The sequence below is a fragment of the Neofelis nebulosa genome, chromosome 11 (genome assembly GCF_028018385.1).
Source record: "Neofelis nebulosa isolate mNeoNeb1 chromosome 11, mNeoNeb1.pri, whole genome shotgun sequence".
NCBI classification, from domain to species: Eukaryota; Metazoa; Chordata; class Mammalia; order Carnivora; family Felidae; genus Neofelis; species Neofelis nebulosa.
Genome location: NC_080792.1, coordinates 67,466,780 through 67,538,868, shown reverse-complemented (window position 1 = coordinate 67,538,868; position 72,089 = coordinate 67,466,780). Strand labels below are relative to the sequence as shown.

At 41.6% G+C, this 72,089-nt stretch overlaps 3 protein-coding genes across 3 annotated transcripts in view; 1 reads left to right on the top strand and 2 right to left on the bottom strand.

The window, feature by feature from the left end:
* Positions 1-23,118: 23,118 nt before the first annotated feature.
* LOC131489616 (patched domain-containing protein 3-like) lies at positions 23,119-52,876 on the top strand. Its single transcript, XM_058691624.1, is given in 6 exon segments — positions 23,119-26,076; positions 26,965-27,086; positions 40,400-40,513; positions 40,515-40,543; positions 43,134-43,893; positions 52,813-52,876. Coding segments are annotated over 6 exon segments (2,142 nt in total). The 5' UTR covers positions 23,119-25,023.
* Positions 52,877-64,028: 11,152 nt separating this feature from the next.
* LOC131489615 (uncharacterized) lies at positions 64,029-66,602 on the bottom strand. The gene is made up of 3 exons (XM_058691623.1): positions 66,501-66,602; positions 65,318-65,773; positions 64,029-64,730 (listed from the first exon to the last, which is right to left on the bottom strand). Exons 1-3 carry the CDS (start codon positions 66,600-66,602, stop codon positions 64,146-64,148), a joined length of 1,143 nt encoding a protein of 380 aa, XP_058547606.1. The 3' UTR covers positions 64,029-64,145.
* The window catches only part of LOC131489614 (uncharacterized), an 8,188-nt gene continuing 932 nt past the window's right edge, over positions 64,834-72,089 (bottom strand). The window contains 4 exon segments of the mRNA XM_058691622.1: positions 64,834-65,047; positions 66,501-67,718; positions 67,721-68,028; positions 68,031-68,734. Coding sequence (XP_058547605.1) covers positions 66,657-67,718; positions 67,721-68,028; positions 68,031-68,734 — 2,074 coding nt within the window. The 3' untranslated portion in view covers positions 64,834-65,047; positions 66,501-66,656.

Sequence of the window (72,089 nt, the reverse complement as noted above, 5' to 3'; positions counted from 1 at the left end):
GAACAGATGAGACAATAAAGAAGATGTGTCACACACACACACACACACACACACACACACACACACGCTGGCATATTACTCAGCCATAAAGAAAGAATGAAACCCTGATATTTGCAACGAAGAGGATGGAGTATTACACTAAGTGAAATAAGTCAGTTGTAAAAAGACAAATACCACATGATTTCACATATATGTGGAATTTAAGAAACAAAACAAATGAACAAAGAGAAAAAAAGACAGAGACAAACCAAAAAATAGTCTCTTTTCTTTAATCCTTTTTTTTTATTAAGTAAACTTTACACCCAAGATCAAGAGTCATGTGCTCTACTGACTGAGCCAGCCAGGTGCCCCGCAAAAAAACAAACTCTTAAACTGTAGAGAACAAACTGATCATTACCAGAAGGCAGGTGGGTAGGTAGATGGGTGAAATCAGTGAAGGGGATTAAGATTAACACTTAATCATGATGAGCACTGAGTAATGTGTAGAATTGTTGAATCACTATATTTAATACCTGAAATAAATACCACACTGGATGTTAACTATACTGAATTTAAAATAAAATAAAATAGGAAGACCAGTGCCATCGTGTAGCTCTGAAAGGAAGAAAGGGTGTCCTCAACTCCTGATTAAATAGGGCATATCCCAACTAGAGGAGCAGGGAATTTTTTGGTCCTTGGATAATCTGTCTTCCATCTAGGCTGTATCCCGGGGAAATGAATTTTTAAACAATTTGTGTCTTCTCAGTATCTAAGATAATCTCAGGAGACAAGCTAATTTATCTCACCAAAGGAAAACCCAGTTCAGAGGGTTCTTTCAACCATATTCTATAGGGTTTGTTCATTTGTTTTTTAATAGCAATACACAGACTACACTCCACTTATAAATTTCAAACTACAAAGAATTAAAATGTAGAATTTGCCAATTCTACATTATCCATTCATTCTTCAAGGGCAACTATTATCTTCAGTTTGGGGTGAATCCTGGACATTTTCTATGTATATTACACAGACACACACACACACACACACACACACACACACACACAATTACTTCCTTCATTCTATGATGCCATCAAATGTAAAACCCAGGACTAAACTGGAACCATTCCCTGAGGCTACAGTCCTTTCCTACTGACCCTTTGCCCCAAAGGTAGGCACAGGAAATCCTTCAATTCTCTACAGTAAGAGTGATTTTAGGTCCTTTATCTCTGCAGCAAGGGTTTCTCCAGGGTCTTCTATACTTTTCTCAAGCCCAGCCAGTCGTCTTATGACTGTTGTTCTAAGTTCTTGTTCCAATATATTGCTTATATCTGTTTGAGCAAGTCCCCGACTGTGATTTCTTCTTGACCTTTCTTTTGGGGAGAATTCAACAAAAACAGGTCAACACCAGGACATATCATAGTGAAAGTTGCAAAATACAAAGAAAAAGAGAGAATTCTGAGAGCAGCTAGGAGCAAAAGGTCCTTAATCTACAGTAAGACTGAGAGACCCAGGAGGCAACTGTTTACAGAGCAGTACTGATGTTCCAAGGGAAATTGGCAGGAATTACTCAACAGTCAGGAAATGAAACTAAACTAGATATTGCACATTATTGCTCTGGGATTAGACAGCCCAGCTTCATATCCTAGCTTTTCTACTCGCTAATGGTACGACACTAGGCAAATTACCTAAGTGTCTCAATTTACCATTGGTAAAAGGGGGATAATAACAGTACCTACCTTTAGTGTTATTCACAGGATTATATTAAATACATGTGAAGAGCTGTGAGCTACACTGGGCAAAAGTGCTGAGCACGTATTAAATTTTAGCATCTCTTCCTAAAACCCACAGCTTATAGCATAAGGGAGGAATCAGCACCTTTTTCAGTAAAAGGCTACATAGTAAATATTTTTGGCTTTGGGATGCATATGGTCTCTGTAACAACTACCCAGCCCTGCCATGAGGGAAAGGAGTCATAGGCACTATGCAAATGAATGGACATGACACCTTCCAATAGAATGTGATCTGTGGACACTGAAATTGAAATTTCATGTAATCTTCACATGTCAGGAAATATTATTTCTAAAAATGTATTTCTCAGCCATTTTTAGGTAAAAAACTGTTCTTAGCTCCTGAGCTATACAAAACTAGGTGGTGGGCTGGGTTTGGACTATGGGCTGCAGTTTACTAACATTCTGCTTCCCCTCCCCACCCCCCCACTACCACAGGATCTCCTTATTGGCTGCTTCACTCACACCTTGACTCTGCCAGGCCAATGACCATGCATATCAAGGCTCCCCTGAGTCTTCTCTTTTCATGTCCTCAGTTTCCTGTTTGCCCATTTTTCTTCCATAGGAAAAACACAAAATTCAGTAATACGCATGGTCCCTCTGTCTCAGTCTCCAAGCTCTGAGTTTGGGCCCTAGCCCCACCACTGCAAATTAGAGGGGCCAGGGAAATAACCACATAAGTTGTAGAAGAAACCCTGCCTTCTGTTAGGGAAATATCTACACCTATAGCTATAGTATACCTATATGATAATTATTGCACTATACTTAATTGTTTGAGTCTACCAATTTGGTTTTCTTTTGTTAATGAATATTTGTATTATATTGTTTCCAGTTTCAGATTTTCGTTATTACAAAAAATGCTGCATTTCTCATATAATCCTCAAAATCTGGGAGATGGGAACTTTTCTCTTTTTTTTAACAGATGAAGAATGGAGAGAGGCACAGGGAAATGAAGTAACTTGCTAAGCTTATTTATGCTTGTAGGATGTGGAAAAGGCAGAATTCTAATCCAGAGCCTATGTTGTTTACTACCTTCTGTTGTCTTTCTGCCAAAAAAAGGGAAATATATATTAACCTTTATTTAATAGATTAAGTAAGATGTTGGAGGGGTGCTACAGAGAGTGCATACCAGGGGCTTTGGTAATGTTTGTCACATACTATTTCCTCAGCTTAAGTCATGGATTCATAGGTGTTTATTTTTGTGCTTCTTAATTTACATTGGTGTTGCATATGCTTTTTCATATGTATCATCCATTGCACAACGAAAACTATAAAAAAAAATCCTGGTACCAGGGCACTTGGGTGGCTCAGGCAGTTGAGCACCCAACTCTTGATTTTGGCTGAAGTTATGATCCCAGGGTTGTAGGATTAGCCCTGCAGGGAGCTCAATGTTGAGCATGGAGCCGGCTTGGGATTTTTTCTTCTTCTCCCTCTACCCATTCCTGGCCTGTGTGCAAGTGGGCACATGTGTGCTTTTTCTCTCTCTAAAATAAATAAATAAATAAATAAATAAATAAATAAATAAATAAAAAATAAAAAATACTGGTACCAGTATAAATATGTGTGTGTAAAATCTAAAGACAAGTTCTTTAGATTGGTTCAAGGTTTTTAGTCTATTCCAACATGGCTGGGGAAAGGAGAGATTGGAATGGTGATTTAGGAACCCATGAAGAGCAAATCTCATTTGGTCACATAGTGGCCTCCATGAGAATTGTTTATCTGGCACCCTTTTCCAAGAACTGCCCTTTTCCCAAAATTCATGGTTATAGTGAGAGGCACTGTGACCCCAATTTTGAGACATAGTTGGTTGGGCCAAGAGTGGTTACTTGAGCCAAGACGTCAGTGAACACTCATTTCCTGACCTCAGCCAATTAGTCTATAAGTAGGCACATGACTCAGGCTAAGCGAATTAGTGTCCTTTCCCAGAATCTTAGAACTGGAATTGGGAATCTATGGAGATTTAAACTTAGACCTGCTAGTAGATTTTTCAACAAAAATTCATTTGCATTAGAAGAAGGAAGCCAAGGCAGACAGAAAAACAGGTAAACCACAGGAGTTTTGATGGCATTCAAGGCTTGGTCCCAGATGTTCCCAAGGCGAAGCTACATCCCAGACCTTACAAGCTAAGTTGTTTTGTAAGAGTCCACAGTATATATTTAACAAATTCTTTGTTAAGTACTTTAAAAAAGAAGTTTCTTTCACTTATACCTAACAAAGATGTAATTCCTTTGTCAATGAATCGACAGGTAGTGCTGTAAAAGATACAAAACAGCAATTGAGGTAATGAGGACTGTTTCTTTGATGGCCACTGAAAATGTAATAGGTTATAGACCCAGGACAAGTATTCCTACTCAACAGTCAAAGGAAAGTACAGTTAGCAAACCAAGAAGTATAATCTATTTAGTTATGACGTAAAAACAAAGGTCAAGTCACCAGAGTTGCAGAACTTCCTTTGCTGAAAAAAAGAAAAGAAAGAAAAAAATTGAGAAGAAAAGTAGGAATAATGGATCCCAATTAGTAGGAATAAACCATTTAAACTCTCCTTTGTATAACTTCTCATTTTATGTAAAATAAAAGAGGTAGACCAAGTAACGCCCTAGCTCTTCACTAGCTCTAAAATTTTTTAGCTCTGTTAAAAACATCAGTGGTAATTGATAAACATTTGAAAGTCCTGCAAATATTATTTCCATATGGAACATAACTGTCAAAAATGGAGGTCTTAGCTGACTTAGTTCCAATGGCAAAAGCAGACCAAGTGCTTCAAAATATTCTTTACAGTTTAGCTAACCAATTTGTGTTAATGACAAATTCTTACTAGCTCTCAGATGTGATTTGTGAAGTATAAGTTGTAGTTTATGCTTTTTAGGTACTAAAAATACATAGAAATACTGCATAAAGATCCAAGAAAGAAAGCAAAATCAAATCCCTATCATTTCATTTCTGTATGGCTTTTAATTTAAAAGTGCTACACAGCTCAAGATCTAATTCATATTTGCTTTCATTTTAAAGTTTGTCTATTTTTCATTTCACACCAGTGGTTCACTTTATCGTGAATATTTTCTTCATTAGCACAATATGTGTATATATATAATTAGAATAAAGATCACCAAACATTCAAATTCAGACTACAAACTGCAGAAAGGGAAGGCAGAATGCTTCATACCCTCAGTCTGAAGACCTGAAAAGCACCGCAGATTACCCATGTTCTAGGAGCTTGCCAGCATGGCTGCATGTGGTGACCCATCTGTCCTTACTGTACCCCATCTTTCCCAGGGATTGTGCTGGAGGCAGACGGCTCAGTCAGGACACCACAGGAAAGTCTAAGAAACTCTTTCTAGATGAGTCCTTTTCACTGAACTGGCACAAAAGTAGAGATCAGAAAGGCATAACCAAAACAATTGCTTTCTATATATTATAAATACTGGCATAGTTATCTTGTGGTGCACTGTGCATTTATTGAGTTTGTACAAGGTGCTAGCACTATTTTACACTCCTTAGAAGCAAGGACTCTGGTTAGTCCCCACGTAACTTGCCCAGAGTTACACACGCAAGATGTCGCCCAGCTGGGAGGTGAACACAGGGCCTGACTACAGAGCCCATGCCACTAACTGGTGCACGACGCTACCCCCAGGTAACTGAATGTAAGGGCTAGATGTATTGCTACCAATGACACACACATAACTTCCTGTCTTCTTGTCCTAGGTTATATTACCAGGGATTGAACTAAGCAGCCTCATTTTTTTTTAGTCTTACGTTACTGCTTGCAGACTCTGGTTTGTCACAATTAGTATTACATGTGCAAATTCCACACAGTAAATTTTTTTTTAATAGGGGTTTGGGGCACCGGGGTGGCTTAGTTGGTGGAGTGTCTGACTTTGGTTCAGGCATGATCTCACTGTTCGTGCTTTCAAGCCCCACGTCGGGCTCTGTGCTGACAGCTCAGAGCCTGGAGCCTGCTTTGGATTCTGTTCTCTCTCTCTCTGTTCCTTGCCCATTCATGCTGTCTCTCTCTCAAAAATAAATAAACATTAAAAAAATTTAAAAATAGGGGTTTAATCACGATGCTGTCCCATTTGCAGTACTGGCAAAGTGACCATCAAAGAATCTTTTCTGCTCTGAAACTACTAAGTCAAAAATGAAACCCAGGGAGTCATGAGCTCCTAAAAACAGGCAAAACTATGAACATATGTGCACATGCACGTTTTCCCTGTGAAGAGGTCACATGGCTTTCATCAGATATTCACATCCCAAAACATGAAGAACCACTGCGCTGAAATCTCTTAAAATGTAAAACTGTGACTTCCCACATAACGTTATTACAAAGGAAGAAGGTTAGTCCACAAAAGAAAACTTGGCCTGCTTTATATAACTCCCAGGGTAAAGTAATAAATTGGTATTGCAATTTATTCAAAAGCAAAGTTAGAGAAAAATTGAAAAATTTTGCAGCAAGGTTTACAACGAACAACTACTTTAAAATACAACTGTGTTAAAAGAAGCAACGCTGGGGCGCCTGGGTAGCTCAGTCGGTTAAGCGTCTGACTTCAGGCCAGATCGTGATCTCACGGTTCATGAGTTTGAGCCCCATGTCAGGCTCCTCACTGACAGCTCGGAGCCTGGACCTGCTTCTAATCCTGTGTCGCCCTCTCTCTCTGCCCCTCCCCTGCTTGTGTGTGTGTGCGCGCGTGTGCGCGCTCTCTCTCTCTCTCTCAAAATTCAATAATAAAACATTTAAGAAATTTAAAAAAAAGAAGCAACGCTAAGTTGATACAGTGTTAACTGTTTCATTAATAATATGTGGGCTAGAGTCTCTGAGAAATCTTTCCTTCCCTCATTCCCGAAGGGAAAAGAAATCTTAGAGATTATTCTTCTTTAGCATCTACATTTGAGTTCAAATGCATTGTTACAACAGGAATTAAAAATGTCAACTGTACATTGATAATATGATGCAATCACTTGAAGTCTTTGATAAAAAGCACTTAATGTGCATTTATTGCTGACAAATATCCTATTTTGGAAATTCAACTACAAATGTCCTGACTCCTCGATACCATGTTGCAGAATGGAGCAGGGAATGTGAGAAAGAAGTGAACTGATGTAAGATGTGATCAATTAGAGAAAACTAAAGTTCACATGTCACATATTTCTCCTTGGTATAAAAACACGTTACAGCAAAGAAAGATAATAATCTTACCCAAACCTGATATCTCTTCTCTTTTATGCAGCAAATGAGTACACGTCACCTATAGTGTAATAAGGAAATTGGTTTTGAACCATACAAAATGTGCTTTTATTAAATGTTGTGTTACAGAGAGTTAAGAATTCAATCTGTCCTAACAGTTAACAAATATAAGGATTTCACCCTTCAAGATGCAAGAAACAAAATAGAATTCACATTCTTGTTATACATTATCACTATGCAGTTGAAGTGTCTGAATCTGTCAATATACTCTAGTAAGTTGAAAGATGTCCATTGTGGTAGCCAGTAATTGTTGGGCTTGCTTTTGTAAGTGTGCTTTAATCTTAATAATGGATGGAAGCCAAAAAGAAAGAAACTTTACGTCAGCCCATACAAGGAAAGTTTTTTTTTCCAAGCTGGACTACAATATTGGTCCCGAATATACATTTAATGTTTGTTAAACATCAGCATAAAAGAGAATTATACATAGAAACTTATGATGTATCCCTGAGACATCATTGATGAGCTTGTTTTGGACACTAATTCCACATGTCCAGAAACATTCTTAGGGTACCAAAATGACATTGGTGAACAATCCAAGACCTCTTTTTCTTTACTGTGCTGTTACACAACAACACGAAGCTCACAATTTAAAGCTTCAGGGACAAAGCCAAATGCCTAGCAAATCAAACAAGCCACTATTACAGTGATCACGTACAGTAGAAATATCAGTCTTAATCCAAAACCAAAAGCAAAGACAAAGAGGGGGGGGAAAGAAGAAATCTAATCCACAAACAAAAGTGGTTGATAGGAAAAACATGCAGAGCATCATTAGGAACCCAGAGCCAATTAAATCTTGGGCCAAGAGTCAACTGAGGCTCATGATGAAGCAGCCAAAGAATTACCTTTTTCTTATTGTAGAAACTCGTTTGAATTAGGGCTCTCCTGACCAAGAAAACACAATCACGCATCTTTTAAGAATTTAAGCTCAGTGGGTACACGCAGTCTTTAAATATAGCTCCTATTATCAATGGAAATCACAGCAGAAATATACCTGCCGTTTTCATACTCCCAAACTAGATTTCCTCATTGATTAATGCTTTGAAATTTTACACTCCATTTTCTGTGATGGTGATTTTGCATTCCAAATCACCTCTCCAGAAACTCTTTCTCTTAATGAGGCATCCTAATAAAAGTGTGTGAACACATATACATGAACACACATCTTATTCTTCCTTGGCTTTTCCCTTAGCCTCTGATCTTACAATTTTTTAACCATTTCCTTAGAGCTTTCTTTTATTACATTGTCCATAACAAGACACCTGATATTCTTTCCTTTGTAACTTTCACAAATTTAATGGTGCTATGTGCGAACTTGGTTGACAAAAGGGAATAGGGTATTGTTAAAAAAAATAATTTCTAGATTACTAATCATTTGTTTTTAATTCTCAAATAATTACTAATATTTTTTTAAAAAGGTATGGTTTTTCCCAAAGTAATTGGCAAATTAACTTAAATCCTCCCAAATATTTAATGGCAATACAGTGAAGAGATAAAATCAAGATTGCAAAGTAGGGGAGGGGCAAAGGGAAAGGGAGAGAATCTCCCATTCAGAGTGGAGCCGAACACGGGGCTTGATCCCACAACTGTAAGTTCATGACCCGACCTGAAATCAAGAGTCAAAAGCTTAACCTACTGAGTCACCCAGCACCCCTACAAACACTCTTCCATCTTCCCTCTTACCCCAAATCCCTAGAAATGACAGGGGAAAAAAACAAAATCTATAACAGTGCTGGAGAGGAAGAGAGAACAAAAATTTCTGAGGCATTTCTAAGAGACAGAAAGGAGATGACTGACTGAGGGATAAGCCATGGCAAAAATACACACAGGAAAGAACTGCTGTGCAACTGGATGCTCTGTAAGTTTCTAAACTCAGAGAAGATGGATGCAAGATAGATGCTAGATGCATGGACCCATTTCCTCCTACTGCAAAGACCTTCTTACTCATTGTCAAGGAGCAAGCAGCTGAGGCATCTGCTCCAGGTTGGAGAAGTGAGTGTGGACAGGTAAGCTGGGGAGGGGGGAGAGTGGGCAAATGCAGGGAAGTGCCCCGTGTGAATGGTGTCACTCAAGCAGAACAAAGTGTTCCTCTCTAAGGTTATGGAACGAATGCCTAGCGTTCCTCATCCAGTAACATATCCTGTTCCTTCTCCCCATCATTGGAGACAGAGCTTGACAAATACAGTACCCAAACCAAAAATTGCCAGATATAGGAGGAAAATCAGTATCATAAAAGAGATGTACCAAACTTCATTAATGGAACTAATACTGGAGGGGAAAAATGCTTAATAGAGCAAACAAACTGAGGCTTTAATAAAAATGAAATCAATATCCATGGAAGAACATCATAACTATGAAAAGATAACAGACATTATAAAACTGCAGTTTTAGATCTTAAAAATAAATATATTATTATTAAAATAAAAAGTATGTCAGCTGAATGATAGAAGGGACACAACTACAGAACCTGTTAGTAAGCTGGAAGATCAAACTGATTACCTGGCCCTAAATGCAGTCCAACAGAATGAATGGGTAGAAAATATGAAATAAAAGTTAAGGCTTGGAAGAACATCCCAGAAAGTCTTGCATCCATCGAATTGGAGTTCCAAGGAGAGAAGATGGAGAAAGAGGGCTGCACACAAACAGTAAAAGTAATGACAGGAGACCATCAAAAGAAGTCAGTCTCCAGATTTAAAGGAACTATTAAAAATGAAGCAAGATGAAAAATGACCATAGATATTAAAACGGTTCAAACAAGTCTCCCCAAAGTATGTCACTTTGTCACATGGACAATTTTAAGCTGAAAACAATCAAGACCCAGAAAACTCAGGAAAAGCTTTTAGTGTTCCCTTGACTACCTAAAAGAATTTAGATGGGAATCTGGCCCAGAAAAACAGCTGTTATCAGAGATAATTTTTTTTATCTGAATGCTATATCTGTATGGTAGGGCAAACACCTAATTACCAAAAATCTGCTCTCCTTATTGTGCTGTGAATCACCTCCTCCCCTCTGAAGCCCCAGACTCCTATCCCATTCCTTAGCTCAGAATGGTCTATACACAGCAACTCCTCAGCTTGCCCCTGAGTATCATATTTTCATGGTGCTCCTCATACATATGTAATTAAATTTCTTTTTTCCTGCTTATCTGTCATATGGTAATTTAATTATGAGACCAGCCAAATAATGTTGAAGGGAAGAAGGAAATTTTTTTCCTCCCCAATAATATGTTCTTATGAAATATTACAGGAAAAGAATAATATCTTAAAAGCCTTCAAAGGAGAAAAATAATTGTCAGCAAAGGAGCAGAACCTGATTTGTATTAGATTTCATTATACCAATACTGGATACAAGAAGTCAATAAAGCAAATTTCCAAAGTAGCCAATGAAAACAAGTTTGAATCTGATTTAAATTTGAATCTAAACAACTAAAATACCCACCAATAACAGGATGATCAGATGAGACACATTATAGTCATATTACATGCTATTAGTCAGCAGTTAAATATAATGCCGTCTCTAAGACATTTTATTAGTGAAAAAGCAAGTTACAGAAATATATATGTCAATCATGGCTCAACTGGAGAAAGAGAATCAGTAAGAAATATATAATAAGAGATTTATTGCAAGGACTTGGCTTATGCAATTTTCAGGGCTGGCTAGGCAAGCCGGAAAATCATAGGGCAGGCCCTCAGGAAGGGAACTGTCTGCAACTGTCAGGCACAAACTGAAACTGCTTCCTCTAGACAGAATTTCTTCTTCAGGGAAGATGCAGGTCTTCTGTTCTCACGACTTTTCAAACAACTGAATCAGGTCCACCCAGATTATCTAGGATAATCTTCCTTCCTGAAAATCAACTGGTTATGGACTTTAATCACATCTACAAAACACCCTCAAAGCAACACCTAGGTAAGTGTTGATGGAATAACTTGAAACTATATAGCCTAGCCAAATTAATGCATAGAACTGACTATCACAATCACATATATATGAATGTGTATTTACATTTGTATTATTATATAGATGCACTGTTACACTGTGTGTGTGTGTGTGTGTGTGTGTGTAGATAGAGAGTTCAGGAAGGATGCACACCAAACTGATAACAATGAAACAGTGAAAACTGGCAAGTTGAAAAGGGGAATGGTGTAGGGAAAAGAGGAGATTCACTTTTTCCTCTTTATAGTTCTAGTGAGGGGGGTATTGATAATGAGGGAGACACATGTGTATAGGGGCAGGAGGCATATGAGAAATTGCTGTACCTTCTGTTTAATTTTTCTGTGGACCCAAAATTACTCTAAAAAATAAACTCTATTCTTTCTTTTGAAGATTTTATTTTTAAGCAATCTCTATACCCACGTTGGGCTCAAACTGACAGCCCTGAGACCAAGAGTCACATGCTCCACCGACTGAGCCAGCCAGATGCCCCTCTACTTTTTTTTTTAATGTCACATTACCTACAAAACAACAACAACAACAACAACAAAAACCAGCAATCAGCTTAGTAGCAGAGATCTATCTCATCAGCAAAAATAAATGCCAAAAGGTAGTGGGAAAATATCTCTTATGTACCTAAAGAACTCCTAACCTAGAATTCTATACATAATAAAGTATCATTCAAGAAGAAAGAAAATTCAACATGTATTCAGTTCTGAAAAAATAAGAGTTTACTCCTCACTGACATTTGTGAAGAAATGTCACTACTGAAGAATATACATCAGCCATAAAACTGATTCAAAGAAGGAAGGAAGGAAATTCACATTTGAAAAACACAGTTAAACTAAATGAAGTACTGAGTGTGAAAAAAATAACCACAATAATTTCCATGGATGTATTCAGAAAAATCAGAATTAAAATTCTAGATAATAAGGAAAGCTGATGGCAAGGTGTTTCAACTTGAAATAAAAAATTATTTGGGGCAACTGGTTGACTCAGTCTGTTAAGCATCTGACTCTGGGTTTTGGCTCAGGTCATGATCTTGCAATTTGTGAGATCAACCCCACGTTTGGCTCTGTGTTGACAGAGAGGAGCCTGCTTGGGATTCTCTCTCTCCCTCCCGGTCTGCCCGTCCCTAACTCATGCTCACTCGTGTGCACTCTCTGTCTCTCTCTCTCACTCAAAATAAATACACTTTTAAAAATTATAAATATTTTTGTTGCTTTTGGAAGAGATGAGAATTAATAATTAACCTTAGAACTTGATGGAGAAATGTAAAACTAAGTTACATGTTAAAAATTTAAGAGCACCTTTTAAAGGAAACCATGAGAATTAAGAAAAACAAAAGGAGCAAAGAATAACGTAGAAAAAGCAAGTGGGGATAAAAGCCTGGTAAACAGAAAACGTAAGGGGCACCTGGGTGGCTCAGTCAGTTAAGCCTCCGACTTCGGTTCATGTCATGATCTTGCGGTTTGTGGTTTGGAGCCCCACATCGGGCTCTGAGCTGACAGCGCAGAGCCTGGAGCCTGCTTTGGATTCTGTGTCTCCTTCTCTCTCTGCCCCTCCCCCACTTGTGCTCCGTCTCTCTCTATCAAAAATAACTGTATATAAAAAAATTTTTAAAAAACAGATGACATAAAATAGGATAAGTTCTAAGGAAATTAGTAAACTTTTGAAAATTTATCTTTAGAACACTACCTATCAAAACCTATAGAGTCATTAACCAAGTACTTAAGTGAAAAGTCATAGTTTGAAATGCATTTATTATAAAACAAAAAGCAGTCAACTTAAGAAGTCAGAAAAGAATTTCAAAAGTTGGAAGAAGGAAATGAAGGCAGTGGAGAAATTAAATAAACAATGATCAAAGAATTTTAAAATAGAGTTAAGCTGCAAAATCAAAACCTGCTTCTCTTGAAAGAGTGGCAAATAGAAAAAAGCTTTAAAAGCCTTCCTAAGGAAAAAAGAGAGTAGGCACAAATTAATATTAGGAATGGAAAAGGGCCATAAGTACAGACAAAGAACAGAATTTTTTAATTTAAAAACAACAAATGAAAATGTTATGACATTTTAAAAATTAATAATATAAACATATTTTTAGAAAAATTTTCAAGTTGGCTGAAAAAGAAATTTAAAACCTGATTCACCCGATAGTATCAATAAAATTGAACTGGTTGTTAAACATTTCAATCTCTTAAAGGCACTAGGACCCAGATAAGTCACAGGAGAGATTCATCAATCTTTCATGAAACAGGTTATTTCTGGTTGGTTGTGAAGAGGGAGTAGGAGGACCCTAAGCTTGCCTCCCCCCCTGGATACAACTAGACAATACTCACAGCAGTGCAACTAACCCAGATAATGACCTGAAGACTGGCAGAACAACCTCCACAACTACAGGTAGAGAAGAGGCCACACTGAAGAAGGTTGGAAGAGTGAAGACATGATCTAGGAGCAAAACAGACCAAAGCCATACTTGGTGGAGAGGGAGCTGGTGGTGCAGACAAGGGCGTGAAACAGTCTCTCACACTGGGGATCCAACCGACGAGGGGGACAAATCCCCATAACATTACCTTTGAAAGAGAGAGGGGACGAATTTCGTGAGCTCTAGCAACCAGGAGGGTCTTAAAACCTGGAATTTTCAAAATTAGCAGGCTCCAGCCTTGGGCTCAGGGAGAGAGAGCACAATCAACAGCCCATGCAGATATAACATAGAAGCAGCAGTTTGAAAAACGCAGGGTGCAGACAGGAGGAAGAGTGATTTGCTCATATCAGAGTGTGGCCCAGAAAGACAAGGATCATGGAAAGACCCCTCCAAGACCAAAGGAGCAGGCAGGTGCCATTTCCCTCCCCTGCCCCCAGCATAAACAACGGCCATCTGTGGGGAACAGTGCTATGCTTATACTACATAACTTGTCTGCACCAAGCCCCCAACCCCTCAGTTCTCCAGATCTTCCCTTCCCAGTCATGCAGGGCCCCTACCCTGGAAGATCGGCCCAAACCCTGTCTACCCCATCTCTGGACCCACAGGTCTTGCAGGGCCTCGGTTCCTGCAGCAGCAGGGGCACGTCTCCTTTTGCAAGGAGACAACTGCACACCTTGTTAAAATGCATCCCACTCCAGGGGCGCCTGGGTGGCGCAGTCGGTTAAGCGTCCGACTTCAGCCAGGTCACGATCTCGCGGTCCGTGAGTTCGAGCCCCGCGTCTCCCTCTCTCTCTGCCCCTCCCCCGTTCATGCTATGTCTCTCTCTGTCCCAAAAATAAATAAAAAACGTTGAAAAAAAAATTAAAAAAAAAATGCATCCCACTCCTGTTGGGGACCAAATACTGCCCACAATAGGCAAAGACAGACTTTGCAGACAACTGGACTGAAGAAAAACAGAAGAGCATATAGGCAACACACATAGGAGGCATTCCCTGACGCCCCAGGCCCTAGGGAAGAAGGGACACTGCACTGCAGGGCACTTCAGTACCTCTTCTTCATAAGGCTATTATTGTTAAGAGTAAGAGAAGTCACTGATTTTCCTAACACGGAAGAACAGACACAATGAAGAGGAAAAAGTGAGAAGGCAAAGAAATATCTCCCAAATGAAAGGACAGAACAAAACCACAGTAAGATATCTAAGCAAACTGGATATAAATAATATGTCTGATAGAGAATTTAATGATTGTAAAGATACTCCCTGGACTTGAGAAAAGAGCATAGGACATCAGTAAGACCCCTTCACACAGAGATAAACAGCCAATCAGAAGGCAAGAACACAATAAATGAAAATAAAAATACACTTGGTAGAATAAATAACAGGGTAGGTGAAGCAGAGGAATTAATTAATGACCTAGACGGCAGAAGTAATGGTAAGTAATGAGCGAAGGAGAGGAAAGAAAATTATGCAAATTGAGGACAGTCTTAAGGAACTCAGCGATTCCATTAAGCATAAAACATTTGCGTTATCGTGTTCTCAGAAGAAGAAAAGGAGGCAGAATTTCATTTGAAGAAATAATAGCTGAAAACTTCCCTAATCTGGGTAAGGAAATAGACATCCAGATTCAGAAGGCATAAAGATCCCCCCACAAATTCAACCCAAGGATGTCCACACCTAGACACATAGTAATTAAAATGTCAACAATCTGGGTCACCTGGGTGGTTCAGTCAGTTACGCATCTAACTTCAGCTCAGGTCATAATCTCATGGTTTGTGAGTTCAAGCCCCATATTGGGCTCTGTGTTGACAGCTCAGAACCTGGAGCCTGCTTCAGATTCTGTATCTCCCTCTCTCTGCCCCTCCCTCACCCATGCGCGCTCTCTCTCTCTCTCTCTCTGTGAAAAATAAGTAAACTTAAAAAAAAATTTAAACATAAATAAACAGTAAAAAAATTTTAATGAATACTAAAACAGAATGAAATCTTGGCATATGCAACAATGTGGATACATGGATGAAGCTAGAGTGTATTATGCTAAGCAAATCAAATCAGAGAAAAATATCGTATGATTTCACTCGTATGTGGAAGTTAAGAAACAAAAAAGCTGAACATAGGGGAAGGGGGTGGGGAAAGAGGCAAACCATAAGAGACTCTCAACTATAGAGAAAAAATTGAAGGTTGATGGAGGGAGGTGGGTGGCAGATGGGCTAAATGGGTGATGGGTATTAAGGAGGGCACTTGTGAGGAGTACTGGATATTGTATGTAAGTGATGAATCACTAAATTCTACCCCTGGGGAAAAAAAGAGAATGGGTTTAAACTTAAGTGACCATCAACTTAATATAGACTGCTATATACAGAAGATGTTATATCCAAACCAAGAATCAAAACCCAGTAACAGATACGCAAATAAAGAGAACGGAATCCAAATATATCACTAAAGAAAGCCAACAAACCATGAAAGAGAGCAAGAGAAGAAAAGATCGAAGAAAATCTATGGAAACAGCCACAAAGCACTTAACAAAATGGCAATCAGTACATATCTATCAATAATTACTTTGAATGTAAATGGACTAAATGGTCCAATCAAACGACATAGGGTGACAGAGATCCATCTATATGCTGCCTACAAGAGACTCATTTCAGACCAAAAGGCATCTGCAGATCCAAAGTGAGGGGATGGAGAAACATTTGTCATGCAAATGGAAGTCAAAAGGAACCTGGAGTAGTAATACTTACATCAGACAAAAGTGACTTTAAAACAAAAACTGTACCAAGAGACAAAAACATTGTATAATAAAGGGGACAATCCAACAAGAGGATATAACAATTGTATTTATGCATTCAAATACATAAATCAGCTAATAAAAAACATAAAGGAAATAATCGATAGTAATACAGTAATTGTAAGGAACTTTAACACCCCCCACTTACATGGATGGATGGATAATCCAAACAGAAAATCAACAAGGAAACAGTGGCTTTGAATGACACGCTGGACCAGATGGATTTAACAGACATATTCAGAACATTCCATCTTAAAACAGCAGAATACACATACTTTTCAAGTGCACACAGAACATTCTCCAGAATAGAACACATATTCGGCCACAAAACAAGCCTCAACAAATTCAAAAATATCAGGCATCTTTTCTGACCACAACGCTATAGGGGCGCCTGGGTGGCTCAGTCGGTTGAGCGGCCGACTTCGGCTCAGGTCATGATCTCATGGTCTGTGAGTTCGAGCCCCGCGTCGGGCTCTGTGCTGACAGCTCAGAGCCTGGGGCCTGTTTCAGATTCTGTGTCTCCCTCTCTCTGACCCTCCCCCGTTCATGCTCTGTCTCTCTCTGTCTCAAAAATAAAAAATAAACGTTAAAAAAAATTTTTTTAAAAAAGTATGGACTTTGAGGCCACTGTGCCTGGGTTCCTATCCCAGCTCTACCTCTTACTACCTGTGTGATTTGGGGCAAGTTACTTAGCTTCTATCGGTCACATTTTCCACTTGTCAAAGGGAGAAGATAGTACTTCGCTCGTGGAGTTCTTAGGATTAAATTATTTAATATGTGTGAAATTATTTAAAACACGTGAAATTCAATAAGGGCTATTATTATCAGAAATATTTTCACTATTGAATGGGACTTAAAAAATGTTTTTAATGTTTACTTATGTTTATTTAATGTTTTTTTTTTATGTTTATCATGACCGGAGCTGAAGTCAGATGCTTAACCAGCTGATCCACCCAGGAACCCCACCTGTTAGATTTTTTTTAAGACTCTAGTCACTCTCTCCAGCTAATTAGTTACTAAATTATTTCCCTCCTTTTGAAGTCCTACTCCATAAGCTGTCCATTCTGGTTGTTGTTGCTGTTTTATCCTTTCCATATGTTGAGCATGACCTTCAAGATCTCCTTTTTCCTCTTCTGTTTAATGTGTTCTCCCAAATTCCAACACTTCCATTAAGGAAATCTCTATTTTTCTTTTCTCCAGTATTTTCCAACTTGTCTTCTGCTGTTTCCTGAGCCATCTTTTTAGGTATTGCTATACTACAGAAAAGGAGAAATTCACCTTATTATATAAAAAGGAACTTAGGGGCACCTGAGTGGCCCAGTCCAGTGAGCATCTAACTCTTGATTTCTGCTCAGGTCATGATCCCAGGGTCGTGGGATTGAGCCCCACATCAGGCTCCACACTGAGCAAAGAGACTGCTTAAGATTCTCTCTCTCTCTCTCTCTCTCTCTCTCTCTCTCTCTCTCTCTTTCTCTGTCTCTCTCTCCCTCTGCCCCCTTCCCCTGCGCTTTCTCTCTAAAATAAAATTAAAAATTTTTAAGAAACTTAATGAAAGCCAATGATAAAGTAACTACTTCAAAGAGTTTTACCATCAGCATTATGAACCCCAAGTCCATAAAAACCTGAGCTCTCTTGCTTCCAAGCCAATCCCAATGTACAAGAACTTACCAACCTTTGGCTGTGTCACAGTTGCTAATGTCCCATTGGACCAAGTAAGTCACATAGCCAAACCCAGAGTCAGTGTGGGAGGGAACCATGACAAATCATAACCTCTGGGAGCCATGATTCATTGGAGACCATCAATATAAGAGCCTACCACCCTACCATAATATGTACATGCATCTTAACAATATGTTTCTTCTGCAACACTACATTCATGGTCAGTCCTTTCTGCTGCCTTTTCTTCAGTTTCTTTCTTAATTACTCGTGTTTCAGTTTTAGAGCTTCTTCTCAATGACCAATCAATTTATTAAATCTTTACATTTCAGTTTAGAAAAGGAAAACTGAGGGACCCCATAATGCTCTGTGACAGATTATTATACAAGTTAGGAGAAACAGCTATACTGTGTTAATTTGAACAACGAAAAAAGGAAATGGCAAAAAGCTTAAGATAGGGCAGGGGAAAAGATGCAAAAAGATACCTCATGTCTCAGTGAGAACACAGGCATCTGAGCAGACCCTATGGGATCTACAGAATACACTTCAGCCATGATGTCTGCCATATTTGAATTAGATACTTTCTAGAGTTATGGAAAGATAAACAGGACCACCTAAGTTATGACTAACATTTGAGTGTCCTCTGAGTACCTCTGAGTAGGCAGGGATGAATGAGACAGAGCTTCTCTGAGGAGCTCATGGTCAAGTGTAGGAAACAGATTACCATAGAACTAAAATACACAGTTAAAACAAAAACATCTTATAAATATTAATGGGCAAATTTTGATTTATTATTATTTTTTTCAATATATGAAATTTATTGTCAAATTGGTTTCCATACAACACCCAGTGCTCATCCCAAAAGGTGCCCTCCTCAATACCCATCACCCACCCGCCCCTCCCTCCCACCCCCCATCAACCCTCAGTTTGTTCTCAGTTTTTAACAGTCTCTTATGTTCGGCTCTCTCCCCCTCTAACCTCTTTTTTTTTTTCCTTCCCTTCCCCCATGGGTTTCTGTTAACTTTCTCAGGATGCACATAAGAGTGAAACCATATGGTATCTGTCTTTCTCTGTATGGCTTATTTCACTTAGCATCACACTCTCCAGTTCCATCCACGTTGCTACAAAAGGCCATATTTCTTTCTTTCTCATTTCCACGTGGTATTCCATTGTGTATATAAACCACAATTTCTTTCTCCATTCATCAGTTGATGGGCATTTAGGCTCTTTCCATAATTTGGCTATTGTTGAGAGTGCTGCTATCAACATTGGGGTACAAGTGCCCCTAGGCATCAGTACTCCTGTATCCCTTGGATAAATTCCTAGCAGTGCTATTGCTGGGTCATAGGGTAGGTCTATTTTTAATTTTCTAAGGAACCTCCACACTCTGTTCCAGAGCAGATGCACCAATTTGCATTCCCACCAACAGTGCAAGAGGGATCGTGTTTCTCCACATCCTCTCCAGCATCTATAGTCTCCTGATTTGTTCATTTTGGCCACTCTGACTGGTGTGAGGTGATATCTGAGTGTGGTTTTGATTTGTATTTCCCTGATAAGGAGCGACGTTGACCATCTTTTCATGTGCCTGTTGGCCATCCGGATGTCTTCTTTAGAGAAGTGTCTATTCATGTTTTCTGCCCATTTCTTCACTGGGTTATTTGTTTTTCAGGTGTGGAGTTTGGTGAGCTCTTTATAGATTTTGGATACTAGCCCTTTGTCCGATATGTCATTTGCAAACATCTTTTCCCTTTCCATTGGTTGCCTTTTAGTTTTGTTGGTTGTCTCCTTTGCTGTGCAGAAGCTTTTTATCTTCATAAGGTCCTAGTAATTCATTTAATTCCCTTGCCTTTGGGGATGTGTGTAGTAAGAGATTGCTACGGCTGAGGTCAGAGAGGTCTTTTCCTGCTTTCTCCTCTAGGGTTTGGATGCTTTCCTGTCTCACATTCAGGTCCTTTATCCATTTTGAGTTTATTTTTGTGAATGGTGTGAGAAAGTGGTCTAGTTTCAACCTTCTGCATGTTGCTGTCCAGTTCTCCCAGCACCATTTGTTAAAGAGACTGTCTTTTTTCCATTGGATGTTCTTTCCTGCTTTGTCAAACATTAGTTGGCCATACGTTTGTGGGTCTAGTTCTGGGGTTTCTATTCTATTCCATTGGTCTATGTGTCTGTTTTTGTGCCAATACCATGCTGTCTTGATGATGACAGCTTTGTAGTAGAGGCTAAAGTCTGGGATTGTGATGCCTCCTGCTTTGGTCTTCTTCAAAATTACTTTGGCTATTCAGGGCCTTTTGTGGTTCCATATGAATTTTAGGATTGCTTGTTCTAGTTTCAAGAAGAATGCTGGTGCAATTTTGATTGGGATTGCATTGAATGTGTAGATAGCTTTGGGTAGTATTGACATTTTGACAATATTTATTCTTCCAATCCATGAGCAGGGAATGTCTTTCCATTTCTTTATATCTTCTTCAATTACCTTCATAAGCTTTCTATAGTTTTCAGCATACAGATCTTTTACATCTTTGGTTAGATTTATTCCTAGGTATTTTATGCTTCTTGGTGCAATTGTGAATGGGATCAGTTTCTTTATTTGTCTTTCTGTTGCTTCATTGTTAGTGTATAAGAATGCAACTGATTTCTGTACATTGATTTTATATCCTGCAACTTTGCTGAATTCATGTATCACTTCTTGCAGACTTTTGGTGGAGTCTATCAGACTTTCCATGTATAATATCATGTCATCTGCAAAAAGCGAAAGCTTGACTTCATCTTTGCCAATTTTGATGCCTTTGATTTCCTTTTGTTGTCTGATTGCTGATGCTAGAACTTCCAACACTATGTTAAACAACAGTGGTGAGAGTGGGCATCCCTGTCGTGTTCCTGATCTCAGGGAAAAGGCTCTCAGTTTTTCCCCATTGAGGATGATGTTAGCTGTGGGCTTTTCATAAATGGCTTTTATGATGTGTAAGTATGTTCCTTCTATCCCAAATTTCTCAAGGGTTTTTATTAAGAAAGGGTGCTGGATTTTGTCAAAGGCCTTTTCTGCATCGATTGACAGGATCATATGGTTCTTCTCTTTTTTTTTTATTTTTTTCTTTTCTTTTTTTTTTATTAATGTGATGTATCACGTTGATTTATTTGCGAATGTTGAACAAGCCCTGCATCCCAGGAATGAATCCCACTTGATCATGGTGAATAATTCTTTTTATATGCTGATGAATTCGATTTGCTAGTATCTTATTGAGAATTTTTGCATCCATATTCGTCGGGGATATTGGCCTGTTGTTCTCTTTTTTTACTGGTCTCTGTCTGGTTTAGGAATCAAAGTAATACTGGCTTCATAGAATGAGTCTGGAAGTTTTCCTTCCCTTTCTATTTCTTGGAATAGCTTGAGAAAGATAGGTATTATCCCTGCTTTAAACATCTGGTAGAACTCCCCTGGGAAGCCATCTGGTCCTGGACTCTTATTTGTTGGGAGATTTTTGATAACCGATTCAATTTCTTCACTGGTTATGGGTCTGTTCAAGCTTTCTCTTTCCTCATGATTGAGTTTTGGAAGAGTTGTGTGTTTAGGAATTTGTCCATTTCTTCTAGGTTGTCCATTTTGTTGGCATATAATTTTTCATAGTATTCCCTGGTAATTGTTTGTATCTCTGAGGGATTGGTTGTAATAATTCCATTTTCATTCATGATTTTATCTATTTGGGTCATCTCCCTTTTCTTTTTGAGAAGCCTGGCTAGAGGTTTGTCAATTTTGTTTATTTTTTCAAAAAACCAACTGTTGGTTTCATTGATCTGCTCTACAGTTTTTTTAGATTCTATATTGTTTATTTCTGCTCTGATCTTTATTATTTCTCTTCTGCTGGGCTTAGGCTGCGTTTGCTGTTCTGCTTCTATTTCCTTTAGGTGTGCTGTTAGATTTTGTATTTGGGATTTTTCTTGTTTCTTGAGATAGACCTGGATTGTGATTTTTTTTCCTCTCAGGACTGCCTTCGCTGCGTCCCAAAGCGTCTGGGTTGTTGTATTTTCATTTTCGTTTGTTTCCATATATTTTTAATTTCTTCTCTAATTGCCTGGTTGATCCACTCATTCTTTAGTAGGGTGTTCTTTAACCTCCATGCTTTTGGAGGTTTTCTAGACTTTTTCCTGTGGTTGATTTCAAGCTTCATAGCATTGTGGTCTGAAAGTATGCATGGTATCATTTCAATTCTTGTAAACTTATGAAGGGCTGTTTTGTGACCCAGTATATGATCTATCTTGAAGAATGTTCCATGTGAACTCGAGAAGAAAGTATATTCTGTTGCTTTGGGATACAGAGTTCTAAATATATCTGTCAAGTCCATCTGATCCAATGTATCATTCAGGGCCCTTGTTTCTTTATTGACCGTGTGTCTAGAGGATCTATCCATTTCTGTAAGTGGAGTGTTAAAGTCCCCTGCAATTACCACATTCTTATCAATAATGTTGCTTATGTTTATGAGTAATTGTTTTATATATTTGGGGGCTCCCGGTATTTGGCGCATAGACATTTATAATTGTTAGCTCTTCCTGATGGATAGACCCTGTAATTATTATATAATGCCCTTCTTCATCTCTTGTTACAGCCTTTAATTTAAAGTCTAGTTTGTCTGATATAAGTATGGCTACTCCAGCTTTCTTTTGGCTTCCAGTAGCATGATAAATAGTTCTCCATCCCCTCACTCTCAATCTAAAGGTGTCCTCAGATCTAAAATGAGTCTCTTGTAGACAGCAAATAGATGGGTCTTGTTTTTTTATCCATTCTGATACCCTATGTCTTTTGGTTGGCGCATTTAATCCATTTACATTCAGTGTTATTATAGAAAGATACGGGTTTAGAGTCATTGTAATATCTGTATGTTTTATGCTTGTAGTGAGTGTCTGGTACTATGTCTCACAGCATCCCCCTTAGGATCCCTTGTAGGGCTGGTTTAGTGGTGACAAATTCCTTCAGTTGTTGTTTGTTTGGGAAGACCTTTATCTTCCTTCTATTCTAAATGACAGACTTGTTGGATAAAGGATTCTTGGCTGCATATTTTTTCTGTTTAGCACACTGAAGATCTTGTGCCAATCCATTCTGGCCTGCCAAGTTTCAAAAAAAGAGATCAGTCAAGAGTCTTATAAGTCTCTCTTTATATGTGAGGGCACGTTTATCGATGGGCAAATATTTTTTAATAAAAAAATAAAATTCCCTTTTTTTATATCAAACTGAGTTTGGCTAATGTGAGAGAATAGGTATTAGAAAAGGAGAAGGGGCGGGAAGCAAAAGAGAAGGGAGGAGAAGAGGAAACAAATGGAGCACAGGGGCTGCTGGAGGACTGGGGAACAGAAGGGAATGGAATCTACATGGTGATAGAAGATAAAAGGAATGCTTTGTCTGCTTCATTTTATCTAGACTGAAGGTGGAGAAGAAGTAGACTAGATAAAATTTTAAGTTCTAAACTATATTCTTGAATTCCCAATACCCATCCTCTCCTCATACAAAAGGCATTTTCTGAAGTATGGAGAATCCTATCCTGACACAGTAGACACCATTCTCAAATTGAAGGCCAGAGGGTCTTCCTGAATTGAAAGGAAGAGCCTTTAGAGACTTACTTAATTAGAAGCCATGCCACTTCTAGGCCATGTGACAGCTTCACCTGGAGAAGTGTAGAGTTCTGAAACCAATCTTTCAGAGCCTTTCAGGCTTTGATAACTCAAAAATAGGCGATGAGCTCATTTTGGAAATGCTACATTCCTTTTATGAAATGATACAGAAAAACTGGTTGAAAATAATTAACAGTGGTATTTTTGATTGACATTCTAGTCCCGCACAAACATTAGTAATCTAGATAACGAGATTAATAAAATAATCTGGAATCCATAATGTATAATTAAGAAACTAGATAAAATCAAATCCCAGGGTACATATTTTACTATAGAATTTATTCGCACTTCACAGTGCCTGATTTAGGAGCAATTGTAGAAATTTACTTGTGTTTTGAGATGAAAAACACACATTGATGTTGTGCTAGAGAAATACTTTGTAAAGATGGGCAGGAAGAGGCCCTGTGTTTGGATGTGTACATTATAGAGTACTTGTGAACACCTTCACCCTACCATTTCCTCTTAAATGTTTAGAACAGCTGAGCCATTCTCTCCACAACGTAGACATGGTTCAACAAATGGGATTCTCAGGTCAGTTCCTCTATCTACAGACTTTAAATGTGATACAGAAGCCACTAGCTTTATAGCACACCAGTGATGGACTCAAGATGTAGCTATAATTAGGACTTGGAAACACAGACGAAAGAGAGAAGGAATCTTCAGTTTCCTTTACCATAACTTTGAAAATAGAAAACGGGTGCCATCCTGTGGTTATTTTAATAAGGTCGCTCTTAAACAATGACTTTCTGGAGAGGCAATTTAACAAAATCTCCTATTTCTTGCTCCTTGAAAATACTGTTAAAATTATCTTTCTTAAACTCTTGGACTTGGTACTCTTACAATCTGGAGATTTCATTAAAATGCTAGACCTACCCACATAAAAACACCATCACAATAATATTAGGTGACTACCAACCATGAAAAACATGGCAAGCAATTTTCGTAATTCTTAAGAACCGCTCAAGACCTGCGTATTGGTTGTGAGCATGTTGAAAGGTAGGTAAAGGTTTTCGTAAAAACGGTGACATGAACACAGGGGTCCCTCCATCCTGGGAACGGCAGGTGGAATAGATCCAAGATAAATACCCACTTTTCAGCCCACTTATTTACTTCTAACTTGTTACAAGAAGAATATATGTTACGTTTGTAGTTAACAAAAAGAGTCACTAAACCAGGGGTACGAGGTTCACCTTACCCGAGAACTGTGTTACTGGATGCTCCCTGGAAAGGTGACACCACATTTGTGTGTGTGTGTGTGTGTGTGTGTGTGTGTGTGTGTGTGTAAGTCTTGTAGAAGAGGCACGCATCTTACCGTTAAGTAGTGTTTGTGTACTAACTTTCTGGGAGCATCAGGCACGCCACAGACAAATTTGGGGCTGGATGGGCTATGAGTCAAAACACGTGCTCCCCAACGGAAGCCTCCGGGATCCGGGCGCAAGCGGCCAGAACTCAAACAGACTTCCGCAGAATTTCTCCAGGAAACCGTCGTGTGGGGCGGAAACGGGCCCTCGGTCCAGTGGCTGGTTTCTAATCTGCTGTCACATTTGAGATCCTGGTCTTTCCTTCCCGGAAATGAGCCTTCGTCCCTGCAAGGTGGCGCCAGAGGCCTGGCCAGAGGCGGAGGCGCTGGCGGAGCGGGAGCCCAGGTCAGAGGCAAGGCGGGAACCCGAGGCAGGGCCAGGCTCAGAGCCGCTCCCGGCCTCTCAGCACGAGTCAGAACAGTTCTTCAGCGGAAGACAGGAACCCGAGATGCCCTGGGTTTCGGGGCAGTTGCCAGAGCCCGCTGGGGCGCCCCATTCACATCCGGTGTCAGTGAGGGGGGATTCCTTGCTGCCCGCATCACCGTTGGAAAACCAGGTGTCCGAGAGACCCCGTTGCCACACCAACTGCCTGGAGGCGCCCCTCTCCTGCCTCTTCCGAAGGCTGGGATGCGAAGTGGGCGCGCACCCCTGGATCTTCCTGCTGGTGCCCATGGTGCTGACGGCCGCTCTGGGCACCGGTTTGTTTTACCTGCCCAAGGATGTAGAAGAAAACCTCGAGGAGCAGTACACCCCAATAGGGAGCCCAGCCAAGGCCGAGCGGCACTTTGTGCAGGAACGCTTCACCGCCAACGACTCTTACCGCTTCTCCATCTCCAGGAAGAGCACCGAGGTCAATTTCGCTTGTATTCGAGTGGTCTCCAACACCACCTCCCTGCTAGGACCAGCAATCTTATCAGAAGTTAGTAAAGTGGATGACGTGATCCAGGATCTGTATGCGAGGGGGGAAAACGGAACCCAGATCCACTACAATCAGGTGTGTGCCAAGCACCAGGGTCTCTGCGTGCCTTCCAACCCACTCCTGTATGCCTAGCAGATGAACAGGGACCTCGACCTGAGAAATGTCACTTTCCCAATCTACAACCACACCGGTCAGCCCATCTACCTGGCTGGCACCATTGGAGGAACCTTCTTAGGTGAGAGGATGGGAATGAACCAGTTACTCCTGGAAGCCAAAGCCGTGAGGCTGCTCTACTACCTGAAAACTGAGGATGGAGAGGACAACGAACGTGGTAAGAAATGGTTGACCCATTTCCTGAACCAATTTAGCAACATTGAAAAGAGTCTGGCCTCGAAGAGGATCCAGGTATCTGGTGGCTGAGTTTTATAGGGAGACCAGGAGAAGGTGGGAGGGGTAAGAACACGTTTCCCAAGTAGTAGCACTCCTGGATTATTTGTTGGAGTCCTTGACTTGCAGCTGGGAGTGCTCTACTCTGTTTGGCACTTAATCCAACTTCCTTAATCTCACACACCAAAGGATGCCACACAGCATAAATCCTTAATAATATTCTGGTGGAAAACACAAATCCTACATCCTTAAGGTAGGTCTGCTCAGTGCAGATGTTGATCATCAGGTTTTCCAGTCAACTTACTTTAAAATCCTTACTCTTAAAGTCTTTGCTATTTGGGGGAACTCTCTGAAATGTGTTTGGGGTTCATTGGAATAAAAGCAACAAACTTTTAAGAAGTTCCATGGTATTATTGAAAAGAGAATTAGCTCACCGTTTACCAAGTAAGTTATATAGCCTAGTGCCAGGCACATGCTAGCTATTCTGTAACTAATAGTTGTGAATAAGCCTGGTCAAAGTGAGACAACTATTGGAAAAATACCAGATCCTTCTGAAGTACCGATGAAATTAAAATAGTAAAAGACAACGACCTAATAAAATTTTAGAAAAAGCCACAATTTCTGTAATTATGAATGGTTTCACAGTCTTAGGTAGATCTCAGGTTTTGTGTATTCAGGAGGTTTAAACCTTGGGTTTCTGAAAGAAACTTTGGAAAGCGTGCCACAGATTTGTGGGAAGAAGCACACCTATGTTAATCTTTATTCTAAAATCACAATTCACATATTTTGATCTTTTACTAAATCTTAACATGTTTCAATCAGTAAGCTATATTGTTTCAATAGGTTTTGTAGCTCACACAAATATTGGAATGAAAAGTTATTTACTTGACTAAATTTTTGTGGCAGGTGGTCTACTTTACATCAATTTCTACACAACTGGAACTTGAAGCAACTTTGATGACAGTGATCCCTTTGTTTCACTTGGCATACCTTCTAATCATATTATTTGCAATCATATCATGCTACAGGTAAAATCATTTCATTGTTTCTTAACTCTTTTTAACAGATATTTTTGGCTGGCAAAATACAGATAATTGATATAAAATATGCCATTCTAATCATTTTTAAGTGTATATTTCAGTGGCATTAATTACATTCACACTGTTGTGCAACCATCACAACTATCTGGGTTTTTTTTTTCTTTCATTTTTATGTTTCTACGTTTCTTTATTTTTGATAGACAGAGAGAGACAGAGCACAAGTGGGGGAGGGGCAGAGACAGAAGAAGACAGAATTGGAAGCAGGCTCCAGGCTCTGAGCTGTCAGCACATAGCCTGCCGCGGGGCTCGAACCCACAAACCGGGAGATCATGACCTGAGCCGAAGTCGGACGCTTAATGAGCCACCCAGGCGCCCCACAACTGTCTGTTTATAAATCTTTCCATCCCCCCAAACAGAAACTGTATAACCCTTAGGCAGTAACTCTCCATGGCCTCCCCCCAGTCCCGGCTAACCTTCATCTACTTTCTATCTCTATGAATTTGCTTATTCTAGAGATTTCATATAAGTGGAATCACACAATATTTGTACTTTTGTGACTGGCTTATTTCACTTGGCATAATGTTTTCAAGGTTCCTCTATATCCTAGCACGTATCAAAACTTCATTCATTTTTATGACTGGTATTTCACCGTATACATACAGCACTGTTTGTTTATACACTTAACTATTGATGGGCACTTGGAATGTTTCCACTTTTTGGCTTTTGGGAATAATGCTGCAACGAGCATTGATGTACAAATATTTTCTTGAGCTCCTGTTTTCAATTATTTTCCGTATATACCTGGGAATGGAATTGGTGGGTGGGGTGATAATTCTATGTTCAGTTCTTTGAAGAACCGCCAAATCCTACCAGCAATGTATACAGGTTCCAATTTCTCCGCATCCTCACCAACACTTGCTTTTTGTTTTATTGATAATAGTCAACTTAATAGTGACAAAGTGTGGTTTGATTTACATTTCCCTAATTACTAATGATCTTAAGTATCTTTTCATGTGTTTATTGGCCATATGTACATCTTTGGAGAAATGTCTATGCAAGTCCTTTGCCCATTTTTTAATTTGGTTGTCTTTTTGTGTTTGAGTCCTATTGTTGGTGAGTACTTTGTATATTTGGTTTTAAGTTGTTTTTTTTTTTTTATTTCGAGAGAGAAGAAGTATGAACAGGGGAGGGTCAGAAAGAGAGGAGAGAGAGAGAATCCCAATCAGGCTCCACACTGCCAGCATGGAGCCTGATGCGGGGCGTGAACCCACAAACCATGAGATCATGACCTGAGCTGAAGTTGGATATTCAACTGACTGAACCACCCAGACACCTCAGTATTTTGTATGTTTTAAATATTAAACCGTTATCAGATATATGATTTATAAATATTTTCTCCCATTCTGTGTATTGTCTCTTCACTTTCTTGATAATGTCTTTAATGCACAAGAGTTTTTAATTTTGTTGAAATCCACTTTATCTTATTTTGTTCTTTTGCTACTTATACTTCTATCTAAGAATCCATTGACAAGTTCAATGTCATGCACATTTGCCCTGTGTTTCCTTCTAAGAGTTTTATGGTTTTAGCCCTCATATTTAGGTTGTTGATCAATTTTTAGTTCACTTTTGCATATGTAGTGTGAGTAGGGGTTTAACTTCATTCTTGCGCATGGAAATCCATGTGGAAATCCATGTTTCCATGTTGATTGCTGGAAATCCAGTTTTCCAAGTCCCATGTGATGAACAGACTATTCTTTCCCAGTTGATTGGACTTGGCATCCTTGTAAACAATCAATTGGTTGTAGATGTATGGGTTTATTTCTGGACTCTAAATTATATGCCATGAGCCTACATGTCTGTTGATGTGCCAGTACCACACTGTTTTGATTCCTGTAGCTTTGTTATGAGTTTTGAAATCTGGAAATCTCAGCCCTCCAATTTTTATCGTCGTTTTCATGATTATTTTGGATATCTAGGACCCTTGCAATTCCATATGAATTTGAGGGTTGACTTTTCCATTTCTGGGGTGGGGGGAAGGTCATTGAAATTTTGATACAGATTGTGTTGAATCTGTAGGTTGTTTTAAGTGAGATTAACATTTTAACAATACTGTCTTCCTCCCTGTGAACTAAGGTTGCATTTCCATTAACTTAGGTCTTCTTTAGTTTCTTTCACTAGATTTTTGTAGCTTTCTGTCTTTCAGCTCCTTGGTTAAATTTATTTCTAAATATTTTATTCTTTTAGACACTAAATGGAATTGCTTTTTTCATTTCATTTTTGGATTGTTCATTGCACGTATATAGAAACACAACTGGTATTTGTGTGTTGATCTTGTATCCTGCAGCTCTGCTCAATTTGTTTATTAACTCTATTAGTTTTATTGTGGTTTCTTGGGAATTTTCATATATAGAATCATGTAATCTCTGAAAAGGGATAGTTAGACTTCTTCATTTCCAATTTGGATTCCTTTTATTTCCATTTCTTATTTAATTCCTCTGGATAACACTTCCACTTCAATGTCAAGTGTCATTGGTGAAAGTGGGCATCTTTATCTTGTCCCTGATTTTGAAGGGAAATCTTCCAGCTTTCACTTTGGATTATATTGTAAGATATTCAGTTCTTATAATGGTCCCTATCATTTTGAGGAAGTTCCTTTCTATTCCTTGTTTTTGAGGGATTTTTTTTTAATCATAATTGGGTGTTGGATTTTGTCAAATGCGTTTTTTGCATCTATTGAGATGATCGTGTAGATTTTATCCTTTGTTCTATTAGTGTGATATGTTACTTGATTGATTTTTCCCATGTTGAACCACTCTTGCATTCCTGGGATAAATCCTAGTTGGTAATGATGTATAATCTTTTTAACGTGCTATTGAATTGGGTTTGCAGAATATTCTTAAGGACATTTGAATCTACATTCATAAGATATTGATCTATAGTTTTCTTCTTGTAATCTTTGTCTGGGATTGGTATCAGTATAATGTTGGTCTCATCGAATGAGTTAGAGAGTGTTTCTTCCTTTTCTACTTTTTGGAAGGACTTGAGAAGGATTGGTGTTACTTCTTCTTTACATGTTTAGTAAAATTTACCAGTGAAGCCATCTGGTCTTGGACTTTTCTTTTTGGGTGGTTTTTGATTACTGATTCAGTCTTCTTACTTATTCAATGTCTGTTGAGATTTTCTCTTTCATCTTGAGTCAGTTTAGGTCATTTATGTGTTTCTAGAAATTTGTGCATTTCATATAGTTTGTTGGCATAAGTTTTTTTTTAGTATTCTTTATTTTTTTAATGTTTATTTATTTTTGAGAGAGGGTGCACGAGAGGGAGAGAGGTGGTGGAGGGTGGGGGCAGAGGATCCAAAGTGGGCTCTGCACTGACAGCAGTGAGCCCCATGCAGGGCTCAAAACCATCAATCGTGAGATCATGACCTGAGACAAAGTCGGAGCTCAACCAACTGAGCCACCCAGACAACCCTATAGTGTTCTTTTATAATCCTTCATATTTCTCTAAGGTTAGTAGTAATGTCTTCAATTTCATATCTGATTTAGTTTTTTCTGTCTTCTTTTTTCTTTGTCACTCTAGATAAGAGTTTATCAATTTGTTGATCTTTTTAAATAATCAATTTTTGGCTTTGTTGGTTCTCTCCATTGTTTTTCTAGTCTCAATTGCATATATCTCTATTCTAATCTTTTCATTTCCTTCCTTGTTAGCTTTGGGTTTTGTTTTGTTTTATTTTGTTTCTATTTCTGTGATATGTCTAGTGCCGTAAGGTGATTGAAGACCTTTTTTTTTCTTTTTTAATGTAGTATAAATTTACCTGTGAGCACTGGTGTTGCTATATCCTGTAAGTTATGTTTTGCTGTGTCTTTATTTTCATTTGTTGCTAAGTATTTTCTAATTTCCCTTGTGATTTATTCTTTGACCCACTGGTTATTTGATAGTGAGTTGCTTAATTTCCATACATTTTGAATTATCCAGTTTTCCCTCTATTATTGATTTGTAGCTCCATTCCATTGTTGGTTAAAAAGATACATTGGGTAATTTCAATATTTTTACATTTTCAGACTTGTTTTGTGACCTAACATATGCTCTATTCCAGAGAATGTTTCATGTTCACTTGAGAATAATGTATATTCTTCTATCATTGGGTTGAGTGTTGTATATATCTCTGTAAGGTCTAATTTATTTAGTGTTGTCCATTTCTTCTGTTTCCTTACAGATTATTGGCCTAGATGTTTTATACATTATTGAAAGTGGCATATTGAATTCTCCATCTATTTCTGTCTACAAGTCTGTTAATATTTGTTTCATTTTCGGGTCTCTATTGGCAGTGCATGTATGTTTGTAGATGAATCTTCTTGATGAATTGTTCTTTTCATCAATATAAAATGCCCTTCTTTGTCTCTTTTAACAGTTTTTAAAATAAAATCTCTTTCGTCTTATAGAAGTATATTCAATCCTGCCCTCCTTTGGTTATGTTTATATGGAATATCTTTCTCCATCCTTTAGCTTTCAATCTATTTATATCTTTGGATCTATAATGAGTCTCTTGTAGACAGCATATAGTTGAATCATGTTATTTTATCCCTTCTGTCAATTTCTACCCTTTTCTTCAAGAGTTTAATCCATTTACATTTAAAGTAACTGCTGACAAGGAAGGACTTCTCCTATTTTGCTATTTGTATTCTGTGTGTCACACAGTTTTTTTGTCCCTCACGTCATCCATTATCCCTTTTTCTATGTTTAGTTTCTATTTTTCTAATGAGTTGTTTGATTCTCTTCTCATTTCCTTTTGCCATGATTTTGTGAGATTTTCTTTATGGTTACCATGGAGATTCATATAGTTCTAAGTTTAAAACAATCTACATTAAACTGATACCAACTTAACTTCAAAAACACACAAATCTGCTGCTTCTATACACCTCTGTCCCCCACTCTTTATGTTGTTGTTGTCACAAATTATGTCTTTATACACTCTATGCCCAATAACAGAGTTATAATTATTTTTATGTTCTAAATTCTGTAGGTAATAAAATGTAGGATTACAAATGAAAAATGTAATAATACTTGCTGTTATATTTGACCAAGACCTATGTTTCCTCATATGACTTAGCATTACTTTTTATTGTTCTTTCTATTCAGCCTGAAGGATTCCTTTTACCATCTCATATAGGGCAGGTCTAATTAACAAGCCCGCTTAGCTCTTGTTTATCTGGAATGTCTTAATTTCTCCTTCATTTTTGAAGGACAGTTTTGATGAATACAGCATTTTAGTTGATGTTGTTTTTTCTTTAAGCACTATAAATATCCCATTGTCTCCTTGCCTCCATGGTTTCTAATAAGCAATCAGCTTTTACACTTATTAAGGGTCCCTTATATTTGGCGAGTTGCTCCTCTCTCAGTGCTTCCAAGACTCTCTTTGCCTTTGGCTTTCAATGATTTGATTATAATGTTCTCAGTCTGGGTCTTTTTGAGTTCACCCTATCTGAACTTCATTAAGCTTCTTGGATTTGTAGCTTCATGTGTTCTACCAAATTTGGGAAGTTTTCAGCCATTATTTCTTTAAATATTCTTCCTGCCTCCTTGTCTCTCTCTCCTGGAACTCCCATAATGTGTATGTTGATCTACTGGCTGGTAGGCCCACAGATCTCTGAGGTTCTTCTCACTTTTCTTCATCCTTTTTTCTTTATGTCTCTTAGACTCCATACATTTCAGTTGTCCTATTTTCAGTTCACTGATTCTTCTGCCTATTAGACCTGCTGTTGAATGCGTCTAGTGTTTTGGGGTTTGTGTTCTGTCATTTCAGTTATTGTATTTTTCAGTTCCAGAATTTCTGTTTGGTTCCTTTAAAAAATTTCTACCTCTTTATATTATTATTTTGCTCATACATTGTTTTTCTTATTTCCTTGTCAGAGCTCTTCTTTAGCTCTGTAAGCATATTGAGAAAAGTTCTTATAGTGTTTGTCTAGTAAGTCCTCGCTCTGTCTTTCCTCAAGGATAATTTCTGTCTATTTATTTTGTTTCACACATAGTTTGAACCACACCCTCCTCTATCTTTATATACCTTGTGATTTGTTATTGGTGGTGGTGGTGGTTGTGTAGAAAACTGGACATTTGGCTAACTGGAAATCAGATTCCACCTTCCCCAGGGTTTTCTGTGGTTTTCCTATGTGTTTATTTAAGATTAGTGGTCCATTTTCTTTGTGATTTTCTGAAACTATTATGGAAAGACTGTAATTATTGTTTTTGTGGTCACTGAAGTTTCTGTACCTTAGCTAGTGTTTTGACATAGATTTCCTTGAATGCCAGGAGCTCTCCCAGTGTTTGCAAAATGGTTCTGTGCCTGGAACCTCCAACATTTACCAAGGCTTACACTGTACCTAGGGATCAGCCCTAGGTGAAAACTTAGGGTCTTCTTAGGTCTTTTCTGAGCATACATCTTGCCCTGGGTAATTGTCTAAATTCCCCAGTATAACTGAGAGCTTTTTAATATCCTAAATTCCCAGAGAAATGCTCCTCATCTTTTCCATAGGCAGTCTTTTGTATTTTTGAGCTATAATCTTTTGCACTATGCACATGAGGTTTGTTCATTCAACTTGTGGTGTTTCCAGCTTTCTCAACCTGAGTTTTGAGTTAGACAAAACAGAGGAGTGCCTTGCATCAGTCCTTCAGGTAGCCCTTAAATAGGTTAGAACGGACATATAAAATATTTTAGGAATAATCTCTGCTCTGCTTCCTCCAAAAACAGGGAAATGGCTCCACCATGGTAACATGAGCTGTTACCACTTTAAGATCCCTGCTGTCTTAGGGACAGTTAGGGCCTGGGGCCACTTTAACACATCTGCCACATTATGATCACTGCCACTTTAAGACTGCTATCACACAGGAGAGGGAGACAGGGCATGTAAAATCACTATAAAACATTCCTACTATTTTGAAGTACTCCCCTGATTTTCTTTCATTTAACACTTGCTTAGTTGCTGTAAGCTTTTGACTGCTTTCCAGAGTTCACAGAATTCTGAAAATATATGCCCGTTTTTCTATATTTCTTTGTCGGGATGAGACTTGGGAAATTCCTACGCCATGTTTTGCTGATAATCAGCACTAAACTCTTATTTTTTAAACTTTCTTTTCTCCCCAACCCCCATTGGCAATAGTGTGCAATCAGATGGAATAGTAAAAACAAATAAAGAAATTATGGCCAGTTTTGTTTGATTTGGCATATGGTTTTTACTTTACATATTGTGCCAACTGCGATTAATTGTTCCACTTGGAAGCAGATATGCTGATAGAATTAAACAAGTCCTTATTTTAAATTTGAACTAGTACTTTTAACTATGTAAAAAATCAATCTCTAATTTAATTGACTTGGGTGTCCCCATTGTTCGGATGTGGGGTTTACCTTGTTAAGCACTTAAAAATTGTTATCTAGGCATTAGGGTTAGTTTGAGCTCTTGTAATCAGAAAGCTAAAATATTGAAAATATCATCAAACACCAGTATTTAGTTGTAGAAGTAACCCCATAGAATATATTAATTGAGTGATTCTCACAGCAGAGTTCCAGAGAGGACTCTACACCTACTTATTCTGAAGCCACCTATTGAATCAAGTGTCTGGGGTTTCAGTCTGAAAATCTATATTTCAAAAATGTCTTTAATTGATTCTCCTGTATAGGTAGGCTTGGGAACAAATGATATAATTCAACTCTCTAGATTTTCAGGTAGAGAAACATAAGGCCCCAGTAGGTAGAGGCAGTTAACCATGATGGGTATCTCGTTGGAGGTAATAAACTACCTCGCAACTTTGTTATTTTGGAAAGAAAGACCACATTCCCTGGAAAACAAAACAAAACAAAAAACTAAGAAGGAAGGATGAGAGGGAGGGAGGGAGAAAATAGGGGAGGAAGGATGGGAAGGAAAAAAGACCAAATTCAGTCTTGTTAAAGTCATTAGAGGATAAAAATAATGTTAACCTAGTGTGGAATCTCCAAGGTACCAACAATTGGCTTGACAAAACTTTCCTACTAGGTAGTTGGTTCTGAAGATACACATTTATATCAATTCTTGCTTATCTTTACTAATGATTATGGACAGTAGTACAGAAAATCTTATACTGAAGGCAATTAGAAAATGATTTTTTAAATATTTATTTAATCTGAAAGAGAGAGCATGGTTGAGTGAGCAGAGGAGAGGCAGAGAGAGAGGGAGAGAAAGAATCCCAAGCAGGCTCTGCGCTGTCAGAGCAGAGCCCGACACAGGGCTTGAACTCACAAACCAGGAGATCATGACCTGAGCCAAAACCAAGAGTTGGATGCTTAACCGACTGAGCCAGCCGGACACCCCTAGAAAATGATGTATATTTATTTGTCTTTGAAGACTTTATGTTTATGTAACCAGCCTATGAAACATATAGGACTCATGAGGGATAAACATAATGCAACTTTATTTTTGTCTCCCTTTGTTCCCTTTAAGTTATGTGGGTAAGAGCAAGATCTTCCTCTGCCCCATGAAAACTCAGACAGGCTATGTGACTTTTGTGGTCATTAGCAGGTAGGACAAAATCCTCCAGTCAGAGTTAAAATGTCCATGTCCAGGTCCATGTAATAAACAAAATTGGTAACTTGATTTAAAGTTAAGGTGGCCTCCAGCACCCTTTGCTAGAGCATGCTGCATGGGATAGCCCTTAATGGGGAGAAAGGAGCTTACCAGTTCTCTTCTTCTTTTTTTTTCCTGAATATAATTTATTGTCAAGTTAGCTGACATACAGAGGACACAGTGTGCTCTTGGTTTCAGGGTAGATTCCCGTGATTCTTCGCTGACCTATAACACCCAGTGCTCATCCCAACAAGTGCCCTCCTCAATGCCCATTACCAATTTTCCCCTCACCTCACCCCCCCAAATCAAGCCTCAGTTCTCTGTATTTAAGAGTCTCTTATGGTTTGCCTCCCTCTCTGTTTGAAATGATTTTTTACCCTTCCCTTCCCTCATGGACTTCTGTTAAGTTTCTCAGATTCGACATATGAGCGAAAACATATGATACCTGTCTTTCTCTGACTGACTTATTTCACTTAGCATAATACCCTCCAGTTCTATCCACGTTGTTGCAAATGGCAAGATTTCATTTTTTCTTATTGCCAAGTAGTATTCCCTTGTATATATAAACCACATCTTCTTTTTTAAATTTTTAAAATTTAATTTATTTTTTAAAATTTACATCCAAGTTAGTTAGCATATAGTGCAACAATGATTTCAGAAGTAGATTCTTTAATGCCCTTACCCATTTAGCCCATCCCCCTCCCACAACTCCTCCTACAACAGTAACCCTCTGTTTGCTCTCCATATTTAAGAGTCTCTTATGTTTTGTCCCTCTCCCTGTTTTTGTATTATTTTTGTTTCCCTTCCCTTATGTTCATCTGTTTTGTATATTAAAGTCCTCATATGAGTGAAGTCACATGATATTTGTCTTTCTCTGACTAATTTTGCTTAGCATAACACCCTCTAGTTCCATCCACGTAGTTGCAAATGGCAATATTTCATTCTTTCTCATTTCCAAGTAGTGTTCCATTGTATACATAAACCACATCTTTTTTTGGTAATTTTTAACGTTTATTTATTTATTTTTGAGACAGAGAGAGACAGAGCATGAACGGGGGAGGGTCAGAGAGAGGGAGACACAGAATCTGAAACAGGCTGCAGGCTCTGAGCTGTCAGCACAGAGCCCAACGCGGGGCTCCAACTCACGGACTGCGAGATCATGACCTGAGCTGAAGTCGGTCGCTTAACCGACTGAGCCACCCAGGCGCCCCATAAACCACATCTTCTTTATCCATTCATCAGTTGATGGACATTTGGGCTCTTTCTGTATTTTGGCTATTGTTGATAGCACTGCTATAAACATGGGGGTTCATGTGCCCCCATGAATCAGCACTCCTGTATCCTTTGGATACATTGTTTTCCAGAGCAGCTGCACCAATTGTGCATTCCCACCCACAGTGCAAGAGGGTTTGCATTCCCACCACAGTGCAAGAGGGTTCCCATTTCTCCACATCCTTGCCAACATCTGTTGTTTCCTGAGTTGTTAATTTTAGCCACTCTGGTGTGAGGTGGTATCTCACTGTGGTTTTGATTTGTATTTCCCTGATGTTGAGTGACGTTGAGTATCTTTTCATGTGTCTGTTGGCCATCTGGATGCCTTCTTTGGTCTAATCATGTCTTCTGGCTATTTCTTCACTGGATTATTTCAGGTGTTGATTTTGGTAAGTTCTTCATAGATTTTGGATAATAAGCCTTTATGTTATATGTCATTTGCAAATATCTTCCCCCATTCTGCTGGTTCGCTAGCCTCTTCTATCCCTTCTCTTCCTGTTTCCCATCTTGCTTAGTTGGAGCATGTCCAAGGAGAGAAAGAAAGGGAGGAGGGAAATCCTTAAGGCACAGCTGCTGCCACGATGCTTCAATACATGCCTTTTCTAGGCTTTAAAATAAAACCAAATCTCCTTTGAGTGTGTTTGTAAATTTCTAGAACATCTCCCACTCCTACCTCTCTGTTATCACTGAGAATCTCTTATCTCTGGTCTGGACAACAGCCTCCTAGACAGTCCCTAAGACATTGCCCATCCTGCCTGACTCATTTACACTTACATATGAAGGTTATCCTTGCACATATGCATTTACCTCACACGGAACCCTTATTTGCACCTATTTTAGGGTTCCATATTTCTTGTCTGATTGTGAAGTCATATGAACAAACTTTTTCAAGTATATGCTCTAGCCTGAACCTCATTCTACAGCAAGTAGTGGTATATAGATCTTCTTGTCTCCTTCAAAATTGTCTCACATTTTGGACATGACAACATTTACACCAAATATTAGATCCGTTTCTGAAACAAGCTTGAAAATCTTTCCCTTCTCAAATACACTGTAAACTGTTGTTTACTTATGAGAAACATCATTACCTTTGAAGGAAGATGTGGATCTCTTACCAAACATATAGATTGTTGTCTAAGAACAATAAGTTCTAATTTAGCCCTTCCCTGTCAGGTAAATAAAAAGTTCAGAAGGTTGGCCATCTTGCTGCCTGCACTGGAGTCATATGGGGAAGGTTTTAGACATAAAGATTCTGCAGCTTCCCTACCAACCTACTGAATCAGGATCTGCATAGCCAGGTTCCAGGAGATCTAAAGTTCTAAGACTTCCCTAGGTCATTCTGATAAACTGCTTAAAACAAAATCCTCCTCAGGGGTGCCTGGGTGGCTCTGTCAGCTAAGCGTCTTGACTCTAGGCTTCGGCTCAGGTCATGATCTCGTGGTTCATGGGTTTGAGCCCCACTTCGTGTTCTGCGCTGACATTGTGGAGCCTGCTTGCCATTCTCTCTCTCTGTCTCTCTCTGTCAGCCTCTCTCTCTCAAGAGAAATGAACTTAAAAAAAAAAACTTTCTTGGAGACCGGAATATTTGCAAGTGTATTCACCAAATTCCTACAGTGTTCCATCTTAAAATCTTTCCTTCCATTGTCTATTGCACATTAAAGATCATTTAGACAAGGTCAACTCAGCACGTAGTCAAGATAAAGTCACTATAGGCAATAATATACTTCACTCCCTCCCTTACATCATCTGAAATTTTATACCAAAAAATTCAGAAACTTTTAAGATGGAATGTCATATGTAACTCATCTTTCTGATTTCAAAGTTCATCTTTGTTACTTTCTTATTTCAAAATGCTATAAACCAACATTGTTGTTTTAAGAAAGTACTCATTATAATCAAATTTTATTCTAACAAGGAATTTTACTTTTGCTCTGGAATTTTGCACATGTGGTTGGTTTAGGGCCCTGAGTTTAATTCATAGCACTGGTATGTTGAAAAAAATAAATAAATAAAACCATGGTGTAGAAATTTTTTTGCAGAATAAGAAAGTTTAGCTATTTTGCTGTTGTCTTGCCTAAAGGTCATGGTCATGTTGCTGTGTTAGAATCAGTGCTTCTATTTCCATAGTTGACTCTCCTAGTCTTCCATCCAAACTTAGTTTCTCTCTCCTCCTAAAAATATCTAGAGACAAGTATCAGTCATTTGTTTTGATGCAGTTAACAAAAAAGCAAAATATAAAACCAGAGGTGGTTGTCAATATTTTCAAATGTAATATTGTGGTTATTGGGTAGGTAAAGTGCTGAATCCATACTTTAAAATGCTGCCTATATATTCCCATTTTTGTTGGTCCAGCAAAGAAAAAGGCACAGGCTGTGTTATTAAAAATGGACTAGAGTGGCGCCTGGGTGGCTCAGATGGTTAACTGTCTGACTTTGGCTCAGGTCATGATCTCATTGTTTGTGGGTTCAAGCCCCACATCACGCTCTGCACTGGTAGTGTGGAGCCTGCTTGGTAGTCTCTCTCTCTCTCTCTCTCTCTGCCTCTCCCCCACTTGTGCTCTCTCTCAAAAATAAATAAGTAAACTTAACATTTTTTAAATACTTATTTATTTTTGAGAGAGAGAGAAAGAGAGAGAGAGAGAATGAACAGGGAGGGGTGCAGAGAGAGGGGAGACAACAAGTCCAAAGCAGGCTCCCAGCTCCAAACCGTCAGCACAGAGCTGAACATGGGGCTCAAACCCACAAACCATGAGATCATGACCTGAGCCAAAGTCAGTTGTTTAACTGACTGAGCCACCCAGGCGCCCCATAAATAAACTTTTTTTTAAAATGGACTACATTTCTAGTTCTTTTGTAATTAGTAGCAACTTTCCTAGAGCCCTCTTCACCAGTAGACAAGAATCCTGAAAACATTTTAGGAGGAGACTTTCATACATTTTCTTAATCACAATACATATTGAACTGGTTTTGAAATTCAAGAGCTGTTTAGAATTGCATCTATGGCTACTTGGAGTCAAGGGTGGGTGAAAAGAGCGCTGAATATGGATACTTTCTCTGGTAGAGCTTGCCCTCCCTTTGCTGTTGTATTCCATTGACACCCTTTGAAGATCAGGGTGTAATTAACCATCTGAAGTTTTTGGCATATCTTTATGGCTCTGAACTGGTGGTGAGTGAATTTGTGCTTGCCCAGCTGCAGAAGAATTGCTCAGGAAGTTTGGTAAAAGTACTGATTCACAGCTTTTCTGTTCCCTCCTCCCTTTTTCCCACTTGGTCTGGGACAGTGCCTGGGAATTAAAGGTCTTCAGCAGACAGGTATGGGAATTATTGCCCAAGAGCTTTCTTAACAGATGTCCAAGTAAAGAATGTTATAAACTGATGGAATTTCAGTGTGGAAGCTACCACCACAAATTCCATGATTTTTCCCTCCAAATGTACAGGTGTGACTGTGTACGAAACAAAATGTGGGCTGCAACCTTGGGAGTGATTTCTGCTGCCTTGGCAGTGGTGAGCGGCTTTGGCCTGATCTTGTACATTGGGGTGCCATTTGTGATTAGTTGCAAATTCACCATTTCTTATTCTAGGTGAGTAAAACCAAATGTGAAGCTACACATTGTGTATGTGGGGGCATGGGGTAGATAAGGGAAAGAATTTATGTTAGATTAAGCAAAATAATTATATTCAGGTGGCTCCACAGATCCAAAATGAGGTGACAGGAGAGAAGAAAATCAAATTGAAGTGTGTGTGTTTGGAGGCAGAAAAATCTAGTACCCCAAATGGAAAAACACAGACAAGAGACATGAACAGGCAGTTCACACATACACACAAACACACACACACACACACACACACACACACACACGTCCCTCACTGGAAGTAGAGGGAACAAATAATTTGACTTCTCAATTAATGAATGGATGCAAATTAAACCAAAAGTGAGATACCTTGTCTTCTTATTAAATTAATAAATATTAGCAAGATTGAAGATATGAGGAAGGTTGTATATAAATGAATACTCATTCTGCTGGGAGAAAATTATAAATTGTTACACACTTTTTTAAATCCAATTTTGTAGCAAATCAAAAGAGTTAAACATCACACAGCAAATATCTTTGGCTTAGCAATTCCATTTTTAGAAATTTGTCTTAACAATTAGACAAGTACTCAAAGAGCAGAACGAGTATGTTCACTTCAGCATTATTTAGAACGGAAGAGTTTTGAAAACCTAATTCCATATCAACATGGGATTGGTCAACTCAAACACAGCATATTAATACTTTTGAATCATATCCAGTCTTCAAAAGGAGGTAGATATATAATGTTAAATGAAAAATACTGGTATTGAAACCAGGTGTTTGAAATCGAGAGATACAGTTATATGTGCATCTTTGTATAGAGCAAATTCTGGATGGATATACATAAAAATGCAGGGTGGAATTACTGTTGTTTACACTTTTTCTCTGCATTTTCTTGTACTTCCAGAATTTATTTGACAATAAGCATGAAAAACAAAGGTGTTTATATGATATTTTATTTTTTTAATTTAAAGAGACACCAATTATTTATTTTGTTAAATATAATTTATTGTCAAATTGGTTTCCATACAACACCCCATGCTCATTCCAACAGGTGCTCTCCTCAATGCCCATCACCCGCTTTCCTCTCTGCCCACCCCCCCCCATCAACCTTCAGTTTGTTCTCAGTATTTAAGAGTCTCTTATGGTTTGCCTCCCTCCCTCTCTGTAACTTTTTCCCCCTCCCCCCTCCCCCGTAGTCTTCTGTGAAGTTACTCAGGATCCACATATGAGTGAAAACGTATGGTATCTGTCCTTCTCTCCCTGACTTACTTCACTTTGCATAATACCCTCCAGTTCCATCCACGTTGCTGCAAATGGCCAGATTTCATCTGTTCTCATTGCCAAGTAGTATTCCACTGTATATATAAACCCCATCTTCTTTATCCATTCTACATTTTAGAAAGTAAGGAACTTGGAAGGAATAGTATTTGGTTTCCATGGGGAGACAGTGGAAAAGCTGTTTGCTGGATGTCAACTTATTTACTCTAACTCTTCAGGACACACCTACCTAGTACGCACCCACACTTAGCCACTCAGTATTCCCCACAGCCATAAACAACTATAGTTAAAGTGTATATAATTGATTTAATATAAACCAGCACTGAATAGTCCGTGTGTACATAGGAGTGTGTGTGTGTGTGTGTGTGTGTGTGAGATTTAAGCAACTCAAGCAAGAAATGTTCAAGGAAAATTTCTGAATAAGTTTCTATAAATCATAAAACTAGTTTTTCAATACCTAATACATATCAAGAGTTCATTCTTGGTCCCTAGTACTTCTGATTCTTCCCTTTTGTGCTGCTGAGCCCAAGTGAAATCCTCAAAGCTGGTAAGCCATGGGATGTCAGGATGCAGTTTATGACAGAATGTTTAGACTTGTGTCAATACAGATTCTTCTATCTTCTTGATCATACCTGTAAAACATCAGAGGCAAAGTTGCAATTCCCAGTACCCTCCCATGTAACCCATGCACAAGATCCCCCCAAATTGAAATTAGATCAGCATTTTATTGCAGTTTATTTCCTTACTTATTTTATTGAGTTTGCATCAATATACATGGGAACAAAGGTATACATGAGTGAAAGTAGTGTCAACTCTAATAGAAATCTTGAGAGAGGTGCAAACATTGCTGGTTAGATGCCAACTGTAGAATAGATAAGTCCAGTTTATATTTTAAGCAACAGAATGTTGGCTTCCTGTGTTTGTGCATTCATTAAGATGGTTTATGAGAGAAAATGGTCTTTCAAGTCATCCAGTAGAATCAAAGATACAATGCTAATCCTGCTTTGACTAACACCTACAACATGTTTCCTGACTCATCATTACAACACCCTAAATGAAGAGTAGGAGTAGAGTATCCTGTGCTATGTACAAATAATAAGAGTATGAATAAAGCACAGAGTTATTACAGAGGAAGGGGTGGATTCTGTTGTGGATTCAGAAGCAACCAGAGAAAGTGACAAAGTTGTAGTATCAAAGCACAGATCAGGCAAGATAAATAAGATCTAAGAGATGGAAAAAGAAGATGGTTCGAGTTTATGTGTTTAATTTTTCATAGATATTAATATGTATGCAAATTGTTTCTTTGTTTTTTTAACAGGTGTTGGGGTTGATGACATGTTTATAATGATTTCTGCCTGGCAGAAGACCAGCCTCATGGATAACATCAAACAGTGGCTGGCCAGTGTCTATTCCAAAGTGGCAGTGTCCATTATAATGACCACTATCACCAACGTTCTGGCCTTCTATACAGGGATTATGACCTTTTTTGGGTCCGTACAATACTTTTGCACTTATACAGGAACAACCCTGCTCTTTCGTTATTTTTTTTATAACATCACCTGTTTTGGAGCATTTATGGCCCTGGATGGTAAAAGAGAAGTAGTCTGTCTACGTTGGTTGAAAAAGCCAGAAACTCCTGACCAAAAGTGTTCTTCATTTAAAAAGTCCTGCTGTGTCCCATGTGATTCTCTCCCAGATGAACAAGAAACTGATGTCCATCTAATGAATTTGTTCTTCAGAGACTATTTAGGCCCTTTTCTCACAAGCACTGAGTCCAAGTTTTTTGTAGTGCTTCTATACATTTTGTACATCATTAGTAGTATATATGGGTGTTTCCAAGTGCAGGAAGGGTTAGCCCTTCGAAATTTGGCAAGTGACGATTCCTACATCACACCATTTTTTAATGTAGAAGAAGAATATTTTTCGGATTATGGCCCCAGGGTTATGGTTATTGTTACTGAAACTCTTGACTACTGGGATAAAGATGCTAGGCAAAAACTGGAAAAATGTCTGGCAGATTTGGAAAACAGTGACTATGTAGATAAAAATGTTACAGAGGAGTTCCGGAAGATGGCGGCGTAGGAGGACGCTGGGCTCACCGCGCGTCCTGCTGATCACTTAGATTCCACCTACACCTGCCTAAATAACCCAGAAAACCGCCAGAGGATTAGCAGAACGGAGTCTCCGGAGCCAAGCGCAGACGAGAGGCCCACGGAAGAGGGTAGGAAGGGCGGCGAGGCGGTGCACGCTCCACGGACTGGCGGGAGGGAGCTGGGGCGGAGGGGCGGCTCGCCAGCCAAGCAGAGCCCCCGAGTCTGGCTGGCAAAAGCGGAGGGGCCAGACGGACTGTGTTCCGACAGCAAGCGCAACTTAGCATCTGGGAGGTCTTAAGTTAACAGCTCTGCTCAGAAAGCGGGAAGGCTGGAGGACAAAGGGAGGGAGAGCTGCTGAGCCTCCGGACGGCAGAGCTCAGCTTGGCGGGGAACAAAGGCAATCGCCAGCGCCATCTCCCCCGCCCATCCCCCAGCCAAAATCCCAAAGAGAACCAGTTCCTGCCAGGGAACTTGCTCGCTCCGTGCAAACACCCAACTCTGTGCTTCTGCGGAGCCAAACCTCTGGCAGTGGATCTGACTCCCTCCCGCTGCCACAGGGGCCCTCCTGAAGTGGATCACCTAAGGAGAAGCGAGCTAAGCCTGCCCTTCCTGCCCCCGTGCACCTTGCCTACCCACCCCAGCTAATACGCCAGATCCCCAGCACCACAAGCCTGGCAGTGTGCAAGTAGCCCAGACAGGCCACGCCACCCCACAGTGAATCCCGCCCCTAGGAGAGGGGAAGAGAAGGCACACACCAGTCTGACTGTGGCCCCAGCGGTGGGCTGGGGGCAGACATCAGGTTGGACTGCGGCCCCGCCCACCAACTCCAGTTATACACCACAGCACAGGGGAAGTGCCCTGCAGGTCCTCACCACTCCAGGGACTATCCAAAATGACCAAACGGAAGAATTCCCCTCAGAAGAATCTCCAGGAAATAACAACAGCTAATGAACTGATCAAAAAGGATTTAAATAATATAACAGAAAGTGAATTTAGAATAATAGTCATAAAATTAATCGCTGGGCTTGAAAACAGTATACAGGACAGCAGAGAATCTCTTGCCACAGAGATCAAGGGACTAAGGAACAGTCACGAGGAGCTGAAAAACGCTTTAAACGAAATGCAAAACAAAATGGAAACCACGACGGCTTGGATTGAAGAGGCAGAGGAGAGAATAGGTGAACTAGAAGATAAAGTTATGGAGAAAGAGGAAGCTGAAAGAAAGAGAGATAAAACAATACAGGAGTATGAGGGGAAAATTAGAGAACTAAGTGATACACTAAAAAGAAATAATATACGCATAATTGGTATCCCAGAGGAGGAAGAGAGAGGGAAAGGTGCTGAAGGGGTACTTGAAGAAATTATAGCTGAGAACTTCCCTGAACTGGGGAAGGAAAAAGGCATTGAAATCCAAGAGGCACAGAGAACTCCCTTCAGACGTAACTTGAATCAATCTTCTGCACGACATATCATAGTGAAACTGGCAAAATACAAGGATAAAGAGAAAATTCTGAAAGCAGCAAGGGATAAACGTGCCCTCACATATAAAGGGAGACCTATAAGACTCGTGACTGATCTCTCCTTTGAAACTTGGCAGGCCAGAAAGGCTTGGCACGATATCTTCAGTGTGCTAAACAGAAAAAATATGCAGCCAAGAATCCTTTATCCAGCAAGTCTGTCTTTAGAATAGAAGGAGACATAAAGGTCTTCCCAAACAAACAAAACTGAAGGAATTTGTCACCACGAAACCAGCCCTACAAGAGATCCTAAGGGGGATCCTGTGAGACAAAGTACCAGAGACATCACTACAAGCATAAAACATACAGACATCACAATGACTCTAAACCCGTATCTTTCTATAATAACACTGAATGTAAATGGATTAAATGCGCCAACCAAAAGACATAGGGTATCAGAATGGATAAAAAAACAAGACCCATCTATTTGCTGTCTACAAGAGACTCATTTTAGATCTGAGGACACCTTTAGATTGAGAGTGAGGGGATGGAGAACTATTTATCATGCTACTGGAAGCCAAAAGAAAGCTGGAGTAGCCATACTTATATCAGACAAACTAGACTTTAAATTAAAGGCTGTAACAAGAGATGAAGAAGGGCATTATATAATAATTACAGGGTCTATCCATCAGGAAGAGCTAACAATTATAAATATCTATGCGCCAAATACCGGAGCCCCCAGATATATAAAACAATTACTCATAAACATAAGCGACCTTATTGATAAGAATGTGGTCATTGCAGGGGACTTTAACACCCCACTTACAGAAATGGATAGATCATCTAGACACACAGTCAATAAAGAAACAAGGGCCCTGAATGATACATTGGATCAGATGGACTTGACAGATATATTTAGAACTCTGCATCCCAAAGCAACAGAATATACTTTCTTCTCAACTGCACACAGAACATTCTCCAAGATAGATCATATACTGGGTCACAAAACAGCCCTTCATAAGTTTACAAGAATTGAAATGATACCATGCATACTTTCAGACCACAATGCTATGAAGCTTGAAATCAACCACAGGAAAAAGTCTAGAAAACCTCCAAAAGCATGGAGGTTAAAGAACACCCTACTAAAGAATGAGTGGGTCAACCAGGCAATTAGAGAAGAAATTAAAAATATATGGAAACAAACGAAAATGAAAATACAACAATCCAAACGCTTTGGGACGCAGCAAAGGCAGTCCTGAGAGGAAAATACATTGCAATTGAGGCCTATCTCAAGAAACAAGAAAAATCCCAAATACAAAATCTAACAGCACACCTAAAGGAAATAGAAGCAGAACAGCAAACGCAGCCTAAACCCAGCAGAAGAAGAGAAATCATAAAGATCAGAGCAGAAATAAACAATATAGAATCTAAAAAAACGGTAGAGCAGATCAACGAAACCAAGAGTTGGTTTTTTGAAAAAATACACAAAATTGACAAACCTCTAGCCAGGCTTCTCAAAAAGAAAAGGAAGATGACCCAAATAGATAAAATCATGAATGAAAATGGAATTATTACAACCAATCCCTCAGAGATACAAACAATTATCAGGCAATACTATGAAAAATTATATGCCAACAAATTGGACAACCTGGAAGAAGCGGACAAATTCCTAAACACCCACACTCTTCCAAAACTCAATCAGGAGGAAATAGAAAGCTTGAACAGACCCATGACCAGCGAAGAAATTGAATCGGTTATCAAAAATCTCCCAACAAATAAGAGTCCAGGACCAGATGGCTTCCCAGGGGAGTTCTACCAGACGTTTAAAGCAGTGATAATACCTATCCTTCTCAAGCTATTCCAAGAAATAGAAAGGGAAGGAAAACTTCCAGATTCATTCTATGAAGCCAGTATTACTTTGATTCGTAAACCAGACAGAGACCCAGTAAAAAAAGAGAACTACAGGCCAATATCCCTGATGAATATGGATGCAAAAATTCTCAATAAGATACTAGCAAATCGAATTCAACAGTATATAAAAAGAATTATTCACCATGATCAAGTGGGATTCATTCCTGGGATGCAGGGCTGGTTCAACATTCGCAAATCAATCAACGTGATACATCACATTAACAAAAAAAAAAGAGAAGAACCATATGATCCTGTCAATCGATGCAGAAAAGGCCTTTGACAAAACCCAGTACCCTTTCTTAATAAAAACCCTTGAGAAAGTCGGGATAGAAGGAACATACTTAAAGATCATAAAAGCCATTTGTGAAAAGCCCACAGCTAACATCATCCTCAACGGGGAAAAACTGAGAGCTTTCCCCCTGAGATCAGGAACACGACAGGGATGCCCACTCTCACCGCTGTTGTTTAACATAGTGCTGGAAGTTCTAGCATCAGCAATCAGACAACAAAAGGAAATCAAAGGCATCAAAATTGGCAAAGATGAAGTCAAGCTTTCGCTTTTTGCAGATGACATGATATTATACATGGAAAATCCGACAGACTCCACCAAAAGTCTGCTAGAACTGATACATGAATTCAGCAAAGTTGCAGGATACAAAATCAATGTGCAGAAATCAGTTGCATTCTTATACACTAACAATGAAGCAACAGAAAGACAAATAAAGAAACTGATCCCATTCACAATTGCACCAAGAAGCATAAAATACCTAGGAATAAATCTAACCAAAGATGTAAAAGATCTGTATGCTGAAAACTATAGAAAGCTTATGCAGGTAATTGAAGAAGATATAAAGAAATGGAAAGACATTCCCTGCTCATGGATTGGAAGACTAAATATTGTCAAAATGTCAATACTACCCAAAGCTATCTACACATTCAATGCAATCCCAATCAAAATTGCACCAGCATTCTTCTCGAAACTAGAACAAGCAATCCTAAAATTCATATGGAACCACAAAAGGCCCCGAATAGCCAAAGTAATTTTGAAGAAGAAGACCAAAGCAGGAGGCATCACAATCCCAGACTTTAGCCTCTACTACAAAGCTGTCATCATCAAGACAGCATGGTATTGGCATAAAAACAGACACATAGACCAATGGAATCGAATAGAAACCCCAGAACTAGACCCACAAACGTATGGCCAACTAATGTTTGACAAAGCAGGAAAGAACATCCAATGGAAAAAAGACAGTCTCTTTAACAAATGGTGCTGGGAGAACTGGACAGCAACATGCAGAAGGTTGAAACTAGACCACTTTCTCACACCATTCACAAAAATAAACTCAAAATGGATAAAGGACCTGAATGTGAGACAGGAAACCATCAAAACCTTAGAGGAGAAAGCAGGAAAAGACCTCTCTGACCTCAGCCGTAGCAATCTCTTACTCGGCACATCCCCAAAGGCAAGGGAATTAAAAGCAAAAATGAATTACTGGGACCTTATGAAGATAAAAAGCTTCTGCACAGCAAAGGAAACAACCAACAAAACTAAAAGGCAACCAACGGAATGGGAAAAGATGTTTGCAAATGACATATGGGACAAAGGGCTAGTATCCAAAATCTATAAAGAGCTCATCAAACTCCACACTCAAAAAACAAATAACCCAGTGAAGAAATGGGCAGAAAACATGAATAGACACTTCTCTAAAGAAGACATCCGGATGGCCAAGAGGCACATGAAAAGATGGTCAAAGTCACTCCTTATCAGGGAAATACAAATCAAAACCACACTCAGATATCACCTCACGCCAGTCAGAGTGGCCAAAATGAAGAAATCAGGAGACTATAGATGCTGGAGAGGGTGTGGAGAAACGGGAACCCTCTTGCACTGTTGGTGGGAATGCAAATTGGTGCAGCCGCTCTGGAAAGCAGTGTGGAGGTTCCTCAGAAAATTAAAAATAGACCTACCCTATGACCCAGCAATAGCACTGGTAGGAATTTACCCAAGGGATACAGGAGTACTGATGCATAGGGGCACTTGTACCCTGATGTTTATAGCAGCACTCTCAACAATAGCCAAATTATGGAAAGAGCCTAAATGTCCATCAACTGATGAATGGAGAAAGAAATTGTGGTTTATATACACAATGGAATACTATTTGGCAATGAGAAAAAATGAAATATGGCCTTTTGTAGCAACGTGGATGGAACTGGAGAGTGTGATGCTAAGTGAAATAAGCCATACAGAGAAAGACAGATACCATATGGTTTCACTCTTATGTGGATCCTGAGAAACGTAACAGAAACCCATGGGGGAGGGGAAGGAAAAAATAAAAAAAAGAGGTTAGAGTGGGAGAGAGCCAAAGCATAAGAGACTGTTAAAAACTGAGAACAAACTGAGGGTTGATGGGGGGTGGGAGGGAGGGCAGGGTGGGTGATGGGTATTGAGGAGGGCACCTTTTGGGATGAGCACTGGGTGTTGTATGGAAACCAATTTGACAGTAAATTTCAAATATTAAAAAATAACTTAAAAAAAACTGTGGTTTTTATACACAATGGAATACTGCTTGGCAATGAGAAAGAATGAAATATGACCTTTTGTAGCAACGTGGATGGAACTGGAGACTGTTAGGCTAAGTGAAATAAGCCATACAGAGAAAGAGAGATACCATATGTGTTCACTCTTATGTGGATCCTGAGAAACTTAACAGAAGACTATGGGGGAGGGGAAGGAAATAAAAGTTAGAGAGGGATTGAGTCAAACCATAAGAGACTCTTTAAAACTGAGAATAGGGGCGCCTGGGTGGCGCAGTCGGTCAAGCGTCTGACTTCAGCCAGGTCACGATCTCACGGTCCGTGAGTTCGAGCCCCACGTCAGGCTCTGGGCTGATGGCTCGGAGCCTGGAGCCTGTTTCCGATTCTGTGTCTCCCTCTCTCTCTGCCCCTCCCCCGTTCATGCTCTGTCTCTCTCTGTCCCAAAAATAAATAAAAAACGTTGGAAAAAAAATTTAAAAAAAACTGAGAATAAACTGAGAGTTGATGGAGGGTGGGAGGGAGGGGAAAGTGGGTGATGGGCTTTGAGGAGGGCACCTTTTCGGATGAGCACTGGGTGTTGTATGGAAACCAATTTGACAATAAATTTCATATTAAAAAAAAAAGACCCCACCAAACAACTGCTAGAACTGTTACATGAATTCAGCAAAGTCGCAGGATATGAAACCAATGTACAGAAATCAATTGCATTCTGTACACCAATAATGAAGCAGAAGGAAGAGAAATTAAGGAATCTATCCCATTAACAATTACATCCCAAACCATAAGATACATAGGAATAAATGTATCCAAGGAGGTAAAAGATCTGTATGCTAAAAAGTATCGAGAGCTTATGAAGAAACTGAAGAAGACACAAAGAATTGGAATGACATTCCACGCTCATGGATTGGAAGAAACAATACTGTTCAAACATTTATACTCCCCAAAGCAATCTACAGCCTCAATTCAATCCCTATCAAATAACATCAGTCTTCTTCACAGAGCTAGAACAAACAATTCTAAAATATGTATGGGTGGCGCCTGGGTGGCGCAGTCGGTTAAGCGTCCGACTTCAGCCAGGTCACGATCTCGCGGTCTGTGAGTTCGAGCCCCGCGTCAGGCTCTGGGCTGATGGCTCGGAGCCTGGAGCCTGCTTCAGATTCTATGTCTCCTCTCTCTCTGCCCCTCCCCCGTTCATGCTTTGTCTCTCTCTGTCCCAAAAATAAATAAAAAACGTTGAAAAAAGAATTTAAAATATGTATGGAGCCAGAGAAGACCCTGAATAGTTCAAGTGATGTTGAAAAAGAAAACCAAACATGGAAGCATCACAATTCCAGACTTCAAGCTATGTTACAAAGCTATAATCACTAAGAGAGTATGGTACTGGCACAAACACAGATACATACATCAATGGAACAGAATCGAGAACCCAGAAATGGACTCACAAGTGTATAGCCAAGTCATTTTTGACAAAAGAGGAAAGAATATCCAATGGAAAAAGACAGTCTCTTCAACAAATGGTATTGGGAAAACAGGATAGTGACATGCAGAAGAATGAAATGGGACCGCTTACCTACACTATACACAAAAATGAACTCAAAATGGATGAAAGACCTAAATGTGAGACAGAAAACCATCGCAATCCTAGAGGAGAAAACAGGCAACAACCTCTTTGACCTCAGCCGCAGCAACGTCTTAGTAGACATGTTTCTGGAGAGAAAGGAAACAAAAGCAAAAAACAAAAACAAAACAAACAAACAAAAAACTCTTGGGACCTCATCAAGATAAAAAGCTGCTGCACGGCAACAAAACGATCAACAAAACTGATGGAATCAGAGAAGGTATTTGCAAATGACATATCAGAAAAAGGATTGGTTTCCAAAATCTGTAAAGAACTACCAAACTCAACACCCAAAAACCAAAGAATTCAGGGAAGAAATGGTCAAAAGACATGAAGAGACATTTTTCCCAAGAAGACAACCAGATGGCTAACAGACACATGAAAAGAGGCTCAACAGCAGTCATCATCAGGAAAATACAAATCAAAAGCAGAATGAGATACCACCTCACGCCTGTCAGCATGGCTCAAATTAACAATGCAGGTAGCAATAGATGTTGGCGAGGATGCAGAGAAGGGGGAACACTTTTGCACTGTTGGTGGGAATGCAAACTAGTGCAGCCACTCTGGAAAATAGTATGGAGGTCTGAAAAAAAGTTAAAAATAGAGCTACCCTACGTCCTAGTAATTGCATGACTGGATATTTATCCAAAGGATACAGGAGTGCTGATTCAAAGGGGCACATGCACCCCAGTGTGTATAGTGGCACTATCAATAATAGCCAAATTATGGAAGGAGCCAAAGTGTCCAGTGACTGATGAATGGATAAAGAAGATATAGAATAGAATATTATTGCATGAGCCAAAAAAATGAAATCTTGCCTTTTGCAAATATTATTCCATGATCCAAAAGAATGAAATCTTGCCTTTTGCAACAACGTGGATGCAAGTAGAGTGTGTTATGGTAGGCAAATTAAGTCAGTCAGAGAAAGACAAGTATCATGTGATTTCACTCATATGTGGAATCTAACAAAATAGATGAATGGAAGGAAAAATAAGATAAAAACAGAGAGGAAGACAGTCCATAAGTGACTTGATTAACTCTTCACACACTGAGGACTGTTGGAAGGGTGTTAGGTAGAGGGATGTACTAAATAGGTGATGAGCATTAGGGAGGGCACTTGGTGCGGATGACCACTGGGTGTTATATGGAAGTGATAAATCACTAAATTCTATTACTGAAACCATTATTATACTATGTTAACCAACTTGGTTTAACAAAAAAAAAAAAAAACTTTAAAAAGATGGTTACAGACAAAGCACATTCAAAGCCCAGAGTGAGAACACATCTATTCTATTAAAAGACCCTACTATTATATTAAAAGAACAAAACAAGGCTTTGCACATCCTTCCTTTGACTTTCTGATTTCATAACTCCCACTCTAAGTCTACAAAGCATCAGGTATAAGCCAGCTGTTCCCAGGAACCCTCTCCCACTGATTCCTACCTGAGTGCAGTTCCCTATCTGATGACTATTCATCATCAGTTCCAGAGTCAGACAGGCTCTTCAACACCCAATCTTTGGAGACACAAGCATGAGCAAGCAGGTTATTACAGACAGGGGCTCCACCATTCCGGCAACTCCCGCTGAGGCCACACTGGCTCAGCCGGCATCACTTGCCCTTCCTCTGGGTCCTCAGAGCTTCCCTGGGCTTGGCAGAGGCAGAGCCCTTCCACAAGGCATTGACCACAGTTGTAAACCTTCAAGCAAGAGAAAGGATCCCCCTTCATCTGGTACTTCCCCAGCTGCACTGGATCATGATAGCTCTCACCTGCACAAGAAGGGGCCACCTGCGCAAGCTGACATTCCAACTGTTACAGACAGACATAGGGTATGGCGGGTTCCACGAGAAGACCCTGTGCCTGGCTCAGAGCAGCTGCCCAGAAGAACCCTCTGTGAGGGTGGAAATGTTCTGCGTTGTAAACATGCATCTGCCGGGCACCTGAAATGTGGCTAGTGTGGCTAATGACTATGTGGCAAGTGGCCGCTGCCCTGGATAGCACACCTTTAGGATGTACACATGAGGAAGACGTGACCTCCCAGTCCTGGAGGTTTCTTCAGAGGAGCTTGCTGGCCTCATCTGACCATTCATTTGTAGGTTCTCCCTGAGCTCATGCATATGTGGCAGCCACTGCGTGAGGCCCTGGGGATACTTAGAGTAGAAGGTCAACACCCAGGTCTTAGGGGAATCCCAGCAGGGGCACATTATAAACAGAGTGAAGAGCATGACACCCCCACACTCATGCTGCATGTAATCCAGAGCAGCGGGGCAGAGGGGGAGCACCTCACTGTCCAGGAGCCCACCCTTCTCGTTCTGATCTGGACTAGTGCCTGGGCAGACAGCTAGCATAGTGTGGGGCCCAACAGGCCTGGGTGAACTGAGGAGGGACCTTTCCACCCCTAAACCAGTTCCCAGCCCAAGGCTGTGAACAGCAGGCGTTTATTGGGGCCAAACATGGGCTGCCTAGGGCTGAGCGCCTGGGGGATGAGCAGTGACGGAGAGGCTGTCGGTGCCCTTGACCATGCAGAGCTGTGGCTCCTGTGCCCATGAGTGGAAGGAAGGTCAGAGACAGTATTTGGACCTGTCAGTTCCCATACCTTTCAGACAAACTCTCACACTGATGTCCTTGGGCCAGGAAAGAGCACAGCAAGGACTACCTCCACTCTGGGATCAGCCCCCACCACTTTGCTGAGCTCCCTGTGCACTGGAGCCTGTGCCCCTCTCACCTCCTCTGCAACTAGAATGTTCTACAGCTGCCCTGGTCACATGGGATGAGATCCCTTTTGTATGAATGTGTTTCCAGCCAGACAACCCTTGGCCAACAGTGTGTAGACAAGGACTGGCTGTCAGGTGATGGCCGGATGCAGGTGAAAAGTGAAAAATGGTCCCTGCTGGCCCAGGTGGATCGGGTCTGGGAACTAACTTGTGTCTGGCCTGACCCTGGTTCCATCCCTGCTGGCGCGTCCCAGGTGGGCCAACAGGAGCCCTGACTCCATTGTCTGCTCCTCCCCAGTGTCCACCAATGAAAGAGTCTGGTAGATGAAGAGGCTGGCACAGGAAGGATGCCCCTCTCCCCAGGCTTTTAGGAAGATGTCCGTACAGTGCTCTCACCTGGCATGCTGGCTTGTCCTGCCTCGTCCCACCCAGAAGGAGCCCAAATGTCATCCTTGGTGAGGATAAGGCTGGGCCCAGGTGCTGATGATACAATGATTCAAATAATCCTGCCACCGTGGTGTCCCCTTCTACCCTCACATAGCCTGGATGTCCTTCGTGTCTTCCCTCTGCAACCCCTCAATATTTCCCGCTTAAGATCTAGTCCAAGACCCTGGATCGTGCTCTCACCCTTTCAAGCTGAAGTATTTGAAGGAGCAAGGACCCTTTGAGCCTGGCTGCTGATTTCATTCCTGCATTTAACTACACACAGCAGGCATTATCTTCCACACCCCTGGGATACTAAGATCTTGAGATAAAGGATTTCTAGAAGCTGCAGGATCCTCTTCTCAGATACCCTCCAGAACTGGGTGTGGCATACGCCTGCACCAGGGGCCACCTGCCCCAGCCCTCCAGCTAGGAGGGGGAGGATTCCTTCTCAGGCTCCTTGAATCTCTTTTTGGGAAAGGATAGGAGGGGCAGGAAGGCAGTAACCCTGGGGGAATTATCCCTTTACTGCTGAAGTATGATGGAGCAAGGACTCTGGGATCACTCTAGTCTCAACTCTGGCGGGTGCCCCACACAAGGAGGATCAGGAGCAAGGACTGAAATTATTACTGATGACAAACTCAGCCTAGAAATTCAGGGTTTGCCTCAGAAAGTAGAGGCGTGAGAGAAAGTACTAGGAATTGGGGGTTAAAAGGCCTCGTCTCCCCGTCCAGCCCCTATCCCCACAGCCTGTGCCAACCCCTCCATAATTCATCACTTCCATAAGCTCCCTGTCCTCAGAGGCCAATTAGATACCATTAGGGCTCCTTCTCCTTCATCAGGATCGGTCCAAGTGTCCTGAAGGCAATGAAACAGCCTCCTCAGAGTTGGTCTACCTTGAACTGAAGTCATGATTCACAGAATCATATGGATTCTGAAAACATATTTCCCTTTCAGAATCCTGTGAATGTTTTCCTGGCTAGTAATAGGATTTTTTTTTCAGCCTAAACAAGCTATGTTTGGTGTATAATATAATAACTATATTTAAATTGTCCATATTTATATACTTTGACATACAGACACACATCATGAAGCTCGGTGATGGGATTTTTCTTATGAATGGCAAAGTTCACACCAGCAACTGTGCTCTTTAGGGAAATGTTAATCTAGAGGAATGTAAACTTCTCACACAGAGACCACATACAAGCACATACCTGCTCACTTCACACACTTGTCAGTTCACAAAGAGATTCACCCAGTCTCCATGCACACAAACTCACTACCTGAATGCCACACGAGTGCTTGTAAACACATGGACATGGTTTTTACCCTTCGACAATCTGCTTTGTCACTACGTCTGTGACCCTCATTTCAATGGAAACCCAAAATCAGAAGCACTCCCCTGACTAAAGAGAGCAAATGATTGATTCCTGAATACCTACCATTCTCCATGGTTCCAGAGACCACAGGAAACTATAGAAAAGAAAATAGCATAAGGGTAAGAAGGTGAGGCACACTGATTGCACCACTCTTTAGATCTTGGTGATATTAGGATCCAATAGGGAACACAGTGGTTGAGTCAAAGGCCACAAAAGCAAATGAATAGGATGGCTGTCAGAAGTTGTATATTCTGGGGGATGTGTCTCTCAAGTTCACTTAGTATGGAGACTATAAAATTCTTCACCCAAGCAGGGAAAATTGCTGCTGATAAAATTAATCCTAACACACTATTTATCACCAGGTTTGGCACTGCCAGTGGTAAATGTCCCCCTGACCAAGGTAACAGTTGGCAAGAGACAGCCACTCACCCCTCTCCCCACCAAGGAAAGAAACCATATCATCTACCATGTATATTGTCACATTTACAACAGAAGTTGATTGGAAAGACACTAAGAAAGTAATTGTGTTCCTCAGGGGAAGACAGGCAAGCTCACCTCACCAGCAACCAGGTGCCTCCTTACAGGAAAAGCCCACATCTTTTCCTCCACAGGGATACCTAGAAGAACACAGTACACACATCAGTACATTGTTAGTACTGCTCAAGAAAACTCAGGGACTTTTCCTTGATACGAACATGGGCCAGAGCATACGGCAGATTTCCTTACCTTCATGGACTGAATGTGACTGCTGAGCCACGCACAGCAGTTTTCCTTGAAGTGTGCAGTATGAGGAGTTTTTTGAGAATGTAGACATTGGTTATTATGCAGTGTCAGTGACACATATCCTCTAGGCAAACCCACATCTCTCTCTCTCTCTCTCTCTCTCTCTCCCGCTCTTTCAATGTGACTGTCTCTTTCTGTTATGGCTTTGTCTCTGAATCTCTGAAGAACACACATACACACACATACACACACACGCAGACATACACAGTCACAATCCCGCAACATACACACACATACAGAACAACCCCAAGACTCATGCACACAAAGTCACACCGCACACAAGGAATACATTATCTTTCTTATACTGTAGAAACATCACCTACTTTTACACCTGGGACATCGGTCTTTCCCCCCCACCCACAAGCACCAGTCCTCCCAGGACTCTGGAATTAGAGTAGCTCTCCAGACTGAAGACAAGAATGCCCCACCTACGTCACCATCTAAACATTTTCCTCAGCAAGAAACAGTTTCCAGGATACATACCTTCTTCCTGTGCTCCTACAGCTTCCTGAATGTTAGGAAAGAAAACACCATCAGGGTGAGATCATGATATACAGTATTTCCACCACTATTCAGTTCTCTTGGTGACTTTAGGATGCAAGATGGGACACAGTTGTTGAGTCAAAGCAAATGCATAGGATGCTTGTTAGAAGTTGATTTTCCTGGGGATGTGTCTCTCAAGACCACTTAGGATGCCGAGTAGAAAATTCTTCACCCAAGCAGGACAAATTGCTGCTGATGAAAAAGATCCTAGGACACTGTTTATTACCAGGTTTTGCACTGCCAGTGATAAATGTCCCCGTGACCAAGGTTACACTTGGCAAGAGGCAGCCACTCACCACTCTCCCCATCAGGGAAAGTAACATTATCATTGAAAATGTATATAGTCATATTTACAACAGAAGCTGATTTGAAAGCCACTAAGACAGCACTTGTGTTCCTCGTGGAAAGAAAGGCAAGCTCACCTCAGCCACAGCCTGCTGCCTCCTTTCAGGAAGGGTCCGCTGCTTCTCCTCCTTAGGGACACCTAGAAGGGCACAGAATACATGTCAGTACCTTGTTGGTCCTCCTCAAGAATAACTCAAGGACTGTTGCTTGGTATGAACATGGGCAAGAGCATACGGAGGCTTTGCTTACCTGCATGGAATGAATGTGACTGCTGAGCCACGCTCAGCTGTATTTCTTGCAGTGTGCAGTATGAGGAGTTTTTTGAGCATGTAGACATTTGTCATGTGCAGTGTCAGTGGCACGTGTCTCCTGGGGAAACACACATCTCTCTCTCTCTCTTATGAGTGTGTCTCATTCTCTTTGTGTGTTTCCCTGTCCCTCAGTTTTTGCCTGTCTCAAACACACACGCGTGCGCGCGCGCGCGCACACACACACACACACACACACACACACACCACAGTGAATACAGTGTCTTCTCACACTGTAAACATAGACATAGGTTTTCCCCTCGGAAATCTGTCTTTTCTCCACACCCTCAAGCCTCTGTCCTGCATGGAACCTGGGTTCAGGGTAGCTCTCCACACTGATGCCAGCAGTAATGCCCGATCTTCCTGACCATAACCATTATTTCATCATTTGGTTAAGTGTCATACTCTTGATTTTGGCCCAGGTCATGATCTCAAGGTGTCTGGGATCAAATCCCTGACTGGGATTCCACCCCGCTCCCTCAATCAATCAATCAATCAATCAATGACCTTTTAAAAGTTACCCAACAGACTATGTAAACTGATGCAGTCACCATGAAAAAACAATATGGAAGTGTTTCAAGACATTTAGAAAAGACGTGCCATTTGATCCAGCAATCCCACTTTGGGATAACACATCCAAAAGTATTGAAATCTGGTCTCCCGAATGTTCTCTGCACTCCTTTGTTCTGCATTCACAAAAGCTAAGATAGCGAAACAGCTGAAGGTCCATTGATGAACAAATGCACAGAGACAATGTGGTCTGTCCATACAATGGGAGATTATTCAGCCTTAAAAAGGAAGGAAATCCTGTCGTTTGTGACAACACGGATGGCCCTGGGGGACTGGTGTTAAGTGAAATAAGCCAGAAACAGAAAGACGAATACTACAGGATGTCACTTACATGTGGAACCTAAAATAGTCATATGCATAGAAACAGAGAATAGAATAGGGGCTGGAGGGAGGGGAAAGGGAGGCAGTGTTGGTGTTCAGGACACCAAGTTTCATTTATACAAAAGAAGTCAGTTCTGGAAACCTGCCTTGCAACATAGGGCCTGTGATGAACTGCTTGAAAGTCAGTAAGAATGTGTTTGTAGGTTGAGTACCCTTACCACGAAAGAAAAAGAAGACAAGCTCCAACAGACATGGTGTGGGCAAATACCTTTATCTGGGTGAGACAGTGTAGAAATCAGTGCAATCCAGTCATTGAGAGGATGGGGTTGGTGCCTGTTGGACTGTGCCTAAGTTCCCTATAGTGCACAAAAAAAAACTTTCTTAGAGTCTGCTTATTAGTCTTATGGTATGAAGTTGAAAGTGATTAAATGTAGGAAAACCCTTCAGAAAAAAATGACTGATGGTTCAGAAGCAGTGTGTAAGTGTTTAGTCACTAAATGTCTGGAACTTTAATCTAAACACTTGGTAGTGGTTGAGTCTAGAGTGGTGACTTGGATGGCTACAGGACAAAGGAGGATGGAAGCTTCCTTTTCATCCTGTCCATGGCTAGGATGCTTTACAGCTCATGGGGAAGGCCTGTTACCATCTCCTGGGATCCCCATATCAACCCCATGGGGCAGAGAGGGCAGGGTCTGTGACCCATATTTTCTGTGAGAGATTAAGTGACTCACCAAGATTCACTATTCTGAAGAGTGGGAGGTCCAGGATGGGAATGTAGATGTTCAGGGACAGAGATCCCTGAAAATCTGGGACCTTCCCAGGGTACCTGAGATCATGCCTTGAACCCCTGAGCCAGGGGGTCCCCCAGTCTCTTTATCAAGCCTTCCTCCCCAAGGTCTATGTGGAAGACAGTTGATGCCCTGGAGGAGGTGCCTAAGCTAAGAGAAAAGTGCAAATCCTAACTCAGCCTCCCACCTCTAGGTTTCAACCCCTGACCCAAGGCACAATGCAGTTACCACCAAGTGAAGCCCTTCTGAAGGAGCAGGGGAAGCCCAACAGTGGCAATCCTCCCCCGGCGTCCACACTACCGGGGTTGAAAGGGCCAGCCGACTCCATCTTGTTCTGTGTCCTTCACCTTGACCACACCTCCTCCCCTTGAGCAACCCCCTCCCCCACCTGCCTCACAGAACTCGGACCCTTCCCCAGCCAATCGGCTGAGGCCACAGCCATTACCTCACCAACTGCCCCTAGACCCCTATCAAACCTGTGTGCTTTTGAAACTCGCTCTCTCTCCCCAGTATCTCACCGCTGCGTCAGTGCAAGTAGGGGATTGAGCTCGAGCTAGCTTGAATAAAGGCTCTTTTGCTTTTACATGGGACTCGGCTCCCTGGTGGCATTTGGGGACCACGAATTCTGGGCATAACAGGGTCTCACAAGGAGCCTTCCCCAACGGCCACTTGGCCACCTTCAGTGGCCAACGGTCTGCTCAGCTCCCAACTGACTCTGAAGCCACCACATTCCAAACCAACTGTCACGTAACGGCTCTGCCAAGAGTTAGCTTCCCTTCAGTTGACTAAGCCTGGCTGAGCAGCTACTGTGAATTAACCGCGAAATTGGCCCATCGGGCTGGTGCTTTGATGGTTTATTGAATGTAGGCTGGGACACTTAACGTGGCACTGACTATTGGTCTGTGGAACCATCTGAGCAGCCAGGACTGAGGCCTGGCTGGTGGAGGGCAGGGGCTGTACTGGCTCTGAGTGGGCCCCTTCCCACTTCCTCCTTCTTCCCCCAAATCTGATCTCTACACACTCCTCATCCTTCTTTAGACCCTGCAGTGGCAGGGGCCCATGTCCCATCTCCTTTTAGATGGACCCCTCCATACCCACAGCCTGGAGAAGCCTCCTCCCCCTCTACCGCCATGACTCTCCCTAAGGATCACCCGGACCTGCATTCATCTTTCATCTGCTGTTTACTGTTTTGCAAGTGATTATAAACAACCCTTTACTGAGAGACTAGATTCAAATCTAGGCACAGCAGTCTGTTATTTAATCATAAATCCTTTGTTATGAAGCTCATCAGTTATTAACAAATTGTACATAAGGAAAGCCCACCATTTAAAACCAAACAGTATTATTAACTATGTGCTATTTTTCTACTAGTCTCGCCTTGAGATGCTACCCGGATGTATATTCATTAAGCATGTCAGCTATTGGCTTTCATTTACTAGCAAGCAATGGGATAGTTCATTAAGGAGCAAAGGCCCCACTGGAGCATGGGTGAGAGTGTCAAAACGAGGAGGATGGACACCGGGCTAGTAATCAAATGTTTGAGTTCTTATTGGGCACGGTCCCTGCAGTGTGTAGTTCATGGGAATCAAACTGTTTTTAGGGCTCAGGCTGATAATGTTACCAAATATACTACATAATGTCCCTGAATCTTTTTTCCATAATGAGTCTTCACACACCACATGCAACGGGGCCTGAACTCATCACCCAGGGAGCAAGAGATGCATGCTCCAGCAGCTGAGTAAGGCACCAGCCCGTTATGTTCCCGATTCTTATCAGATTTGTGCCGTGTCCTGAAGAATGACCACACCGTGAAACTGACTGACCAGGCACTGACCAGCTCTCTAACTCAGCTGTACAAGGGAGCAGCAAGGAGGGTGATGGCACAAGGTTCATTGTGAATTGGTAGTTTGAGGCTTCATTTTCATTGTCTCACGGGTAGGCTCACAGAACTTCAGCATTACTAGGGCTCACTCGTATTGACAATGCCATCCAACACCTCTAAAGGACCTCCTCAGTCCTTACTGGACTCAGTCCAAGTGCTGAAGAGTAGCTCAGCACTGGCAGAATTTGACCAGGTCTTCCTAACTCGTGCCTCCAAACTTTCAGAATCTTTGAACTGACCAGAACCATGTAAGATTTCTAGACCCTTTTCATATTAGTGACCATGGCAAGTTCTATAATAATCTGGCTGGAGAGTTTCCCTGGGCTATGGGACCACAGAGACTACCTCATAATCACAGACAGCATTTGGGATTTTCCTTGGTCCAGGTGATTCCTGACATACACGCAAATGCTGGAACTCCTTTGCACAGCCAGTGATCCCATGGCTAAGTAGAAATGCAGTTCAGTAGTTAAAGCATGAGCATTGGGACTACAGGCCTGGGTTCACATCCTGACTCTTAGGAGTTCGTGCTCCTGGACACAAGAAGCTCTGTGCCTCAGTTTCTCCTCCTGAGAAGTAGGAAGAGTAACAAACCATTACATATGTTTGTGATAGCATTGAATGAATTATTGCATGTAAAGTGTGCGGTGTATGACAAGTGGTCAGAAAGATTCATTAGAGGGTATAGATATTAAATGAGACCTTACACTTTTGCAAGTTCCGAAGGTGGCTTCAAACCTGGGAGTCTGAGTTCCCAAACCGCTGTTCTATGACACACAGCTGCTTTGCTTTGCCGAAAAACTATCATTTTACCTCAACACAGTTTAGTTTTGACAGAATCAGAGGCATCAAAAAAAAAAGTAAAGAAATAAATAAATAAAGGAACACGAAAGAAAAGAAAAAAGAAAAAGCTGTTGGTGACCCCTGGATCCCACTCTCTGTGGCCCTTGACCAGAAATATTCATGATTCTTCTCCAGAGTGATCATTGGATCACTCACTGTATACAGTGTAATTCTGGGTAACACCCAAAGGATAAAAGTAAATGTGTGTTTGGGGGCCACAAATTGTTGAAAGTCTCATATTGTTAGGGTCTCTTTTGGACAACTCTTTATGTGAATGAAGGAGCACATCTCCCCAAATACTGAACCCAATACCCCTTTTTGGTATAAGGAGTATAGGGAAAGCGTGTTAAAAACAATGATGGATACCATCCATATCAACCATTCTGGATTCACTCTACATTTCTGTAATGAATAATTTGAATACATACTTTTGGACTTTTAAAAGATCTTACATTACAACAGACATTGCCGTATGTCTTCCCCTAGGAATACCTAGTGGTGACAAGAAAGGGGTGCAGGATATAGTCCATTTTTCTCAATGGAGAAAAAATATCAAGGGAGCTATCTTGACCGAATAACCGAAAATCAAGAGATAAAACAAAACTATAAAACATTCATAACTCTGTACGACCAGACAGAGAGAGGAGATTTTAAACCACGGAAAAATATTTTGAGCAACAGCTAACTGTCCAGTGAATAGCAGACAGTGTTAAGAAGATCTTTATAAACATACCACCGCAGCAACAATTCAGATTGCCCATCTTCGAAGACGCTAGGTACAGATCTGAGAACTCACTCGCTATCAGATTGCAACTGCTCAGCTCAGAGACTGGCAGTTGGAAAAAAAGGCATCTTACCTCATTTCGTCACCATGGCAACAGAGCTTTCATGGGGAATGCAGTTGCACACCGTCCAACTTCTGCTGTGTGGACAGGTGCGTCTCTTCAGAGAAAGGGGCACCATTGGAGATTAAGTGCTTTTGTTTCAAAAGTTGAACCCTGGTCTCACACATTGTCATTCTCTGTTGAAAATAAATTACATGTGTTTTGCCCAGAATTTGTCATCCCCAAATACTGCCAGGGAGCCGAGTCCGATGGAAAAGCAAAAGAGCCTTTATTCGAGCTAGCTTGAGCTCAATCCCCTACCTGTACCGATGCAGTGGTGAGATACCAGGGAGAGAGAGCGAGTTTCAAAAGCACAAAGGTTTTATAGGGGCCTAGGGGCAGTTGGTGAGGTAATGGCTGTGGCCTCAGCCGATTGGCTGGGGAAGGGTCTTGGCCTCGGCCGATTGACTGAGGAAGGGTCGGAGTCCTGTTAGGCAGGTCGCTGGGCGTGTTTTGATCAGGAAGTTTGAATGGGTGAGTGGGAGGTTACTCAAGGAGAGGAGGCGGGGTCTGAGGTTTCTGCGATTTTCCTGGGAAAAGGGGTCATGTTGGGGACATAGTCACTCAAGGTGGAGGACACAGAACAAGATGGAGTCAGCTGGCGTAGGCCCGCCCTTTCATTCCCCCCCTTGTCATATAGCTTAGGGTCCCAATCTTGGGATCGGCTGCATTTATAGTGACAAGGCAAACAGAGTTTGGAGGTTTACTCAAAGTTCTGGGAAGCAAGTGTCCCTGGGGTGGCTCTGGGAGGTCTGATTAAGTATTGCCCCCAAGCTGGTGTCTATAATCTGCCAGGTCATATTTTGGGGGGCGTGGGAACTCCCAGCAGCATGAGCAATGACAAGCAGAGTTAACAGAGTTACCAATATTAGGTGGGTCAAATGTGCTGTAGCTTGAGCTTGAGCGGGTTGTGTTGGTCCCGACTGATGGCCCATCACCTGACGAAGTCCTTCCGGATCGAGGAGGGGTCCGCTGGCCGAACGTGGGTGTGATGGACCCAGGTCGCGATGCCGTCTACTTTGAGAGCGGTGGGGGTTGTCAGCACCACGATGTAGGGTCCCTTCCAGCGCGGCTCGAGGGTCTCTCGGTCGTGCCTCTTGACGTAGACCCAGTCTCCCAGCCTGTACTGATGAGGCGTCGGGGTCGGGCCAGCCTCGTAGATGGCATGGAGGCGCGGCCAAATGTCCTCGTGTGCCCTCTGGAGCCCTCTCAAGGAAAGAAAAAGTTCTTGATCTTTAAACTCAGCAATAAGTTCAGCTCGAAGGCTGGGAATAATAGGGGGTGACCTGCCAAACATGATCTCGTAGGGAGTAAAACCCAGAGTGTAAGGAGTGTTTCCAACCCGGTAAAGGGCGTACGGTAGGAGAGTCACCCAGTTCCCGCCAGTCTCCATGGTTAATTTGGTAAGGGTCTCTTTTAGGGTTCTATTCATTCTTTCTACCTGTCCTGAGCTCTGGGGCCTATAAGCACAATGTAATTTCCAGTTTGCCCCCACCGCCTTGGCTAATTCCTGTGTTACCTGTGAGATAAAACCTGGTCCATTGTCTGATCCTACCATGGCAGGAAAACCATATCTGGGTAAGATGTCGTCTAGTAGCTTCTTAGCCACCGTCTGAGCCGTTTTATGCTTGGTTGGGTATGCCTCCACCCAGCCAGAGAAGGTGTCTGTAAATACTTTCCTGGTTTGACTTCAGTGAAGTCGACTTCCCATTGGGCTCCCGGTCTGGTGCCTCTGAGCCTGGTTTCTTTTTTATTTGATGTGGCTCTCGCGTTGGTGAGTTGGCAGGTCTTGCAGGCAGATACAACTTGCTCTATTTTGGTGTCCTGTTGGTGAATCTTGATTCCGGCATGTCGGATTAAGTCTTTTAATTTTCAGGCCCCCATGTGAGTAGACTGATGCATGTGCTCTAATATTGAGACTCCGAGCCGGTCTGGCAGCACGAGCTCCTTGTTAGGTGTATACCGCCATCCCTTTATCTCCTGGGCCATGGGGAGTTTCTTAATCCACTGTAACTCCTCCTGGGAGTATTTGGGCTGGTCTGGTAAAACTGGGTCTCCCGGGTCCGGTAGTTGTATGGTCATGGTGGGGACTGAAGTAAGGGGTACTGCCTTGGCTGCCTGGTCAGCCTTTCGATTACCTCTAGCTACTGGGTTATCAGCTTTTTGGTGCCCTTGGCAGTGGATAATGGCTAGCTTGGCAGGAAGCCATAAGGCCATAAGCAGGTTAAGTATCTCCTGCTTATTTTTTATAGTCCGTCCTTCTGCCATCAGTAACCCCCTCTCCTGATAAATTGCCCCATGAATATGAGCTGCGGCAAATGCATAACGTCTGTCTGTGTAGATGTTAAGCCGTTTTCTAGCTCCCAGCATCAGCGCCTTGGTGAGGGCTATGAGCTCTGCTCGCTGGGCTGACGTTCCGGAGGGTAGAGCCTCTGCCCATATGGTGTCTGTTTCGGTGACCACCACTGCACCCGCATACCTGTGTCCGTCTCGCACAAAGCTACTGCCATCAGTGAACCAAGTAGCCTCGACATCGGGGAGGGGCCGGTCAGTCAGGTCCGTCTGGAATCCATGTACTTGTTCCAGGATTCCCGCACAGTCATGTAATGGAGCACCTAGGTCAGGGTCGGGCAGCAGGGTTGCAGGATTGAGGGCTGCACTGGGGTGGAACCGCACTCGTGGAGGGTTGAGTAGGAGGCTCTGGTAATGAGTCACACGTGTGTTGCTCATCCATCTATCAGGAGGCTGTTTCAGGACCCCTTCAATGGCGTGTGGGGTCGTGATCCAGATCTCCTGTCCTAGGGTCAGCTTGTCTGCATCCTTGACTAGGAGTGCTGTCGCCACAATAATTTTTAGGCATGGCGGCCAGCCGGTAGCCACTGGGTCTAGTTTCTTAGACAGGTAAGCCACTGGGAGGTTCCAGGGGCCTAAGGCTTGAGTTAGAACCCCTTGTGCTATTCCCTTATGTTCGTCTACAAAGAGGTGGAAGGGCTTCGTAATGTCTGGTAGGCCCAGGGCTGGGGCACTTAGGAGGGCCTTTTTTAACTGATTAAAGGCAGTTTCTTCTTTTTTCAGCCCATTTAAATGTTTTCCCCTCTTTGGTAGCTTCATATAGGGGCCTGACAATCTCAGCAAAACCTGGAACCCAGAGGTGGCAGTAGCCGGTTGATCCTAGGAATTCCCTCACTTCTCTTCAGGAGGTGGGAGTAGGGATCTTTAGGACAGTTTCTTTTCTGGCATCTGATAACCGCCACTGTCTGCCCTCCAAGATATATCCCAGGTAACTTACCCTCTCCCTGCATATCTGAGCCTTCTTCATGGATGCCCGGTAGCCTAAGGCCCCCAGGGTAGCCAGCAGGTCCTGGGTCCCTCGCTCACAGTCTTTGGCCATGTCAGCAGCAATCAGGCTGTCATCTACGTACTGTAGAAGGGTGAGGCCAGGGTGCTACCTTCTGTACTCACCCAGGTCCTCGTGTAGTGCCTCGTCGAAGAGGGTGGGTGAATTTTTGAATCCCTGAGGTAGCCATGTCCAGGTGAGTTGCCCACTGTAGCCCTCCTCCGGATCATGCCACTCGAAGGCGAACAAGGGTTGGCTCTGGGGTGCCAGCAGCAGACTGCAGAAGGCGTCCTTTAAATCTAGTATAGTATACCAGACCCTGGAGGGCGCCAAGGAGCTCAAGAGAGTATATGGGTTGGGAACAGTTGGGTGTATGTCCACGACCCTCTTATTTACTTCCCAGAGGTCTTGTACCAGTCGGTAGTCATTTGTGTGAGGCTTTTTGACCGGCAGTAGGGGGGTGTTCCAGGCAGACTGGCAAGGAACTAGTACCCCTAGGCTTCGTAGTCTCTGGATGTGTGGCTGGATCCCCTTCTGGGCCTCCTGAGACATGGGGTATTGTTTGATCCTTACTGGACTCTCTCCTGGCTTGAGCTCTACCAGGACTGGGGTCCTGTGAGTGGCTAGTCCCATCCCCCCCGTCTCTGCCCAAACCGAGGGGAATTCTTGTAGCCATCTATCTATATTATCCTCTCTCGGGAGTGCCTCCTGGTGGAGGCGGTATTCATCCTCCAGTTTCATGGTCAGTACCTGGGTGGGGTGGCCCTTGCCATCGGTGACCTGAGGCCCCCCTTGTCTGAAAGTTATCTGAGCTCCAATCTTGGTCAGTAAGTCCCGTCCTAACAGCGGGTAGGGGCATTCTGGTATTACCATAAAGGAGTGGGATACCTGGCCCATTCCCAAATCTACTGTTCTTCGGGTAGTCCATGAATACTGGCTCATACCAGTTGCCCCTTGTACCCAGGACTTCTTGCTGGCTAGTTTTCCTTGTGGGGTGCGGAGGACCGAATGTTGTGCTCCGGTGTCGACAAGGAAGGCAACAGGGGTCCCCTCCACCTTAAGAGTTACCCTGGGTTCGGGGAGAGGGTCCGAACCCCGACTCCCCTAATCACTTAGTTCATCTAGCTCTAGGACTTTTACTCGATCAGTCTTGCTTCCCTTCCCGCCGGCCCTTTTGGACAATCTCGGGCCCAATGCCCTATCTCCTTGCAGTATGCGCACTGATCCTTCTGCAGCCCCTGCTTCCCCCCCTTGATGGTTCCTTTACCTTTTCTTGCATCGTCTGCCAGCTGCTGGAGACAGCGGTCTCGTTCCTCAGAGGAGTCAGCAGTGGTAGCTAGTAGTATTCTGGTCAGGTCTCGAGTCTGCTTACTGCTGGCAGCTGCCATGGCGCGAGCCTGCTTGTCCTCGTGAGGCTCCCAGTTATTATATACCTTTTCGGCTACCACCAGTAAGTCCTGCAGACTTTTTTCTCCTAGTCTATTTTCTGTAATTTTCTCCTAATGTCTATGGCCGACTGGTTTACAAAGGCCATGATAACAGCTGCCTTGCTTTCCAGAGCCTCTGGATCCATGGGGGTATAGGTACGGAATGCCTCCATGATCCGTTCTAAAAAGGCAGCCAGAGATTCATCTTTTCCCTGTTGTATATTTCCTACCTTGGCCAAATTGGTTGGCTTTCTAGCAGCCATTCGGAGACCCCCCATTAGAGTCTGGCAGTAGAGCCGGAGCCTCTCCTTACCTTCTGCCATGTTGAAATCCCACTGGGGCCGAGTTAAGGGGAAGGAGGCATCTATCTGAGCCTGGTTGGTGGTGGGACTCCCGTCTGCACCCGGAACTAGTTTTCGGGCCCCATTGAGGATTCTTTCTCTTTCTTCAGTCGTGAACAGGACCTGCAAAAGCTGCTGGCAATCGTCCCACGTGGGCTGATGGGTAGAAAGAACAGAGTCTAATAAATCAATAAGCCCTGCCAGTTTCTTGGAAAACTTAGGATTCTGAGCTTTCCAATTGTAGAGGTCACTAGTGGCGAAAGGCCAATAGTGATGGGGCTGATTCCCCTCCGTGTCTGGGGGTCCGGTGGCTCGCAGGGGCAGAATAGTGGAGTCGGCGGTGGAGGCGGATTGCTCCCTCTGAGCCCTTTGTCTGGTAAAGGGCAGGCTTCCCACTGGAGCGTTTCCACCTCCCGCTCTGGGAACAGCGTCATTAATTCTTCTTCAGTACCCCCCTGTAAGACAGGGTAGAGGGGTGCTGAAGCCTGGATAAGACTTTTCTTCTTCTTTGTCCCCTGCAAAGCAAGAATGGGTTTTGGCTCTGGAGGGAGCGGGGCTAGGAAGGGCTTAAGCCAAGAGGGTGGGTCTTCTACAAGGTCCTGCCAAGTGATAATGTAAGGGAGCTGATCAAGATGGCCCATCTTAGGCCGAGAGATGATACTCCTGACTCGGTGGATGGTAGGGAGGTCGAAAGTCCCCTCTGGTGGCCATCCGACATTGAAAGTTGGCCACTCGCTAGAACAAAAAAACTGCCACCGACCCTTTCGGACTTCCACACTGAGGTTGTTAGCTCTTCCCCTCACATCCTTAAAGTGATCAATCATAATACTTAGAGGAGTAGTCTGAGTCTGTCCCATAACGTCCGTCCAGTAATTCCACAGAGCAAAACAGAGAAACACAAAAACAGACAAACAGAGGGCCCTTGGAAAGTCTTCCAACTCTATGGAAGCAAAACTGAAAGCTAGCTTAGACCTTTGAGGGGATTCCACGTCCCTCCAAAACCTATGAGGGGATTCCACGTCCCTCCAAAGACGACGGCCTCATGCTGACCAGCGGGAGCGACCTGCCTCGTCTCAGACCTTTGAGGGGATTCCACATCCCTCCAGAAGGGAGAATCGGAACGTCTTCCGAAACTCCCGGCCCGTGGTCCTCCTGTGCGTCCACTTAGATCGCGTCGGGCACTACCAGAATTCCAGAAAGGAGTTCACACAGAAAAGACAGAACAAACAGACAGACAGTAACCATGGCCAGTCAGGCTCTCTGGGTCGGGGGTCCCTCGGGGATCTTGGGGATCCTGGGCCGAGCCCCCAAATGTTATGCCCAGAATTCGTGATCCCCAAATACCGCCAGGGAGCCAAGTCCGATGTAGGACTAGGGAGCTAGGTCTCTTTTGGACAACTCTTTATGTGAATGAAGGAGCACATCTCCCCAAATACTGAACCCAATACCCCTTTTTGGTATAAGGAGTATAGGGAAAGCGTGTTAAAAACAATGATGGATACCATCCATATCAACCATTCTGGATTCACTCTACATTTCTGTAATGAATAATTTGAATACATACTTTTGGACTTTTAAAAGATCTTACATTACAACAGACATTGCCGTATGTCTTCCCCTAGGAATACCTAGTGGTGACAAGAAAGGGGTGCAGGATATAGTCCATTTTTCTCAATGGAGAAAAAATATCAAGGGAGCTATCTTGATCGAATAACCGAAAATCAAGAGATAAAACAATACTATAAAACATTCATAACTCTGTATGACCAGATAGAGAGAGGAGATTTTAAACCACGGAAAAATATTTTGAGCAACAGCTAACTGTCCAGTGAGTAGCAGACAGTGTTAAGAAGATCTTTATGAACATACCACCACAGCAACAATTCAGATTGCCCATCTTCGAAAACTCTAGGTACAGATCTGAGAACCCACTCGCTATCAGATTGCAACTGCTCAGCTCAGAGACTGGCAGTTGGAAAAAAGGGCATCTTACCTCATTTCATCGCCATGGCAACAGAGCTTTCATGGGGAATGCAGTTGCACGCCATCCAACTTCTGCTGTGTGGACAGGTGCGTCTCTACAGAGACAGGGGCACCATTGGAGATTAAGTGCTTTTGTTTCAAAAGTTGAACCCTGGTCTCACACATTGTCATTCTCTGTGTTGAAAATAAATTACATGTGTTATGCCCAGAATTTGTCATCTCCAAATACTGCCAGGGAGCCGAGTCCGATGGAAAAGCAAAAGAGCCTTTATTCGAGCTAGCCCGAGCTCAATCCCCTACCTGCACCGATGCAGCGGTGAGATACCAGGGAGAGAGAGCGAGTTTCAAAAGCACAAAGGTTTTATAGGGGCCTAGGGGCAGTTGGTGAGGTAATGGCTGTGGCCTCAGCCGATTGGCTGGGGAAGGGTCGTGGCCTCGGCGGATTGGCTGGGGAAGGGTCGGAGTCCTGTTAGGTCGCTGGGCGTGTTTTGATCAGGAAGTTTGAATGGGTGAGCAGGAGGTTACTCAAGGGGAGGAGGCGCGGTCTGAGGTTTCCGCGATTTTCCAGGGAAAAGGGGTCATGTCGGGGACATAGTCACTCAAGGTGGAGGATACAGAACAAGATGGAGTTGGCTGGCATAGGCCTGCCCTTTCAACATGAAGGGAAATGACCTGACCCCTCCAACACCTATTATAATCACTAGTCAAAATTTCAGGGTGAAGAGGGAAAAAGAAAATATTTTGGGAATAAAGAGAGGTCCCATGTTTTAATTTAAAACACAATCCATACCCATTTCTACCAACCTGAGTCCAAGGACATCTCTAGAATGAAGTTTAAAATTTGTCCCAGATGAAATATTAAAATTATCATTATATCTTAAAGTAATTTAGTCAGGTTATAGACCCATTAATTATAAACACAATTTGATGTAGAATAATTACATAGAAGCCATATTTATGTTCTTAGCAAAGGTGTGGGACAAGGAGTTTACCTTTAGCTCTTCACTGAAACACACATGCCTGCGTTTTTGATAAAAAACTAACAGCTATATTAATTACATGTTTTTCCTCTACCAAATTAGTCTAGAAGTTTAGAATCAGGGGTGGTACATATAGAAAAAGGCATAAAATGAAAAATAGTAATTAAAATAATATTTACATTAAGAAGATATAATAAAAAGAAAAATGTCAACTAAAACTAAGGTAAAATTTTCTTGTGTCAATATGGGAGAGGTGAACAGAAATGTTATCGTGTTCTTTTTGAATAGTAGAATCAGACTTCTATTAATTTTATATGTTCTAAATCTTAAGATTTTCTACTCTGCCATTGTATGTATGTTTTAATCAGAAAAACAATAGGAAAGGTATTAAATTAATATACATTTTATAAAGGTATAAAATGAAGTAATAAAGATATGTCTTTACATTGCAAAAAAAGAAAAAAAAATGTCCAGGGCTTTGAGCTGAGATGCAAGGAGGACCCAGACTTGGCAGGATCCCCCTCTGTCTGCATGTACTACCTGGCCTAGACATGAACCCAGAACAAGGGTGACTTTCAGGATTCCAACAGGGCACAATTCTCCACCTTCTAGGTCACTGTTCTCTGATAAAAATTATGCAAAGCACATACATAGTTTTGCCTTTTCCAGTAAACACACTGGAAAAAGGAAAATCAAAACCAGTAAAACAGTGAAGCTAATGTGAGTAATATATTTTAATCCGATATGTCCAAAATGTTAAGATTTCCACTGTGACACATGAAATGTGACCACATTTCAAGGGCTCGAGAG

What these genes read in the sequence shown, in the direction of transcription:
- LOC131489615 (XM_058691623.1), bottom strand. Translation starts at nt 66,602, where the DNA reads ATGGCCAAAGACTGTGAGCGAGGGACCCAGGACCTGCTGGCTACCCTG. An exon ending in CTCAGATATGCAGGGAGAGG is followed by an intron (nt 65,774 to 66,500) that starts GTAAGTTACCTG and finishes CATGGATTCCAG; the next exon opens with ACGGACCTGACTGACCGGCC. An exon ending in CTGACCAGGCAGCCAAGGCA is followed by an intron (nt 64,731 to 65,317) that starts GTACCCCTTACT and finishes TTTATCTCACAG; the next exon opens with GTAACACAGGAATTAGCCAA.